General features: G+C 42.6%; 1 protein-coding gene across 1 annotated transcript; it reads right to left on the bottom strand.

Moving 5' to 3' along the window:
• Window positions 1–30,086: 30,086 nt before the first annotated feature.
• On the bottom strand, window positions 30,087–68,570 carry PPA2 (inorganic pyrophosphatase 2). Its single transcript, XM_063458390.1, has 12 exons — window positions 68,243–68,570; window positions 51,442–51,506; window positions 50,470–50,514; window positions 49,735–49,788; window positions 49,462–49,581; window positions 45,696–45,782; window positions 42,168–42,294; window positions 35,016–35,143; window positions 34,225–34,307; window positions 33,137–33,206; window positions 31,730–31,769; window positions 30,087–30,267 (listed from the first exon to the last, which is right to left on the bottom strand). Exons 1-12 carry the CDS (start codon window positions 68,403–68,405, stop codon window positions 30,239–30,241), a joined length of 1,011 nt encoding a protein of 336 aa, XP_063314460.1. The 5' UTR covers window positions 68,406–68,570; the 3' UTR covers window positions 30,087–30,238.
• Between the last annotated feature and the right edge of the window lie 3,519 nt (window positions 68,571–72,089).

The raw sequence follows: 72,089 nt of genomic DNA, 5'->3' as shown, positions 1-72,089 counted from the left end.
GGAGCTCTCCTCCTCCGATTCTCCTCCTCTCCTCCCATTCGGCTGAATGTGTACGAGCTGCAAGAGCTGCGCGTGCGCATTCAGCCGGTCTCATAGGAAAGCATTATCAATGCTTTCCTATGGACGCTTGCGTGCTCTCACTGTGATTTTCACAGTGAGAATCACGCAAGCGCCTCTAGCGGCTGTCAATGAGACAGCCACTAGAGGATTTGAGGGCTGGCTTAACCCATTTATAAACATAGCAGTTTCTCTGAAACTGCTATGTTTATAAAAAAAAATGGGTTAACCCTAGCTGGACCTGGCACCCAGACAACTTCATTAAGCTGAAGTGGTCTGGGTGCCTATAGTGGTCCTTTAATGAAGCTGTTTTGGTGTATAGAACAGGCCCCTGCAGCCTCACTGCTCAATCCTCTGCCATTTAGGAGTTAAATCCCTTTGTTTGTGAACCCTAGTCACACCTCCGTGGATGTGACTTGCACAGCCTTCCATAAACACTTCCTGTATAGAGAGCCCTATTTAGGCTTTCTTTATTGCAAGTTCTGTTTAATTAAGATTTTCTTATCCCCTGCTATGTTAATAGCTTGCTAGACCCTGCAATAGCCTCCTGTATGTGATTAAAGTTTAATTTAGAGATTGAGATACAATTATTTAAGGTAAATTACATCTGTTTGAAAGTGAAACCAGTTTTTTTTTTCATGCAGGCTCTGTCAATCATAGCCAGGGGAGGTGTGGCTAGGGCTGCATAAACAGAAAGTGATTTAACTCCTAAATGACAGTGAATTGAGCAGTGAAATTGCAGGGGAATGATCTATACACTAAAACTGCTTTATTTAGCTAAAGTAATTTAGGTGACTATAGTGTTCCTTTAACTATTGTCACAGCTTGACTTTTTTTAATTTAAATGTTGCCATTCAAACTACATTTTCTAAAATTCTGTGTTCAGTCGATAACCCTAGGAGTTTTGCTTATTTGAAAGAGCTTAATAATGGAAATGCAGTTCATTTCACAGCAAAAATCATTCATAGATTGTGATATCATGGATTTTTTTTTTTCTAACAAGTTAATCAAGGCGAAAAGAAAAAGGTGAGAATGTAACAAAATTTAAATGTACTATAGCATTAGCAATGCAAATGTATTCCTAATGCTATTGAGATTTCCTCAAATATTTAGATTAGCAGACCCTCCCTGCAAGGGTTAATTTACCATACCTCATATCCTGCGGATATGACTTGCCTTATTGTCATGCACACCAAATCACCAGCACTACACCAATCAGAATATCCTTATAGAAAGGCATTCAATCAATGGAGAGTGTTTAGAATCTCAATGCAGAGTGTGAAAACACTAAACAAATGTCCTTCAAAGACGACAGGACCACATCCAGGAAGTCCCTCTAGTGGTTGTCCGAGTGACTGCCACTAGAGTTAAAGGTAGGTAGAAATGTAAATGCTGCCTGTTTTCTGAAAAGGGATTGCACTGTTGCCCCAACAGGGACAGTCCTTATACCCCCAGAAACACTACATTGAGCTGTAGAGGTTCTAATGATTATAGTGACCCTTTACATAAAATGGAGGACAGGTGATAAATATTTTGACTGACAAAGTTAACCCATAATGCATAATCATTCTGTCATAACATAATTAAACTTTGCCGTGACTGTCCCTTGAGATTGTTTGACACCGATCTCTGTTGTGGTATCTTAACACGGTAACATTTTATGGCGTGTGGGTTTCTATTCTGTGTTCCCACATGATCTGTAAAGCATGCTCCAATTAACCTCACATTAAAAACAGCCAGTGGCTAATTAATGAAACTGTACAAAGTGGCAGTGCATCTACCAGGGGACATAAAAATTCAGCAGCATGTGAGAACAGTCTTGTATTTTGTTGTGTGATGGTTACTCACTTTAAGTCTGCTGGAAATTATTATTTTTCTATTTGACCAAATTCAAAATACAATTCAGAGGAAAAGAATATAAGGGGCTGGAAAAAGAAGGGCATGGACCCAGTGATTCGAATATGGAAAATATAGAGAGCATTGGATGTTCAGCCTATAACAATATAAAATGTAACTTTTAATTTCAATGAAGTAAAAGCCATCCGTGAAGTACAAAATTTGAATCTAAATACAATATAAATAACAAAAATCCACATAAGGATATCGGAGAAATAAACCTTTGGCTCTGGTATCGTCTAGTAGATCATGTTACTAAATAGTATACATACTGGGTACTTAAACTTTAGGAAAAAAGGGGGAGAAAAATATATATATATATAAATATCCTCCACTTGTCATCATAAAAGGTATAAGAGGTCATACCACAATATCAATTAACCTCTAAAAATGATATAAGTTTAAGCCAGTTAGAAAATCAGATCAACGGGAGAAAGAGACAGGGGAGAGAGGGGGGAAAGAGCAATAAATCTCACTTAGTGACAAGTGGAGGATATTTATATATTTTTTTGCTCCCCTTTTTTTCTAAAGTTTAAAGGGACACTCCAGACATCCAGACCACTTCTACCCATTGGAGTGGTCTGGGTGCCAACTCCCATCACCCTTAACCCTGCAAGTGCAATTATTGCAGTTTTTTTTTATAAAACTGCAATAATTACCTTGCAGGGTTAAGTCCTCCTCTAGTGGCTGTCTATCAGACAGCTACTAAAGGGACTTCCAGGTTCTTAAAACCCAAAATGTGTTTTAAACTACGCTGGACGTCCTCACGCTATGCATGAGGACCTCCAGCATTGCCAGAACCCTGTAGGAAAGCATTAAATAATGCTTTTTATCCCTGTCTCACCACTGACACCTTATCTCCGAAATAAAGCCTTTCCACCAGGCATGACCCCTAGGGACTTCCGAGGCCTTGAGAACACGGGAGCACAACACTACTGCCACCTGTTTCAGGATGGTATATTTCACACCTTTGATAAACTAGGGCCCCTCTAACCAACAAAGATTACTTTCGATATCTCCAACTTCGAGATTTTACTAAGAAACCCAACATAGCAGCAGCGGCCAGAGCAAATTTTACGGGCCAACGACACGATCACACAATGAACCTCTTTACCAGCGCACACGGCCCCTCACCTCAAACAACACCACCCATGGGGAGAATCTCACCTCCACCCACTCCGTTTTCCTCCTGTTATACCTCTTTTTGCTTCGTGTTAATTTTTTAATGAAGTTATGAAGTTATAAAATTGAAAAGTGACAGTACATTATATTGCAGAAACCGCACGAACCGCCACAGTAATACAATGTTAACAAAGGCTTCTGCGTAAACTGTAACACTGTAAACACGAAATATTGTATTGCATAAGTAAATGCTGGCTTCTGCGTAAGCACTCACACTGTTACAACAATTTGGTACCATTTTTCGTCACGACGGAAATAGATGTTTTTTTTTAAAAAGCGACAGAACATGACTATACCTGCAATTTTAAATAAACAAGCCTGCAACACCACGTTAACATTGGCTTCTGCGTAAGCCGCAATGTTGTCCAACCATAAAATTGTCTTACTATGCCAATACAGGCTTCTGCACAAGCCATACCATTGTAATACCAACTGCACATTGTTACGTGTCACGACTAAAAATAAAGAATAAAAAATAAATAAATAATGCTTTTTATGGGAAGGTCTAATGCGTGCACGGCCATTGTAGGGGGTTCGGGGGCGTGTGCGGATCCTGGCTCAGCACCGAGGGACATCAGTGCTGGATTGAGGTAAGTCACTGAAGGGGCAGGAAGGAGAGGAGCACTGCAGTGATCGTATCACGTTTGTCTACTATTTAGTAAAGTGATATTCTAACTAGATGAAACCACAGCCACTGGTTGATTTCTCCGATATCCTTATCCTTAGGTGGATTTTTGTTATTTGTATTGTATTTAGATTTAAATTTTGTACTTCATGGATGGTTTTTACTTCATTGATATTAAAAGTTACAATTTCTACTGTCATAGGCTGGACATCCAATGTTGTATTTTTGTATTTGTGACTAGGGCTGTGCAAAAAGTTCCAATAAATCCTAATTGGAACATTTGTCCAGTTTTGCTAACAGAAGTGTGATTGCAAGGGTTAAAGGGTGCCCTACTGGACATTATTCTTTACACCCTCCTCCCGTTTATAGAGAAGTTTCACTTACCTTTATCCAGCGCATGGCGATGGTCCCCATGCTGCTTTCCACATCCCCTCTTGATGTCACTCATGGCAGCCACAAGTGTTCCAATCAAAGATTTCTCATAGGGAATTATTTGATTTGATCATTTAACCATCTCAGAGCACACGTGTGCATTCTGTTTTGGCAAAGGGGAAAGAGGGTGGGAGGGGATACACAAGACTACCCTTGCAGGCTCTGAGAATCACATTGCATCTATCGGCAGAATGCAATGCGCGCTGACAACAAACTTAAATATGCACAAAATAGAGGTGAATAAAACAATTAAATGCAGGGCTAGTAAAACAATGATAAACATGATGTAGCGGACTCCGGGTAACACGACAAGTTCCCTTTGCGAATTTCCCTCTCAGCCAAGCTAGAACCTTGTGTGATTGTAGCTTGTATTTCTCCAGTAACTAGTAATATAGTTCATAGTACAAAGTATTACAAGACACTCTCAGGCATCCCTGTGTCTGGGAGATAATTGAGTCAAGGAATGGTAACTCAATTTTCTCTCAGTTAAAGGGAACCATACAGAAAATATTGAAAACCCTCCAAAAATTCACAAGAACATTACATGTATTATATCCACGGAAAGCCCGGATCTGAGTTGTCCAAAAAGCGCTCATATCCGTTCGGTGGAATCGCCACTGTGGTAAAGTTCAATGTAAAATGTTCCACAAGACGGCTACACAGTCTAACCCCCATGGATTGGCTTGGGGAAGTACTCACAGATCACTTTTCTAGTTCTGTTTCTCGTGATAACACATCAGCGTTTCCGTTCTGTTTTCGGTTTGATACTGGATAGTAAAGTCATATGGCCTATACTCCACCTAGTATGGCTTCCGCCACACCTCCATCCTTAGCATATAAAACCACTGTCCGCCACTTCATTATCACTACAGATATGGCAGAAATGGGCAGAGGTGTTGCTGGCTCCGAATGACCCTCTATCACTGGCGTAAACACGGTCGCAGGGGTTGCACCTCCAGTGTGGCCAGCCTCTTTGCCAGTGAGTGTGTTACTGTGTGTGTGTCTGTTACTGAGTGTGTGTCTGCTAGTGAGTGTCAGTAAGTGTGTTAGTTTTTGTGTGTCAGTGAGTGTGTGTGTTACTAAGTGTGTTAGTTTTGTGTCAGTGTGTGTGTCTGTTATTGAGTGTGTCTGCTAGTGAGTGTCAGTGTGTGTGTGTTAGTTTGTGTGTCAGTGAGTGTGTGTGTGTGTCTATGTTTGTGTGTGTCTGTAAGTGAATGTGTGTTTGTCAGTGAGAGTGTTTTGTAAGTGAGTGTGTATGTGTGTCTGTCTGTCAGTAAATGCGTATGTATGTCTGTCACTGAGTGTGCGTCTGTCAGTAAATGTGTGTGTCTGTTAGCTAGTGTGTATGCGTTTGTTCGTGAGAGTGTGTGTGTGGTTAAAACCTCTTCAGCACTTACCTTTCTCCCCTGAGCAGTGGGTGGGGGCCCTAAATTAGAATAAGGGGGGGACCTATTGTCCTCCCCCCGGCCCCCACCCCTGAGCAGAGGGTGGGGGCCCTAAATAAACATTTAACCCCCCCACCCCCGGTGACTAGGGGTCCCCAAACCGCTAGTCACCCCCCTCCCCAAAAAAATAATCACTACCTACCCGCCTCACCCTAAAAATAGTGAAGGGGGACCATTAACTAGATAAATGTAAAAAAAAAAAAAAAAAACTGGGGTGGGAGGGTTAAACCTTTATTTAGGGCCCCCACCCACCGCTCAGGGGTGGGGGCCAGGTGGGAGGACAATAGGTCCCCCCCTTATTTTAACTTAGGGCCCCCACCCACCACTCAGGGGTGGGGGCAGGACAATAGGTCCCCCCATTGATATTTAGGGCCCCCATCTGCCGCTCGGTGGGGGCCAAGGGGGAGGACAACACCCCTTATTGATGTTTAGGGCCCCCACCCGCCGCTTAGGGGTGGGGGGCAGGGGGGGGAAGGACAATAGGTCCCCCCCTTATTGTAACTTAGGGCCCCCATACACCGCTCAGGGGTGGGGGCCAGGGGGAGGACAATAGGTCCCCCCCCTCCCTATTCTAATTTAGGGCCCCCACCCGCTGCTCAGGGGTGGGAGCCAGGGGGAGGATAATAGGTCCCCCTTACTGATATTTAGGGCCCCCACCCGATGATCAGGGGTGGGGGCCAGGGGAATTAGGGTGTTATCTACTAAGCGTCCGCTATAGAAGTCCCGAAGTGCTGAAGTCCCGAAATTCCGAAGTGCCAAAGTCCCGAATTTCAGAATGGCGAACCAAACCAAATTTTTTTCCCGTGCACATCAAATAATTGGTCTTCCCAAAAAACGTATTGCCCCGCTACAGTCTGTAATGAATACTGCCGCTAGACTGATTTTCCTCTCTAGTCGGTCCTCTCACATCTCACCCCCCTGTCAGTCCTTACATTGGCTTCCTGTATGCTATAGGAGTCAACTCAAAGTGCTAACCCATACCTATAAAGCATTGATCAATTCTAGCCCCTCATATCTCTACACAGATCCATAGGTATGCCCCTTCACGGTCTCTCCGCTCTGCCCGTGACCTTCTCCTGTCCGCTGCTCGTACCCGTACGGCCAACTCATGCTTGCAGGACTTCTCGCGGGTTGCTCCATTCCTATGGACTAGCCTACCCGCTGCAATCAAACTCTCCTCTAGTCTTCAATCATTTAAGAAGTGCCTAAAAACCCATATTTTTAGGAAAGCTTATGGCCTCCCAGAGTAACCGCTACCTCACATACCTGTTGTGACGAACTGAACCTCATCATGGGTTCTTGGAGGGGCCTGCTGGCCAGCATCGGGGAGGCCAGCATCTTGCCTCAGGACTATGGGCCCTGCAATATACTTTGCCCAATGCACTTGAAAAAGCTCTGTTTATGTGAGGTATGTACTTTTGTACTCCAGACAGAGAAACCGACTGTTAGCCCTGATTCCCTGGAACTGTTTTGGGCATAGGACCATGTGCAGAGTCGGTCAAAAATAAGACTTTCGGGGGCGGAGCCAGCGCTTAAACTGAACGGTTGCACACTCACAGTGCTCCGTCAAGCGAGAACCCTAAAGCCCCAAATTCAGCCTGAACCGGCAGCCAACGGCACTGCAAAAAGCCCGACGACACCCCAATACCAATGGGGAAGAAAACTAAAAAACTAAGACCTGATCGGCCCAGGCAATCTGCCGATATCGGCGATCTTTTGAGAAGGCCGCATGGCGCGGCGGGACCTAAAATGGCGGCCGACATCGAAGACTACTCCGACAGCTCAGACGACACTGCGCTGCACTACTCGGAGACTCTGGGATTTCGAGGGCTGGCAAAGCTAGCACAGCCACCAATGGATCACCCGATCACTACAGAAATACTCACAGCTCTCCTTTCGGACCTACGCCAGTCGCTGTCCGCGGAGATATCCCAAGTAAGGGGAGATGTCAGAGAGTTCACAGCCCGCCTCACCACTGTAGAACATCTCACTCAAACGCCCTCAGCACAGGTGCTTGACCTCCAGACACAGGTGAGAGACCTCACCATGGCCCACACTGCAATGTCCCACCAAATAGCTGCCATGGAAGATAAACGCAGGTGGAAACATATCAAAATCCGCGGCATTTCTGACACTGTGTCCCCAGCTGAAATGCCCCATCTCCTCCGCAGGCTATTCTCAACCCTGCTGCCCCCCAGACAAGTGTGATAGAATTTATCTCGATTCCAAGGCTCAAGCTTATAGGTGTCATATAATGATATCCTGTATTAAAATTGGCTAACTTGGAATCAGGATTGATTGCTTGATGCTTGAACAACACTTAAGACCATATATGTCTAAGTCCCGGGAGCAGAGAGCCCCCACCCAAGATGTCTCTACTCTAATCTTGTTGTTCTCTCTTACCCAGAAACTTATTTGTTATGTATACATGGCGCTCATTCCTATGTCTTATCCTATGTCCTATTCCTATGTCTTATCTGTATTCCCTTGCTATTTTTGTTCTAAGAGTATTTGCACGTAAGCACTTACTTTTTAAATGTATAAAACCCAGCTGATGAATAAAAAACGTCAGAGGCTTATTTTGAATACCAACAGGTGTCTGGTGTCTAATTCTTGCTTCTCCGAGTGCACTTGTAACAACAATTTGGGTTTCCTCTGAATATAACAAAGATCAACATCTGAGAGACAACAAGACGACCGAGCCAGAGACGGTCTGTCCGCATAGAAGACTACACATCTAACCACTGTGCTGGACTGATTGTTGCTTGCCAGGTTTCTCTGATGTCTTTCTCTCGTTCCTCAGCATCAATGTTTAATTGTTTTATTTTACTATTTTGTGTTTATTAATTGCATTACCGTCACTGTTTAGCATTGATTTAACAGTAACAGTCTCCATGTTATCACCAATTAGCTATCCCACCACCTCGACTGTACCTGAGTACTAGTCTGCTCATGATCCTCAGACCTAGTATCTTTTTTTTTTATTATTTATTTTTTTAAATTTAAATTTTTTATTGTAGCATAGCATTTGTACAGTTAACATGTCATATATATTTGCTACTTTTTTTTTTATGCAACTTTTGCATATAAAATCACAGATAACAGATAAACACAGCCGTGTAAGTAAAGCATAGGTACAGTGATATACATAAAGAATTATACTTAATATTTACAGTTCGTGGTTGCATGGTAATAGTTAGACGATTAAGCGTTTGCTTGCTAGGGGTAGCTTCCATTTGGGGTGGGGGGGTATGAACTATCTGGGAGATACATGGTAATGCGGTTGGGATGGTCTATTTGGCGGTGGGCTCGCTGGAGGTGGGTTACAAACATGGGATCAGGCATATGATCGGACTTATATCAATGTTTGAGGGTGGTAGCCTAGGGGGTAGTCCTCTAGTACAAGCAGTCCAAATTACAGGGTACTTGCTGCATTCAGGTGGTCGGCTGAGGAGTGCCTGTGATGCCGTTCGTCCTCGGGAAGAAGGGTTGGATTTTTCTGACATCCCATATCTTGGATGTGGACGCTGGTGTCTTTGCTGCGGAGGCAGTGCCTGTGGTGTCTTCCCGGGTTATCCCCAGGGTTTGTAGAAATGCTACAGAGTCATTTGCTTGGGTGATGTGTCCTCTCTTGCCTCCATTGCTTACAGAGAGCCTGCATCCTGGGCCCCATCTGTATTGTATCCCTTTGGATCTCAGTGCTTGAGTGACTTCTTTCATGGAGTGTCGCCATATGACCGTTGCCCTGGAGAGGTCGTTATAGAATGACAGCTCCGAGCCTTCAAATTCAAATGTATTAGCTTCTTGAACCATTAGTTTGCCTCGGAGGGATTGAAAGCGGATGAGTAGGTCCCTTGGGGCATCAGCTGGGGCTCTTGGTGGTTTAGGGATGCGAAAATGAAATTCCATCAGGATGGACTTTGCTTTCGCCTGTAGTAGCAGTGAGGTTAGTAATCTTCTCAAGTAGTGGGTGATCTCAGGGTCTTGCACCGTTTCTGGTATCCCCCTTATCCTGAGGTTTCGCTGGCGTTTGGCGTCTTCTAGTGCTGCCACCTTATTTTCCAAATTAGTGCTGGTCCTTTTTATTTGGGCCATTTCCCTTTGCAGGGTTTCAATTTTTGTTGTTGTCACAGCTTCATTCGCCTCCACTGCCTGTATGCGGGCTGTCATAATGCCCAGATCTTCCCTGATTAGGGCCACATCTGCTGCAGATTGAGCTTTCAGCTCCTTGAGCAGGTGGAGGATGTCTGCCTTGCTTTCCGGCATTTGTTCTGGAGGTGGAGTGTCCTCTCTCCACATGCTCCTTCTCCGTGTCGCTGCCTCATCAGCTTCCTCCATACTTTCTTCCGAGGAGTGATCAGAGGCTTCCCGCGCGGGCGCCATCTTGGTAGGCCGCGGCCGCGGCGCAGCTCGCAGTAAGTTGCCGATATCGTGAGAGGCCGGCATCGCTTCTTTATGGAGCTGCTTCGATTTACGTCCCATTGTGTTCCGACCAGTGTTGGTGGTATTTGGGCTCCTCGAAACCGCCGTTTTTTTAGCTTGTTTGGGGATTTCTCCCGGAGCTCAGTGCTCGCACGTCTGCTTGGGTTGCTCGCTGGCTCCGCCCCCAGACCTAGTATCTTTCAACTGGCCCGCACACACCACCCCCCCCCCCCACCGAACCCCCCCAAGAGAGCCACTCTTCAAACCTATACTTTAGAGCTCGGTAGGGAGCAAAGTTACCTACAGAAAGGTGACTCCTTAACATTTTGTCTCCACTCAAAGCTCCTGGTCCACACTAAGGAACCACCAAATACCCTATGGGGAAAGTAAATTACAGGGATGAATCACATAGGGCCCCAATAGAATACCCCAACTAAAACAACAAGGAGCAGACGAAGCCTAGGACCCACGGTCTCACTATAGGAGGTTTTTAACATGACACCCAAAACTAGACCGGTTTTGTTTCCTACTTAAACTATATTGGTGTCCTGCCCAAAGCACTAAAACACCTCAGGTAACCAATGCCACCGCTTAATTTGATGTCCATGTGTGCTCAGCTGCCTAGCTATGTTTATATCTAAAAAAAATAAAATAAAAAATGTGCAATGTTCCTCACGCCACATGAGAAAGGCTTCCTTGCCGAAACGCGTTGTGGTACACTTTATGGACAAGTTTTAATTTGTATTTGATTTTTAAATATCTTTTGATTTTGTTTTAAATGTTTTTTATTTTTGTGAACGTTGCGTATAGTCAAGTACTTTACATTTATGACAATATGAATGTGTATGCCTACGCAGAGGCTTAGCTTAAATGGAAAAGCGTTGTATGACGGTGAGCCGTCCAGTGCAACAGGTCAAATCAACGGTTGCAATATATCATTAACAAAGCGGTAACAAATTGAACTCTGTACAGTTAACAATCATATGTTGGCTGGTGACAATGCTGTGAAAGTTAGTAGTAGAAGCTCTTTGAGCATAGGTTGCGCGAGAGCAAGTGTTCTCTCAGCCCCCTCTAGTAAGCAACACAGGTAGAGTCAGGTACTTGTATTCAGAAACTTGCCATTGTATAAGAGCCATATAGGTGATCATTATATAAACAAAATGGGAAACGTTTGTCTTGTGTGTGTTTGTGTGTGTGTGTGCCTTAGTCATACGTAGCATAGTTGTCGTATAGTTCGGTTCCGATTCCAGTATCTGGGTGGCTATGTGTGTCCAAGTTAGGGCGTGTTTGTGGGTGTGAGGGTCTGGGATTTGGGAAAGGGGATGGGTCGAAAAACATAGCAAAGTAGGGAGGCGAGGTATGTGGGGGGCTGGAAGAGATAGTGGCATCAAGGCGGGTGGGCATCCCTGCTGCCCCGCCTATCTGTATCCCCATTCTCCGCCCCAGACCGCCCCGCCCCGTCCGCATCACCGGTGGCCGGCTCTCCCTGGTTCCTTGTATGCTCCTCCCTAAAGTCTGATGTAGTCAAAAGGGATACGAAGTCGTCTGAGGTGACATATTTCATCCAGTAGAACCACCTCTTCGTGTACTTTTCCTTTGCCGCTGCTGTGGTTGCCTTCAAGTCTTCATATTTCCGGGTGTCCTCCACCTCTTCCTATCTTTTGATTTTGTATCAAATAAATAAGTTTTATTTTGATCCTGTATCCTGGAATAATTGTAAAGTCTACATCCAGGGAAGACTCATCCATACCATCTATATCAATACAAGACGTCCTGTCTAAAAGGCTTTCATCTCCATTACAAGTTCATAGTCTGAGTCAGCTTACATCAGTGACTCAGAATCATGTGAGTTTAACCAATAACCTATGGTCATTATATATATTTATGTCAATATTACCCTATGGTTCTTTTTTATGTCTTGTTGTTTTAGATATATGCCCAAGACAGTACTGGTAAAAAGTTTAATTGCATGTGTTGAGTGCTCTCACCATTATATTTTCAGTGACCCAGTTAAGCTACACCAGCGGGTTGTGATACGTGAGTTAGGTAAATTGTTGTCCATAAATGTAGGGCTGCAACTTTTTTTTTTTTATAATTCTTTATTTTTTATTGTGCTTATGAATGACTACAGGTATGCTCACAATGTCAAAACAACATTAGTAAGCCGTCTTAGTGTGATACGCAGAGAAACATTGGTATGACATTTGTATAAACAGCACATTTTTAGGGAATATAAAACAAGATTCAAGCTAGGCAGTTATGTCAAAGAGGTGGATATTCATATGATTTATATGACCGAAGAGCTCATCTATGCATGGGTATTACATAGTATAGTGTTGCCGTGCCCATCAAAAACCAGGCTGATTTATAGGTCTAACTGATAGAGGTAAGACCTAGTCAGAATTTTCACATAACTAAACTTGTTAAACGGGAAAAGAAGAGTAAATAGATAAACGTGATATAGTATGCAGATCATTTAGGTTAACTACACCCGTTATTATAAATTATGTTGAACCAATACGTCTATTCGTTTAGCTTTGCTCTAGGCTTGAGAAGCCTGGCACACATCAGATTCGCGTTTTTCTGTAAGGAGTTCGGGTGGGTGCTTAGGTAACCAGTCGCATATCTACTCAAATAAGGGTATTAACCCTAGCGAAAGCACAGCGTTATAGCTTTCCACTGGTGTCTGAGTTACTATACTACTACATTAAGTACAAATACATATTGGCACGTATGCTAGGGACACATAGAGTATATTTATCAAGGCTATATCATATTGCGCTATTAGTAGTTGATACCACTGCGTTTGAGAGTGTTCAAGTAATGAGCCGGTAGCCTAGGTCGTCGGGTAGAAGGAGACGAATCGTGATCTCATTGAGTTCAGCCTATGCCTTTCACATAGTGGACAGCGTCTTGGCAAGCGATGTGCCTCTATTTCCCAGCAAAAATACAGTCCCAGTAACCGGTTCCACGGGTACCCTGTTGCGTTGTGAGTTCAGCTTGGTGCCCATTGCCGGGCTGTTCACTCCCGCGTTGGCGAAATTCCCCAGCTCGATAGAGGCAGTGAGTGTGGGGGACTCCTTTGAAGACCCGCGGCCCAGGGAGGGAAAGCGTTCCAGGGCCAGGTTGTGCCGGGTTGTGTGGTGTAGTCGACGTGCCTCTGGTTCCCCACTTTCAGCATTGTGGCAGGGGCGTGCTCGATGGGTCTCTGCCTGTCTCTACCGTGCGTCGGTTCAGGCTGGGACGAAGCCGTCATGGGAACGCTCGGTCGTCGATGCTGTTCTTGGACCGGCATGGTAGTGGTGCCTGATGGTTGTCACCGGCCCGGTGGAGCTGCGGCGGCCTTGGGGGGCCCGGCCACCCGTTCCCCATGTATAGCAGCTGAACTGTTGCCAGTGCAGCTGCAGAAGGGCACGCAGGTTGAGAGGACACATCGGGTGACCCATGCACATAGGGACAACTGATGGGGCCCGGTCAGCTTTGTGGCCTTGTAATAGTCAGCCTCAACTAGTGCTGGGAGGAAGAGACAGCCCTCCTGCACTAAAAAAGGTAAGAAACAGGAGGGTGGCTGAAAAACGAGCTGCATGTGTGTGTGTCAGTGTGTATTTATGCATGTGTGTATATCTTAGTATGTATTTGTGTATGTGTGTCTGTCTGTATTTATGTATGTGTCTGTATTTATGTGTTTGTATGTATGTGTGTGTATGTCAGTATGTATGTGTGTCTATGTCAGTATGCGTGTGTACGTCAGCAAGTATGCGTGTGTACGTCAGCAAGTATGTGTGTGTGTATACGTATGTCAGTACCTCTGTATGTTATTATTATAATTATTTCTATTATTATCTTTTATATAGCGCCAACAAACTCCATAGCGCTTTTATCAGTATGCCTATATGTATGTATGTATGTCTGTGTCTTTGTGTCCTTATGCATGTGTCTGTCTGTATGTATGTGTCTGTGTGTCTGTATGTATTTCTGTGTCTGTATGTTTGTGTATGTCTGTTTCATTATGTGTCTACGTTAGTATGTATGTGTGTGTTTGTCAGTATGTCTCTGTGTGTCTGTATCTTTGTGTGTGTGTGTGTGTGTGTATTCGGTGTTAATGTTTGAGTGTCTGTGTGTGCATCTGTGTATACACTACACAAAAATGCACACATGAATTCAAACACCAATATTCACACACATACTCCATACAAAAACATGCTTACATTTAAACACAAATTGTGTGTGTATGTATGAATATAAATACACACACAGTATACACACACTGCATCCACTACACATACACTAACACACATTGCACTTTATACACACTACAGCCAATACACAAACACACACTGCATCCACAAAACACACACCCTGTATCCACTCTACAAACACTACTTCCTTGTGGGCGGATTTGGAGTTGGGTCCTGTGGGTGGAATTTGGAAGCTGGCTCTGAGGGCGGGCTCCTGGAAACCCAGACCCCGAGTTGTGCTGGCGGCCCCAAAATGTCTGATGGCGGCCCTGTCCACGAACGTCTTGAATGCACCATAAGGAATCTTTGGCTCGATTATTGAGGAGACGACGGTGGGTATTGTAGCAACCGCCATTCAGACAACTGCAACTGGTTCTCCAAGTCAGCCTTCGCCAAAATGTATGCCTGAACTTCTGGCATAGTTCGGACCAATGTTTCCTTCGAGGGGTTACACCAATAAAAGGCCAAGCAAGTCTACATTTCGCGTTGAAATTCTGTTTCTTTTGCTGCAGGTAGAGATGCATCTCTGCTGGGTCTGTCCCCCTCCATGAGTGCTGCAATTAAGGCGGCCTTGGACCAGTTACTGGAGACTTGTCCTTAGACTTCCAGCAACTCTTTGAGGGTCTTTCGTTTCAGCACAGCATAATTCATCCATGGTTTCAGCTCTGGGAGATAATTAAGTCAAGGAATGGTAGCTCTTACAGGAAACCATATAGAAAATATTCAAAATCCCTCAAAAGCAACCCAAATATTCACAGGATTCCCACATGTATTATATCCATGGACAGCCTGGATCTGAGTTGTCCAAATAGTGCTCATATCTGTTTGGTGGAAGAGAATCGCCACCGGGGTAAAGTTCTGACTGGCCGGACACGAGATTAAAGCCCAAAACAGTTCCATAGAAAATGTAGCAGAGGCCGATAAATGTTGGGGGTTCCTTTGCGAACACCAACAAAGACTCCATCTGGCTTTTAGGGCATGAATGTTCCCCCTAGTTGATGGTATCTTTCTCCTGAAGAGCACTCTCCTAGCTGGTCTAGGAGCGGAGCAAGCAGCAGTATAGTTTCCCCGATGTTCACGAGGTATTGTATCCATGTGAAAACATAATGTCCACCCAATTCTTTAGAACACGTGCATTCGGTTATGTGAAATGGCAGCCACCCAGGGAAAACACTTAATTAGTTCCCTTCGCGGTTAACAAGCAAGAGCGGTGTTCGGTATAAATGTAAGGCAAAATAACTCCCTAACGAAGTAAAATTTGTAACCTCAAGATACTTCGTCCCAAGAAATACAAGGTGTTTTGCCACACATGATAACATTGTAAAGACAATGGTAACCATTTTATAATAGGGAATTCGTTTAAGCAGGTAATATCAAAAACAAGGTTTTCTTGGGGTTATTTTTCTCCAGATAACCGCATTTAACTGCATTCTAGGAGAGGTGATCTTGTTAGGAAAACATTACATCTGATAAATACTTGTTCTAAATTCTGATTAGAATTGAGAGTTTAGGGGTTAAATCATTTGCGTTAGTGACTTTTCACCAATGTACAGCAGATTAACACAGTCGCAATTTCTACCCAGTAGTCGTTGATATCATGGTCTGGGCTCCAAGGTATAGTAAGCCCAGTGTGCTTGCCCAATCAGCAAGCACACAGATTTTTTTTTTGATTTTTTTTTATTATTTGGATATTTGCCTAGTACTTGAAAATTGCAACTGGAGAGCTATAGCACATCTGAGACCTACAAGTCAGAGTTAAGAATTATTTACTTACACAGTGTCACAAATCACAATATTAACAGCCTTAGAACTTGAGTATATTTACCCTATTGTTCTTACAAGCCCTGAAAACCGCCATAGGCTGTAATATGTACTAAACCTTTACAGATAATGACAATGCTCAGTGTGACAGTGCCGAATTTCATTGATGAAACTCAATTTAACTTAATTGGAGAGAACCTTAATAAACTTTAATATAGGTATGCGATGAATCAACAAATGATTTACACGTGGAGCTAAACCGTTTGCCAATATATTGCATGATGTCAGTGGAAACAGATAAAATGCTAGACACTTGACTTAAAGCCAATATTCAGAAAGATTATAGGGAATGGAATTTCAAATTACATCTGCAAAGAATCAATGAGCTCTTTAAGAATACTCAAATGAAACATTAAAGCACAGAAAAAATACTGATCTTGCTTTTGCATTTTGTGTGTGTGTGTCTGTGTTTTTTTTCGTTCGTTCGTTCGTTCCCATTACTCTGGTCAAATGTGCAGTATAATGCAGGCTGCACACTGTGGCTTGATATCCAGAAAAAGTTTGTAGTCAACTGCACTCACAGTCTTCCTTAAAATAATTGGACTTTCTTTAGGATCAACATGGAATTCCCCCGAACATAGACCAGCTCTCTAAAGTGGGGAATTCCTTGAATCCCCAAGCTAAAAAGCTGGTCATAAATACGAGCCATCATAAAAAAGGTAGGTCGTAAAGTGAGGACCACCTGTATATAGACACAGTGCAGGGCCATAGTGTCCCCTTACTATGTGAATATAGAAAAAAAAAAGGGATGCGGCTGTACAACCTGAAAAACACAATTAGAAATACATAGTGTAATACAGTTAAAATGTATCAAATAGACATGTTATTGGTAACACTCACAAGATGTAGACTGTGAGATCGCCTTATAGGTGCCTCCCCCGATACCAGTAGGGGGCTAAAAGAAGCTTCTTATCCTTTCATTAGTATCAGAAGCCAAAAGGAACATGAGCAGAAATCAGGTAAACAAATTTTCTTTATTTGGCAATGAAAATTGATAAAGATAAAATTGTAAATCTGGTCCTACATTTTTCGTTCTATAACAGACCTTACATAATAAAACAAACAAGTAATATGCAGTAAAAAAATGCCACCTGATTCCCACCCTCCAATGTTACCTGTGACGAAACCAACCTCGCCACTGCTGACTATGGCCCCTGAGTTATTTGGCCCTTCATGTACAATATGTGGGCATAATGGACTTATATTCTACGGTTTCTGGCCCTTTAACTGTTTGGTACTTCGATACTTAACTTTGGATACAGTCGAAGTGCCGAAGTAGTCAAAGTGGGCGCCATTAGACATTCTGTCAGGATCGGGACAGGGATCCAACACGCAGCGTACAAACAGTAGCCAGATACGTATACCGGACCTTAGAATGGCCGGACTAACGTAAGTAGTACTGAGAGAATAGTCAAAGACAAGCCGAGGTCGAGGGTAACAGAAGACAGGAGAGTGAGAGACAAGCCGAATCAAGGATACAGAGGTAAGCAGAGTAGAATAAACAAGCCGGGTCAAAACCAAAGGGGATAAGCAGAATACAAGCACTGAGTGACTAGAACAAGCTAGAACCACAACAGGGCAATGAGCTAACGAAAGAAGCTCCGTTAAATACCCTGTTCAGAAAAGTAACCACGCCTCTGAGGCGTCCTGATTGGTCCTGCAGCAATTGACTGACAGGTCGTTCCGGTAGTGTCCTGACGTACTTCCGGACGTGATGCTGTAAAAGGCAGTCACTCCCTCGCGGCCGGCTTTGCATGACCGGATAGACCGCGAGGAAGGGAGCCATCAGACCGTCCGGATGGAGGAACTGCTAAGTCTCTACCTCTTTCGGAGGTAGAGACCACAGGTACCCTGACAGTACCCCCCCTCTCAGATACGCCCACCGGGCGGAAGACACCAGGGCGAGAAGGGAAGCGAGAGTGAAACGCCCTGCGGAGACGGGGAGTATGCACCTCCTCCTGAGGTACCCAACTTCTCTCCTCAGGACCATAACCCTTCCAATCGACCAGATATTGCAGTCTCCCCCGGGAGACTCGAGAATCAACGATGGAATTGACCTCATACTCCTCCTGACCCTCCACCTGCACAGAGCGAGGAGGGGCGATCGTGGAGGAGAACCTGTTACATATTAGTGGTTTTAGCAAGGAAACATGAAATGAATTCGGAATGCGTAAGGCATTAGGCAACGCTAAACGATACGCAACTGGGTTAATTTGAGACAGTACCCTGTAAGGTCCAATATATCGAGGAGCAAACTTCATGGACGGCACCTTTAACTGAATGTTTCTAGTAATTAACCATACTCTATCGCCTGGAACAAACACCGGTGCTGCCCTTCTACGTTTGTCAGCGTGTTTTTTAACCAGCATGGAATTGTGCAGAAGGATTTGTCGAGTCTGATCCCACAACTTCCTTAAATTGGCAACATGAATATCCACCGACGGTACCCCTTGAGAAGAAGACTCCGAAGGAAGGATGGAAGGATGAAAGCCATAATTCAAGAAAAAAGGGCTAGACTGCGTAGAATCACAAATGAGATTGTTATGTGCAAACTCCGCCCAAGGAATCAAACCGACCCAATCGTCCTGGTGTTCAGAAACGAAACAACGTAAATATTGTTCAACTTTTTGGTTAGTGCGTTCAGCAGCTCCATTGGACTGAGGATGATAGGCAGAGGAGAAATTCAATCTGATGCCTAGTTGGGAGCAGAAAGATTTCCAAAAACGGGAAACAAATTGGGAGCCTCTGTCAGAGACAATTTGGGAAGGTATCCCATGCAAACGGAAAATCTCCCTAGCGAATATCTCCGCTAATTCAGGCGAAGATGGGAGTTTAGGTAAGGGAATGAAGTGAGCCATCTTAGTAAATCTGTCCACCACAGTGAGGATAACAGTCTGCTTTTTTTTTTTTTTTTTTATTCTTTATTTTTGTAGTGCATATAGTTGGAACAGACGTACATGCGGTACCCCAACGGCAATCCACATGCTTATTTCAACAATAGATACAGTAGGGAATGGTTAAACAATGCAAATTTTTGAATATGTTATAGAATGATGCGTTAATCTGAGAAAGCAACAATAAAGATAGGGCAACGTAAAACGAAATAACGTAAGAGTAGGTCTGGAGATTAGAGTTTGTCCGCGCAGGCGTATAGTATTTTTTTTTTTTTTTTTTTTAATTCTTTATTTTAGCGTGCATTAAAATATAACAAGTGGGCTCGTCATGCCCCAACAGCTTTGACAAGCATACAAACAGATATTTACCAGTTGGTTGGCATGTGGAATGTTCTGCACAATTTTTTATAGAGATCAATAGTTGATGAAACTACACTGCATAAGTATAGCTGTTGCTGTAGATTAGTTACTGATTCAATACATGCTGAGTGAGATAATGGTTAATATAAACAGTGAGTATATTAGTTCACAGGCTAGTCTTGTTTATCTACAGAGAAGTCAGAAGAGTTAAAATAGATTTGTATATAGGAGAGAGGAAGCAGCGTAACATTGCAATAAGGCACATTTAACTATACAAAATTAGACTGGCATCCTGTAACTGCTGAGAAGTGGCAGGAGCTTCTCCTACTGAGTGCAGCCCAGACCTTGAGAGAGAGTCCCTTTGACAGTTCATGCTGTGGCAGATCATGCTTATCCAACCACCGATCTGCAGAGTGTGTGGCATGGTAGGAGTGAGTCCATCGTGTTCACTGATAAGAGGGGTGAGTGCTCTTCCCTTGTGAGATTCCATCGTGAGGTCCTCAGCTGGATGCAGTTGGATTGCCGTGTAGTCGTGCAGGTCGGCAGGAGTAGCAGCCTTGCTTATTGATGGACCGGGTGGCAGGTCCCGACTGCTCGTTGCCGCGGGAGCTGGGAATCTCCGTCTGTGGATAGGTAAGATGGTAGCTGCGCTGTAGCGAGGGGCCCCGTTGCTTTACCGCCGTCTGAACAGCCTCTAGATATCAGTGTAGCTGTGATCTGGTGGTCCCTGGTTGCGCCGCCATTTCAGGGTTGCCTCCCGTTTCCGCCATTTTGGTCGTGGGGAGCCCCCTCTGGCCCAAGCACTGCAGGTCGCGGAGACAGTCTCCTGGGACCGGGATGACCCCCCCGGTCCAAAGGGGGGGGGATACGGGGCCCTTACCGCGTGGCATCGGAGTTCCGAAGGGAAACCGCAGGGCAGGATAGTGAGGCAGCGGCCGTCCACCTCACTCACCGCTCGGGTAGGCCTCAGATGGAGCTGTGCTTATGTGCCTTCTCAGGGGTCAAAACGCTTGGGATCCGAGTAGCCTCAGCTCCAGCACCTCCTTGCCCGCAGGACCGCTGCTGCTTGACTGCAGATGAGTAGCATAATTGCTTTTTATGAGCATAATTGTCGTGGGTCTGCAGGAGCTCGACTTGAATGCGACCTCTCAGCATGGCGGTCGGCCCCGCCCCCCCAACAGTCTGCTTTTTAGAGATAGGCAAATCAACAATGAAGTCCATAGCCAAACAGGACCATGGCTTTTCAGGGACCTCTAAAGGATGCAGAAATCCGCATGGGAGCGAATGAGGTTGCTTAGTCTTGGTACAAACCTCACATGCCCCGATGAATTCTTTAATATCTTTACGTAAGTCAGGCCACCAAAAATCTTTAGAGACCAGAGCATATGTTTTGCGGATGCCCGGATGCCCCGCCACTTTGTTGTTATGGAGACAGCGTAGCACCTCCAGTTGGAGAGTGGCAGGAACGAAGTGTCGATCCCCAGGAGTCTGTTTGGGTGCCAAATGCTGAGACTTCATGATCTCGGAAAGCAATGGAGAGTGAATCCTGAGATTCGTGTTTGCGATGATATTTCCCTTAGGAACTATGGAGGACAGGACTGGTTCAGTTATAGTGGATGGTTCATATTGACGAGACAAAGCATCGGCTTTAGAGTTCTTAGAACCAGGTCTATAAGTAAGTACATAATTAAAGTGAGTGAGGAACAAGGACCAGCGAGCCTGTCTGGCGGATAAGCGCTTAGCCTCCCCAATATAAGACAAGTTCTTATGATCCGTTAATATAGTAACAGGGTGTAATGTCCCTTCCAGTAAATGTCTCCACTCCTTTAAAGCCTTAATGACCGCTAACAGTTCCCTCTCCCCGATGTCATATCTGCTCTCAGGCCCAGATAATTTCTTAGAGAAGAAACCACAAGGGTGTAACGGTTTGTCCACCCCTAACCTTTGAGATAGAACAGCCCCAACTCCTGTCTCAGAGGCATCGACCTCGAGCAAGAAAGGCAGAGTCGTATCAGGATGAACTAGAATGGGAGCCGAGGCAAAAAGTTCCTTGAGTGTCTTGAAAGCAACAAGAGCCTCCTTAGACCAGACCTTAGTATCAGCCCCTTGTTTGGTCATATTGGTAATAGGCGCAATGATAGAGGAGTATCCCTTAATGAAGCGCCTATAGTAGTTGGAAAAACCAATAAACCTCTGGATAGCCTTGAGTCCTTTGGGCAAAGGCCAGTCTAAAATAGATTGGAGTTTTTCAGGGTCCATTTTAAAGCCTTCCCCAGAAATCACGTACCCAAGAAAGTCTGTCTGAGACTGATCAAAACTGCATTTCTCCAATTTGCAGTATAGACCATGTTGCAGAAGTTTGTGTAATACCTTTCTGACCTGTTTATGGTGAGTCTCAATCTCCTTAGAGTGTATTAGTATGTCGTCCAGGTAAACAATAACACAATCATGTTGAAACTCCCTAAGTACCGTATATACTCGAGTATAAGCCGAGTTTTTCAGCACATTTTTGTGCTGAAAAACCCCAACTCGGCTTATACTCGAGTCAATAGTCTGTATTATGGCAATTTTCATTGCCATAATACAGACTGGGGGCTGCAGAGATGTTACTTACCTTTCCTGCAGCTCCTGTCAGCTCTCTCCTCCTCCGCGCCGTCCGTTCAGCACCTCGGTCAGCTCCCAGTGTAAGTCTCGCGAGAGCCGCGGCTCTCGCGAGACTTACAGTGTGAGCTGACAGAGGGAGCTGACCGGATGGCGCGGAGGAGGAGAGAGCTGACAGGAGCTGCAGGAAAGGTAAGTAACATCTCTGCAGCCCCCACAGCCCCCCCACTGAACTGCCAACCCCACTGGACCACCAGGGAAGGAGCCCCCCTCCCTGGCCAGCTAGCAAGCAGGGAGGGGGGACGAAACTAAAATAAATTAATAATAAAATAATAATTAAAAAAAAAATAACATTACAAATAATAAATAATAAGAACAAAATATGAAAATAATTAAAAAAAAATAATAAGTAAATAAAAAAAATAATGTAAAAAAAAATAATAAAATTGCCCCCCCCAGGCTCTGCAACACACACATACACACACACACACACACTGCACTCATACACACACACACTGCATTCATGCACACACTGCACTCATACACACACTGCACTCATACACACACACACACACTGCATTCATACACACTGCACTCATACACACTGCACTCATACACACACACACACTGCATTCATACACACTGCATTCATACACACTGCACTCATACACACTGCACTCATACACACACACACACACACACTGCACTCATACACACAGCATTCATACACACTGCACTCATACACACTGCATTCATACACACTGCACTCATACACACACAGCATTCATATACACACACACACTGCATTCATACACACACTGCACTCATATACACACACTGCATTCATACACACGCTGCACTCATATACACACACGCTGCACTCATATACACACACGCTGCACTCATATACACACACTGCATTCATACACACACACACTGCACTCATACACACACTGCATTCATACACACACTGCATTCATACACACACTGCACTCATACACACACACTGCACTCATACACACACACTGCATTCATACACAGACACTGCATTCATTATATACACACACTGGAAATAAATATTCAATTAATATAATTTTTTTAGGATCTAATTTTATTTAGAAATTTACCAGTAGCTGCTGCATTTCCCACCCTAGTCTTATACTCGAGTCAATAAGTTTTCCCAGTTTTTTGGGGTAAAATTAGGGGCCTCGGCTTATATTCGGGTCGGCTTATACTCGAGTATATACGGTACCTCATTAATCAAATCTTGAAATACTGCAGGAGCATTGCAAAGTCCAAATGGCATAACCGTGTATTCGTAGTGGCCATACCGGGTATTGAATGCCGTCATCCACTCTTGACCATGCTGGATTCTCACCAAATTGTATGCCCCTCTAAGATCTAACTTGGTGAAGATCTTGGAGCCCTTAAGACGATCAAATAACTCGGTAATCAGTGGGATAGGATAGGCATTTCTGACAGTTATTTTATTCAAGCCTCGGTAATCGATACAAGGTCTCAGCGTGCCATCCTTTTTCTTAATGAAAAAGAACCCAGCCCCGGCCGGAGAAGAAGACCTCCTAATGAATCCCTTTTCTAAATTCTCCCGAATATACTCCTCTAGAACCGAGTTTTCCTGAACAGACAAAGGATATACATGGCCCCTCGGAGGCATCGGGTAGAAGCTTAATCTTACAATCAAATGACCTGTGTGGCGGCAAAGAATCGGCATTCTTCTTGTCAAATACTGCCTTTAAGTCTAGGTAAAGGTCTGGTATCTGTCTTTCTGTGGACTGAGTAGGATTCTCCGGTATGTTAATGTTAGCTAATGGAGAAACCTTGCTTAAACACCGATCCTGGCAGCCCTGGCCCCACGAGAGTATCTCCCCTAACTCCCAATCAATAATAGGGTTATGTTTCTTCAACCATGGGTACCCTAGAACTATGGGAACGGAAGGGGACGAAATGAGCATAAGAGATAAATTCTCCACGTGTAGGATACCAACATTTAAATCAATGGGTATGGTCTCATGAAAGATAACAGGGTCTAGTAGTGGTCTACCATCTATGGCCTCAACGGCCAAGGGTGTCTCCCTTAGCTGGGATGGGATGTTGTTTTTAATCGCAAAGGCTTGGTCGATAAAATTCTCAGCAGCACCGGAATCTATCAATGCCATAGCCCTTACTACTTCCCTCTCCCAAGTCAAGGAAACTGGTAGCAGAAGCCTGTGATCTTTATAATTAGGAGTAGAGGACAAAATAGAAACACCCAAGGCCTGTCCTCTAGAGAGACTTAGGTGCGAGCGTTTCCCGGACGGTTAGAACAGTTCGAGAGTAAATGACCTTTGGCTCCACAATACATACACAAACCCTCTCTTCTTCTGTACTGTCTTTCCTCCTCAGAGAGGCGGGTATACCCTATCTGCATAGGTTCAGGAAGCAAAGATACCGTGGAGTCAGGACTTGGAAAAGAGGGAGCTAACCTAAAAGAAGGTCTCCGGTTCCTCTCTCGAGTGTTCTGTCTCTCTCTTAGAAGTTCATCTATACGAGAGATGAACGAAATTAAATCTTCTAAATTCTCAGGGAGTTCTCTAGTAGCAACCTCATCAAGGATTACATCAGATAGGCCATTCAAAAATACATCCATATACGCCTGCTCGTTCCACTTGACTTCTGACGCCAGAGACCTGAACTCTAGAGCATAATCCACAAGTGTTCGGTTCTCCTGTCTCAGGCGCAACAGTAATCTGGCTGCATTAACCTTTCTACCTGGAGGGTCAAATGTTCTTCTAAAAGCAGCTACAAATGCGTTATAGTTATATACTAATGGGTTATCGTTCTCCCATAGTGGATTGGCCCATCTCAGAGCCTTCTCAATAAGTAGGGTGATAATAAATCCTACCTTTGCCCTATCTGTAGGATAGGAGCGAGGTTGCAATTCAAAGTGGATACTAATTTGGTTTAAAAAACCACGACACTTCTCAGGCGCCCCACCATAGCGTACTGGGGGGGTAATGCGAGAAGAAGCACCCACTGTGGCTACCTCTAAACCTGAACTGACAGGAGAAATAGGGGTATTACGTATCTCCTCTGGTGGGTTATTGGCACGAGATAATAGTGCCTGTAGCGCAAGTGCCATCTGATCCATTCTGTGATCCATGGCTTCAAACCTAGGATCAGGAGAAGCAAGCTGACTGTTTGTACTTGCAGGATCCATTGGCCCTGTCGTAATGTCAGGATCGGGACAGGGATCCAACACGCAGCGTACAAACAGTAGCCAGATACGTATACTGGACCTTAGAATGGCCGGACTAACGTAAGTAGTACTGAGAGAATAGTCAAAGACAAGCCGAGGTCGAGGGTAACAAAAGACAGGAGAGCGAGAAACAAGCCGAATCAAGGATACAGAGGTAAGCAGAGTAGAATAAACAAGCCGGGTCAAAACCAAAGGGGATAAGCAGAATACAAGCACTGAGTGACTAGAACAAGCTAGAACCACGACAGGGCAATGAGCTAACGAAAGAAGCTCCGTTAAATACCCTGTTCAGAAAAGTAACCACGCCTCTGAGGCATCCTGATTGGTCCTGCAGCAATTGACTGACAGGTCGTTCCGGTAGTGTCCTGATGTACTTCCGGACATGATGCTGTAAAAGGCAGTCACTCCCTCGCGGCCGGCTTTGCATGACCGGATAGACCGCGAGGAAGGGAGCCATCAGACCGTCCGGATGGAGGAACTGCTAAGTCTCTACCTCTTTCGGAGGTAGAGACCACAGGTACCCTGACACATTCAAACACGTGGCGGCGGCCATTTTAATGCAGTCGAACGCGGTCAGCGGTGACCTGTACCTTCCCCTACCCTTCGACACTGCAGCTGGAGACCAAGTCCCGTTCGAACGGGACTTTGCCGTTTTTTCATGGGAAATAGACTGCCACTTGACTAACGACCACCGCGGAAGTTTAACCGCGTTTTACTTCGACACTTCAACAAAAGTCGAAGTGCGTTCGACTATTCGAATGCCGCCTTCGGATGGGACTTTGCCGTTTTTTTAAGGCAAAAATAGACCGACCACACAGCCTGAATCTGTGGAACTGTCTTAGGCATGCAAACAGACGTGTGGTCGGTCCAAAGATACTTTTTCCATATCTCTGGAACCACTGAACCGATTGGTACGAATTTTTAATATGTTTGTCCCCAAGTTATGTGGTTCATGAAAATATATATTCCTGTGTGATACAAAATCATAAAGTTATAAAAATGTATCAAATGTGTAAGTTTTAGCTGGGAGATAATTGAGTAGATACAGTAAGAAACTCAATTATCTCCCAAGCAGAGGGGAGGGAAACTGTGGGTTGTACTATTATGTTATTGGTTGTTTTATACCTCCCTGTGGGCGGTCCTGTATTGGTAAAGATTGTAATAAAAGCCAGACTGGGTGTGCTAGCACCTCAGATCATCTTGTACCTTAATGAAGTTTCGGCTCATGTTTGGGGGATTGGAGAACTACACTCTGGGGATTGCTATAATCACTATACTCCCCAGGGTATGATCACTGAGAGGTCCACCTACTGGAAGCTAGACCCTGGTCTTGGGTCCAGAGTGGGTAGCATGGCGAGACCCCAACCAAGCTGCGGCGGTTCGTGGGAGTCTACAGTGGTTACGGTGTCTGGCGGAGTGCTTGGAGTCCTCGGAAAGCACTAGGAGCATCCGTCAGCGGAGGGTACCCAGTCGGGGTGCCAGCGGTTGCGTTACAGTACCTATATATAGGTGCCCGTTATCATGATCATGAATCGTGTCGTAGGTGTTCCCTTGGATCCAAATCAGCCGTTTTCAATCTTCTTACATTGATCCAGTAGCGTCAGCAGGCCTGGACATCGGGAAAATGCCCGGTGGGCCGCGATAGCCGTGGGCGAGGCCAGCAGGGAAGATCACAGGATCTCCCCGGCCGGCCCATGTAGGGCCAACAATATCAGTGTGCCGGCCCTGCTGTGTGCCTTCAAGGGCCGGTGGGGAGATCAAAGATGGCTGGGAAGGGAGACAGGAGAGGACCCGGGGAGCTCTATCCAGCAGCTCCACTGGGTTCCTCTCGCGAGATTCTGAGCGTTGCCGCAGTTACCACAGCAACGCTCAGATCTCGCGAGAGTGAACTCTAGCCCTGAAGCCCATACTCACCACTGAGACCACCAGGGAAGGCAGCATGGCTCCCATACCCTTACCCCCAGGCTAAAGGTAAGAAGGGAGGGGGGGGGGAGAGGGAATATAACATTTATTTTTTTTTATTAAAAAAAAACAACAAAAAAACACATTTAAATAGACATTTACTCACAGTACACTCAGACACTCTTAGCACCCTCAGACACACACACACACACACACACACACACACACACAGCACCCTCATACAGTGGCCAGTGGAGTTATCCCTAAGCTGTAATGTAAACACTGCATTTTCTCTGAAAATACAGTGTTGACTGCAAAAAGCCTGAAGGGAATGATTCTCACCCAAACAAGTACAATAAGTTGTAGTTCTGGTGACTATAGTGTTCCTTTAATGCTGGTCATGAGAGAAAGGTGTCAGAACACACAATGCATTGCAGTTTGCTGCTTATGGGGCTTAGAGTCGTAGACTGCTCAAACTGCCCATGATAACCCCTGTCCACAGCTGAAAGCACCTTAAATGTGGATGTGAGTATCAGAATTGGACAATGAAGCTAGACACGGTGGTTTACCTAGTGCGTGTCATTTTTTAAATTGTTCTGATGGGTCCTAGCATTCATGTGGATGTTACTTTAACATGTAACACCTACCTAGAGATTGCTGTAGACCACATAACCTCTTATGGCAATGGTGGTTCCTGAGGGCAGTGGCCTCCTTTAGCAGCATAATGCACCCTGCCACACTGAAAGCATTGTTCAGTAATGGTTTGAGGAAAATGACAAATCTCAGATTGAGTATCTGTGGGGTGTGCTGGAAAACCAAATCCGATCCATCGAAGCTCCACCTCGCCACTTGCAGGACTTAATGGATCTGCTGCTAATGTTTTGGTGTCAAATACCACAGAAGTTCAGACGCGTCAGACCTATTTCAGCAGCACAAGGGAGGACCTACATATCATCAGGCTACTGTTTGGCACCCTCATGTGATTCATACATACATACATCCATCGCTATGAGTTGTATCACTGTAGAGCTCTATGATACATTTATCTACTTTGTACATGCTGGGTTTTTTTTGTGCTCTGTGGCACACGTAAAGACTGCACATTACTGTAACACATTAATGCATACTGCAAATAACTAAGTCTATAAAAGCGGTGTATATGTGGAAAACGCAGAGCCTTAGAGCAACAAAAACCTCACTGTGTGGCATGTGTGGGTGTCAAGTGTTAGGATACCTTGTGTGTTGGCACAGGCTGAATGGGATTAGGGACATACCCAACAGTTCTCCACTTGTTCCCAGCGATTCTCACACCAGCCGCGATAGCCTCACCCCTTTGTATGACGTGGTGCATGCGCGCCGACGTCATGACGCTAATGACGCCACAGCCCACCAAAACGTTCGGATTCAAGTGCTTTGGGGGCATGGCTACAAATCAAGGAACATAGTACTTAAGGGGAGCTAATAAGACTCATTGCCCTTTTGTGGTTCTGCATAATCCCAATAGCAGGTTTTCTTTGTATAGCTCTCTTGGATTTTGACGTTTTACCATTATTTGACTATTCTACCTTCTGTATTCCTTTGACCTTGGCTCTTGTATTATCGTTGTTCCGGATGTCTGGTATCCCTGACCTCGGCTTGTTATTATTACTCTCTGGCCTTGTGACGTGAGTCCGGCCATTCTAAGGTCCGGTATACGTTACTATTCCTTTACACTCTGTGTGTAGGATCCCCTAATAGTTCTGACTTCAAGGAGCTGCTAAATTTATAATTTTTGTGCTTGTATGTGTTGTATATGTATCATTCGCAACTTGAGAAGCTCTGTCATTTGCAAAATTTACCCCCTCCACCATAAATCATCTCGATTATCATCTCTAGAAGGTACAGCTTCATACCTCCTTGTTTGCATCAACAAGCAAGTGTACCCAATATTGTTTTCTCTAATAATTTAATCATTTCCACAATGTCACTATACAAATTCAATAACAAAACAAGTTATTTTTTCAGTTCTGTCACTACACAAATTGTTGCCGGTCATTCTCTTTAATTAAGTACTGTGACAATTGCCAGCCCAGCACACTTCCTGTTTCAATCAGCAGAACAGTGGACCCTGTATGCTCGTGACCTGGGGGCAATTGTTCTCCTACTCCCAATGACAGCCCTTACCGGTGACACCACTAAACATACTATAGAGGCCGCAAACCTTGAGCAAAACTGAGACATACATGTCCCAACAACGGAGGGTCCCCTGTAAAAAAAAAAATATAAAAAATAAAAAAAAATTATTATATAGGTGACAGAGTCTTCAGGCCTGTTTTAGCCCTGGGATAAATCAAGAGAGCTAGACCTGAGAGCCGCAAGTGCCTTTGTAAAGGCAATTACAAACAGAGCTCCAGACGAATAGGCAGAGGGGGCAATACAGCCCTGGAAGAAGGGCTGCAGCGGAATAGGCAGAGGGAATGATACCGGCCTGGAAGGAGAGCTGCAGCCTGGTCGGGTGGAAAAGCTCCAGAAGGACCCCAGTCAAGCTCTGGCAACAGGGGCAGAAGCGCTTCAGGTTTCCCAGTTCCAGCTAGGGAGCGAACTTAGTGGAGGTAACCAGCCCGGGTACAGGGAGCTCAGTCACGGAGGACAGCTGGCAAGTCTTGGACCCAAACGGTTATGTCCTTGCACAATTCCTGCAGTACTGTGCAAATAGACACCCCAGTACTTCCCACACTGTGTTTATTAGCAGAATAAGTATTTGCATTCTGAGGCAAATTTTCCTCCTTCCTCTTCTTCCCAAACCTCCACTGTGTATCAATCTGTACTTCTGTACACTTAAGATTATATATCTATTAAAAACAAACCATTTCAAAAATTATAAAGTTTTGTGAAATATAAATAAAGTGTCCTGGTAAAGTATAGGTCCAAAATTATTTTGGTATTTAATAAATAAATAGATTTAAAAAAAAGCACTTGGTACAAGCATTTAATTGTGCCATTTAAAACAAGGTCATAATGAAAGTGTTTATTTACACAATGTCAAATGAAACGAAAAAAAAAAATATATAGATTTAAACTAAAATAAATGAATGGCATCTTGTAGACAAGATTACTACATCAATGGTTCATGATTTAAGGAAGTGCCACACATCAACTAAAATAAGAAAGAGAAAAAAAAGTTAATTAGAATGTTCTATATGAAAAAAAAAAAAAAAGAATGAAAAAAATATATAATTGATCATTTTGGATGTATTTCATCAGTTAAAGCCCATCAAGAAATTGGTTTTACATTAAGGTGAACCTGTATGGGAAAAAATATCTTACACATATTCACTGCATACATCATATTACAAAGATGCATGATGTATTTAATATATAATATAGAGATTTACTCACCTTCCCTCAATTTCTGCATTACCATAGCCAAGCTTTGTGGGCGTTACTCTTCTTGCAAAAACCCACCACCGGGCTGTCTTCCGCTCCTCCTCTGGTCTATTTTATTTTGCTCTGATTGGGGACACTTCAATCCAATTGCAGCATTTCTGGGTGACGTATCCAGTCGACGATATGAAATGCATACATCACCCAGAAATGCACAACTGGATGGACAATCAAAGGGAGGGCACTACACTATGGGAGGGAAATTAAAAAAGCGGGACTGCCGAAAGGAACTTTATACCATAAAACTGAAGGAGGACTTCATTTTCTTTATTCAAATAACCTCAGAGGAAGTCATCTGGATTGATGAAACATGTTGGGCGTGGAGCATTGGTTACCTCATCACTGGTGAAGTTGAATACATGCTTCTCTTAAAGGTTTTTTTTAATTTATAAGAAATATGCTGTTGATTTTATTTATTTGGCTTCCTGCACCATTTGTATCTCATTTCATTCTATTGAGGTTCTTGTTCTGCTGAGGACTGATTATCCATGGAGATGAAAAAATAAAAATTAAAAAAATATATTTTACTTACCTTTATCCCAGTGCCGCACGGGTCTGTCGGTGCTGACCCAGCCCCTAATCCACTTCCTTGGCTGACATCAGAATGGATCATCACAGCCAATTCAGTGCTTTCCCACAGGAAAGCCACATGGAAGCCATTTCAATTCTGATGATCTCAGATAACGAGGCCTGGCCGGGGACAGAGCCAAACGCCGCCCTTGCCAATCAGCTGAAGGTCAGTGCTGCACAACTCAGGAAGCACCTCTAGTGGCCATCTGAGTGACTGCCACTGAAGGTGTCCCTAGGCAGCAATGTAAACACTACCTTTTCTCTTAAAATGCAGTGTTTACAGCAAAAAGTCTGCAGGGACATGCTAAACTTACTAGAACAACTACATAAAGTTGTAGTTGTTTTGCTGACTGTAGTGTCCCTTTAAATGTGGTTTATAAACATGCCCAAGGTATTTTTTCCCCACAGTGATCAGTCTTTAAACATATTTTAGTTTAAAAGTACAATGGAAGAATAAATGCGTTGTTATAAGCTTAGACACACTAAACATTTGGAGTTCTTACAAAAAAAAATTATAGAAAATAAATGAAAAGAGACTGGTGTTCAAAATTACATTAGCTCTCCCTAAAAATTGAAGTTTTAGCCATGTACTATTGATAGGTTACCTTCTGAGGGAATTGGACTTTGATTTCCAGTTGATGGTGCCTGCAATGGGAACACAGATACATTAGGGTTTGGATAGTAGGGTGATGCATTTAATCACAGCGCAATTTAGAAATACCTTCTCTATTAACACTTGGTGAGGTGGTTGGGGCAACAATTCTTTAATATCCAATTATTTTCGATTCATCAGCATTGAAATGATATGGCACAGTACAACACACCAGATTAATGAGCAATGAATGGATTAGAGATTGAAAAGATGGTAACGACCTCTCTATTACATGCAGCACGACTGAATATTCAAATGGAACTTGCATGTTTGCATGAAAGAGTCCTTTTACACAAATTAAATTTATAGATTGCTATTTGAATGAATAGAATATTTATGGTTTAACAGATCTAGCAATAAGAAAAAGTGAAAAAAAAACCTAGCCAATTTCTGGTTTCAAAACACAGAAATAAAAGCACTGCACTCAAATTCCCACTAGTCCCAGGCAGCAGCAAAGGCTGTAGTAGTCATCTGCCCAAATCCATAAAAAAAAAAAAAAAAAAAAAAAAAAAAAAAAAACAGCTACCCTATTCATTTCAAGTCCCTAGTACCTCCCAATCCTTGTAGGAGACTCCTACACGAATAATTTATATTTCCAAGAGGGAAAATTTCGAATGAGATAGAAAGGGGTACTCTTATGAACTCATAGGGGAGTTTGTAGGGTTTATAAAAATACCCCTATGTGGTTGACAGCTGAGAAAGCCCTCTTCACCACTGCCTTGTGCCCCAGCACAAAGTGGTTGTGAAGGCTTCTCATATAAGAAGCATTGCAGGCGTAGTGCATCAATTGTAATGCATTCTCCCTGCATCTCAATGCTTCTCTATAAAAATCATTGTACTTGTACATTGGCTTGTACTGGAAAATATATCCTTACGGATGATCTACTATAGGAGAAACCAAGCTACAACGAGGAACCATTTAGCTGATGGACTAGAATTAAATTAACCACTTTTTAGGGTAATGTGGGGATGAAGCTTAATAATTTAAATAGACTTAAAAAAAATTCCAACAAAACAATATTGTGGAGTGTTTCTTTAATTACCCTTTTCAGTGTTCAAGGGAAAAAGATACCCAACAATATACATCTGTGTACCTCAAAGATTGCAATAGATTGTAAGCTAGTTTGAGCAGAGCCTTTTTCACCTCTATCTTTTTTATATTATATTGGCACTATATGAATAAAATTATTATTAATAATACTAATAATAATTGTACATGACCATGTTTTCTGGGCAATACTTTGCCTTCAAATTTTGTAAAGCATTCACGGACAGACCAGAAATTATCCCAATTGAGGCACAAGACTCCTGGGATTTCCTTTAGGAACAAAAATGTATAACAATTCTCCAGAGTACTTACAGACTTGACAATCGACTCTGCTTCCTCTTTACTACAGCAAAAGGGACTGTCAATAACGGTTACACTTTTACTAAAAAAAAAAATAAATAAATAAATAAATAAAAGATAAAAAAAAGGCTTCAAATAAAAGCTTTACATTACACAAAACATTAATTTTGTTATAGTCTCAAACAAGTTTTAGCTATTACAGAGGGAACCTATATAATTTTTATGAGCATGCCCCCTACTAAAGTCAGTCCAAAGAAAAACACCACACAGATCCCAATGCCTAAGCAGTACAATATCCTTGGACCAGGGCTAGGCAACCTTTTAGCAGCACTGTGCCAAAACATGGCTTTTAAGTCCCTTGGTGTGCAGGTCCTAAACTTGGGATCTAGTGGGGACTTTCCCCTCCCTCCCCACCCCCCCCCTTCAAATATCTACACAATTCGATAAGACAACCTCTTTGGGTAGAGACCACCACATCTGCATGGTTTTTATTGTAAATAACCTTTTCTCTGCTGCAAGCAAAAACTCCTTTCTTCCAGTCTTAATGGATGACCTCACCTGCTGTGCATATATAATCCTACTAATAAACAGCTTACCAGATGGTCATTTGCACTAACGCATGTATATTTGTAAAGAACCATCAGATCATCTCAGATGACAAAAAAAAAAAAAAAAAGGAAATACAACCCACAATGCTGCAGTTTTTCTAGCCTTGCTTCTTAATGTTTCCATCCCACATTATTAATTTTGTAGCTCACCTCAGCAGCATTTTTTTCAACCTTTTCACATATTCAAGATTGGGGGTGGGGAGGAGGGGCTTACCACTGAATTATAAACAAGCAAATTTATATTTTGAACGCATAAAACAATGGTTATATGGTAATCCAAATAATTATTTAAGAATATAAAACTGCATAGACCCTACCATGAATGATACATATAAGGTTTGAAGGTTTTGAAAATTTTAAATCCTGCAAAGAGATTGCAGACAGAAAGATCAAAGTGTCAGAATTCAGTTCATTACTCTGACATGTATGTATGTGGCATTTTGAAACATGAAAAAAAGATTATATCTTCCCAAATAAAACAATATAACTTACCAGTCTATATCGGTCTTGTCTGACTTATTAACTAGATCTATCCAGTAACTGTGCGTTTTCTTTATAACTTCAATAGCAAAATCCTATATACAAAAAATTAAATAAAAATAAAAAAGGAAAGCATGTGACAGGCCATCTAAAATTTTAACATGGCAACTTTGAAGGTAGGGATAATCAGAACAGAATTTATATAATTTAACTAACTAAATATATATTTATATTATCCATAAAATGCTGAGCCAACAACACAAATTCTAAATGTATGCCCAGAGGCCAGTGTGAAAATCCCTAATAAGACTGTATTAAATAATATCCCAGCAATGACTGCAATGTTTTCAGCGAGTTAACTTTGTCACATGTAATAGAAAGATACAGAAATTATCTCAAAGAGGAACTGGCACTTCCTCACTTTTAGCATAACCAAAATGATCTAATTTAGTTAACTGTTGCAGTGTAAAATACACAGCACATGCAGCAAGTTGCACTTCTAAAAGAACGTCTACAGAATTTATGCTAGCTGCTCAACTGGACAAACGAGTGCGTGAAGCATTATGGGTTGCAAAAAGTGAAGCAGAGGGTTTTAAAAAACAAAAAACAACCCCCCACCCCCTCTTATCACCGCTTCCCTATTCACCCAAATAAAGGCTGCAATACCTCTACCTGACTGAAAGTAAAAAGAATGGTCACTTCTCTGCACTTCTAGCATTCAAGCAAACTGCAATATCTTTTGTGAAAAAAAAAAAAATCATTTTTAGTTTGTCCAACCAAATCCTACAGATTAAGAAATGTACCTTGTTTTTAAACTCGCTATTAAAGCCAAACTGATTTTCCGGCTTCCCATCAGGGACTTTATATGACTTGAGCCAGTCAACAGTAGCCTCAAGATAGCCAGGTTTGTGTTTTCTCACATCTTCAATGTCTGCAAAAGCGTCATATTAGAAAACAAATTGACTAGTTGTACTTGGAATGTTCCTTTATTAACTGCACAGTTTGTGGATGGCAAATAAAAATGTTTAATCTTTGGTCTTGAATCAATGCATGTGCGCAATAGTGCAATGCATAAAAGCCCCACAAGACATATTTTCAAAATGGCATGAATTCATTTCCATTCCCCCACAGTAAAATAAGAACTATATGAATAATCACTTAAAATATAACAGAAGTAATATCATTGCACATTACGTAATTGGAGCCAATATATCCTGTTGACCTACATTCTCTAAAAGGTGCAGTACCATAAACACTCCTTACAAGCCATAAAAAAGCCACAGGCACTAAGTACTGTGGCATATATGTATGGTGGCAATGAGGAAGTGAATCTCTTTTGTCTCGGATTTGAATGTGGGGAATTTTACATCTTGTGGTAGTTGGTCAGTTAGACAGGTATCTGGGCAGAATTGATGACACAGCCGTTTCTGGGGGCTGGAACGGGCATGGAATTGGTTGAAAGTTGCATGCAGAAAAAGAGCGGGAAACTGGAACACTATAAAAAGAAGCAGCACAAGTTTAATCCTGTCAGAGTGAACGTTGTGGACGGACTCTCGGAAACTTCATGGCTTCAGAAGATTTAATGTTAAAGGGTCACTCCAGTCCCCATAGCAACTTTAGATTGCTAAAAAGCTTTGTGTGTGAAGAGCAGACAGCAGTGGAGTGTCCGTTTAAAGACTTGAATCACTGGTGGAGAGCCTGTTTAACCCCTTAAGGACCTCAGACGTATCAGGCATGTCCGACAAAAACGGTCCTTAATGACTGCGGACGTACCTGATATGTCCTGGGGTAATTAGAGCTCTGGAAGCGATCAGGATCGCTTCCAGCAGCTCTAATGGTATTGCAGCGATAATTCAATTTTGAGGCATCGCTGCAATAGCCCCTCACTGCCGGGGGCCACTGGAAACCACCGGGTGATAGCTCCCTCTAGAGCGATCATTTCCGGGTTGCTCCACATGGAGCTGGCAGTGAGACAGAGCATCGGAAGCCTTCAGGCAGGTGTCCACCATAGTGCTGCCAGCAGAGGGACTGCCTGAACTGACAGGTGAAAAAGGTTAAAAAATAAATAAAAAAAGTTACAAATAAATAAAAATATAATAAATTAAAATATATCCATCTAATACATATCATCATACTAGGTGTATTTTTGTATTAATATATACACATAATATAAAACAGTAAGTCTGGCACTCAATCCTCCAAAATAAACAAGAAAACTTACACCAAGGTGCTGCTCTGCGCTGAATATGTAAAATATGGTAAAGATGAGGGCACTCAATAGATTTCCAAACAAAATATTGTATTGATAAAGACCGGTTTGGTCGAAACGTTGATCCATATTGGCAATATTCTAATACAATATTTTGTTTGGAAATCCATTGAGTGCCCTCATCTTTACCATTATATATATATTACACACACACACTTATTTTTTATAATCTATCTATATATTATAAAAAATAAATAAAAATAACACGTTACACAAAACATTAAATTTTGTGTTACAGTCTCAAACAAGTTTTAGCTATTACAGAGAGCTGAAGAAATCCTTTGGATAATAGACAAATCGGATGATGGGAATGACTGGCATCTGGATGATATGCAAGGCATTAAAAAAAAAAAAAAAAAATGTAGGTGCAAGGCAGAGCATGTACTTCAGAGGGTGAGTATGAATAGAAATTTCCTGAAGTAGAAAGGTTTAGTAAGCTTTAGCAAAAAAAAAAAAAAATATATAGATATAGGGCTCAATTTAAAATTCTGCTTCTTGCTTTCAAATAATGCTATCTACATAATGCTGCTCCCACCTATCTATCCTCCCTAATACACATGTATGTCCCATCCCAGGACATACTTGAAAACGAGAGAAATCTCAATGTATCTTTCCTGGTAAAATATTTTATAAATAATAATAATAATAATAATAATAATCATCATCATAATAATCTAGGCCCTTACGCTCTGCTGAAGACTTACGTCTATCTTCTGTCCGTACTCCCACCTCTGATGCTCGCCTTCGAGACCTCGAGGGCTGAACCGTTCCTGTGGAACTCACTTCCCTCCTCCGTTAGATGCTCACGCAGTCTCCACTCCTTCAAAAATCATTAAAACCCTCTTCTTCATAAAAGCGTATCAATTAAACTCTTAATAGCTCCCGACTGATTCCTCTCTTGCAACTGTCATTAGTCTAATGCTATCCTTACCTTTTGTGTCACTTTACCCCACTCCCTCTAGTACGTAAGCTCATTGAGCAGGGCCCTTAACCTCTCTGTTCCTGTGTGTCCAACTTAGTTGGTTACAACTACATGTTTGTTCATCCACCCACTGTAAAGCGTTGCGGAATTTGTTGGCGCTATACAAATCATGACATAATAAAAAATAAAAAATAAAATAATAATGTTTTCTTGATTGCCATCCTTTTGCTAATTTGGTTTGTCTCCACTGGATTTAATTCCCAAAAGGATCATGGGTAATTAAGGCATATTTATCATTTGTCTTACTTGGCTGGCACTCAGTTAAATGAGGATAGGAACACTTTGTCAGTGTTTAATGGATACATTTTAGCTAGGTAGGTAAGCAATGATGGCTGAGGTGGACATTAGTTGCATATCTAGTCTATGCATTCAGAAGGATTCAAGTCACTGGGTTTATAATATATAGTAAGTTGGTCCAGTAACATGAACAGAATTTTGGAATAAACGGTTAATTCAGTTCTTTGGCATGTAGATTGCCAAGGAGAAGATTTCCAAACTTAAGGATAAATAGATTTCTTGTGTGTATATGTATGTGAGAATATATATATATATATATATACACACACACACATATACACAAATGTGTATGTATATAGATGAATAAAATAGTAAGCGCTGATTGTTCATACAGTTCAATCATAGTTTGTAAGCATTTACAGGTCTGAGTTCGCCTGTAAGAAGAGTTTAGGGTGGAAGTGTGTTTTTGACATGTGCAAAGATAAAACTGCATTTTGTTAGTGTAATAAGTGGGGGGGGGACACTAATTAACAGCCTAACTGTATGCCAATGAAGTGTTTTTGTGTTCTAATTCTAATTCTAATTCAGGGATTTAAGTCCCATTCTACCCTTAGGCAATAATGGAGTCATCTGTGAAGCACATGGCCTTTCACCAGGCAAAACCAGTTTGGTTGTTGATAAACTCCTTCTCCATTCCCTTCCAGTGCAATCCCCCTTCCCCCAGGAGGCACTCTGGTTCTGTTACATCCTAAGGGATTGACTAAGGGAGGTATGTCCAGCAGAAGGAAAGGCTAACCTGTTAAAAACCATGTGAATAGCACATTCTTTGAATTCATATCTCTCTCTCTCTCTCTCCTCACCCCCCCCCCCCCCCCCCTACCAACTATGCACACCCTCTCTCTAACTCTGAGCAGATGATCAATGGAGTGGTAACTGTATCACATGTCTTTGCCTGTTTTACTCTGTTAATTAAGTCTACTTTCCATTCAATCAATGACTAGTTTTGGTAGCAACATATACTAGCCTATTTCAAATGTATTTGTATTGTTTATTAATAGGAGGCTAATCAAATAAATAAATAAAGATTATTGAATTGCCGAAAGCAAGGAGTGTGGACTCTGACTTTACACTTGGTTTTTAAGTTATTAATGTTATTATTAATTCCACTTTTACTCCAACTTGCGAGTTAAAGTTTATTATAGTTAGCGTGCCTGTATAATTTAAAAAATTATATCAAAGGTTTTGATAAAGATTTTGCAAGTTTTCAATGGCTGCTCCTTGTTGCATTCAGATTTTCAAGTTAATGAAACATTGTAGTTATTTCTGGAGGCAACATGGGCAGTTGGATTTTCACATATTTGGAACAAAGATGGGTTTTTGTACAGTGTATATGTGCTGTAAGAGCTACCTAGAAAAATCTGACCATGTTAGAATTGCTGACAATGGTGTCAGCAGTTTTTAATCTTGAATTATAGCGCCAAAATAAAAGGATATTATTCCACTGTGACAATGTACAGTGCAGTGGTACAAGTTTTCAGTTTAGTGCATTCAAAATGTTTATTTGTGATTAATTGGTGTGATAAAGTGAAGGCAGAGAAGCCATTTAACCCCAGGGGGAGTATATGTAGTTTGTGTTTTGTACAACACCAAGCTATGTTTAGTTATGGGCCCCTGGGGTGGAGCATTTGGAGAGAAGGGTGGGCCAATGCTCCACTCCACTCCACAGTTTAGTGGTTTTCATGGGAGACATAGATCCAGGCCAGGGTTTTTTGGACTGTCTCCAACCCACTGCTCAGCTGCAGATAATCAGCTGTAGCTGTGGGAATAAACCACTCCCTGCTAGGCAGGTAGAGGGGGATTGCTGGCTTCCTCTCAGGAAGCAGGTAGGAGAGAGGGTGTTCTCTCCAGTAAGAGAGTCAACGAGACCAGGCACTGGGAGTGCTGGCTTGGAGCACTAGGAGTGCGGAAGGAAGCAGTCAAGGCTGGCTTGGAGCACTAGGAGTGCAGTCAAGGAAGTAGTCAAGGCTGGCTTGGAGCACTAGGAGTGCGGAAGGAAGCAGTCAAGGCTGGCTTGGAGCACTAGGAGTGCAGTCAAGGAAGTAGTCAAGGCTGGCTTGGAGCACTAGGAGTGCGGAAGGAAGCAGTCAAGGCTGGCTTGGAGCACTAGGAGTGCGGAAGGAAGCAGTCAAGGCTGGCTTGGAGCACTAGGAGTGCGGAAGGAAGCAGTCAAGGCTGGCTTGGAGCACTGGGAGTGCTGAGAGCAGACAAAGACACTAGGTTGGTGAAACCAATACATTTTGTTATAGTTTAACCCCTGATAGATAGGGAATCTGATGTGAGTTAGTGCTCAGACGAGCTAGGCTTTTTGTTATAGGGATTTGTGTTACATCATTGCATTTATGTTTCGTTTGCTGCTGCCTGATGTGTAAATTTACAAATAAAGTTGCCGGGATTATAAGAAAATAAAAGGACTGTGCATGTTTTTGCCCTAGAGGACCGTGCTATCTACAGACAAGGATCACATTGGTTAGAAAAAATAGTTTTCTTATACTGGTAACTTAATAGTTGGCAGAAAGCAATGAATGTTCCTTAGTTGAGAACAGGATAGCCAATTCTATTTTTGTTTTTAGCTTAGCACATTCAGACATTTGGTACCAAATAATTGCAGAAAATTGCTCTTTTCTTATGATAGAACTCGAATAGGACACTTGGTATGGTTAGGTGTCACCTTACGATAAGCTAATTTTCCATCAATTGACCCTTGCTAACAGAGTTGGTGGTAATATCGAAGTTGCTTTCATACCTGACTAATATTCAAATAATGCTATCTAAGAGTGTTATCTTCAGGCACTTAGTGCAGGTAGCATTTTATATAGTACAGATAGCATATGTTATATGGTTGGTAAAAAAAGATAACGGTGAAAGAGTTTATAATTAAACAGTTGTTAAGGGGTTATTTTGTAGGTAAAGGCTGTAAAGCGTCTTCTCTCTTACATGTTAGCATATTACCTGAAGTTTTGTGAATGTTATATTTTTCATTTCAGAGTATTTTTATTTTTAGTAGCCTTTCTTTACTAAATTGAGAATTAGTTAGTTTTGTTTAGTAGATTTCAAGTGTCAGGGCGTCAGTTTTAGGATTTTAATTATTTTCCCTATAAATTTTCAAGTAGGTATTTGTTTGCAAAATAAATAAATACATTTCAGATGGGAAGAGTAAATGGATTCATTTGTATCGCACCAGTGAGGGCGAATTTTGTTTTGTTCAGTCGAAACTGTACAAGTTTATTTTGCTGTCGCACTTGCTGATACTATCCTCTTCTCTTGTTTATAATTAAGATTGTCAATTAAAACATTTAAAGTCTTGCGGGTATTACAGTTACGCTTTGAATACTTGGTTGTGATGGTAAAGAACATGCGATTTTCTCGAGTTCGGCTATATTGGATTGGTGGAATGCAATCAAGAAGATTGGGAGATGGAATCAGATTAGTTTTCAGTTATACGTGTGTGATGATTTGATTTAATTTTGTCTCTTCCTCATGTCATTCTTTTATTAGCAGGTACCATAAAAAATGTTTGGATTCTAGGTCAGTCAAGGGGTCTGGCGGGCCATGCAAAGAGCAAGAGCCAAAATATACAGATGTAAGTAACCTGAACGTCAATCAATGCGATGTATAGTTGATCTGAGATTTTGGAATTAGGGTCATTAGGTTGGATTGTTCTAGATGGCCAGATACAGGAGTTTCACCATTCACATAGTGGTCACAGTGTAGGTTTAGTTAAGTCTGTTTATTGCACGGTTTGATTATTGGATCATTAAGGAATTATTTACTGTAACCGTTTTTGTTTGATCAGAGAGCAAGATGGCCAGCTTCAGCTATAGAATAGGGAGTAGTGTAGATTTTGTTAAATCTCTTCTTACTGCATTGTTTAATGATTTTATATATGTAAACCTATATAGTAAGGTTCTGGTTTATTTGGCAAATATTGGAGTTACAAAACATGATGGAAGGCTGTGGAAGGCCTCAGCTGGGGTAGGGTTTACCACAGTTGAGGCAGTGGGGCAAAAGTCATTCTCAGGGTCAAGTTCTGGGGAAGGATATGGTGGTAAATGGTTTTAAATAAAAGGCGGTCAGGTTAGTTATGACTGACTGGCTATTTGGTTGTTAATAAAGTTAAAAAAGTTAGTGAACCATGTTATATGGTTATGGTTACAAAGTTATGGTTGTATGACCCTTGAGCTTTGAATAAAACACGACGGCCAAGCCCATTGAAAAGCAATTAAATGTGGTCTGTGGTTATGGTGTGGTCCCGTTTCATTTATATGAATATTGCCTACCATTCATACAAGGCATTTGAACATTTTTAGCAGGCTTGTGCCTTCTAGATTATGTTATATTTGCTCAGCAGTATTCCAAAAGGGAGAGGGGGGGAAAAAATGCTTCAATAAACAGAACTATAAAACTTACCATTGAATTTATCTGCTTCTGGGTCATCAATATTAATTGCAATGATTTTCCAGTCCATCTCTCCTTCATCTATTAAGCCCAAAACTCCAAGGGGTTTCACAATAATAACTTCTCCTCTTGAGCAAACCTATAGTAGACATGTAATAGGTCAGGTCACAATGTAAATGTTACCATGGCTTTCCTGTAACAAAAACCTACAGTAAACTAGGGCATTATTATTTTTGAATATGCAAATGCTAAATTCGCTTGAAGAATTTAACCCCTTTTTAAAGGCAGAAAGGGATTTCCCCCCATATCCTTTAAAACATATCTAACACAATATTAGGTATGAATAAAAATGTTCAATTAGAATTGACCCTTAACCAACATTAACCCTATCCCTGCCCAAACCCAGAGATATGTCAGTAGAGCAATTTCCAAGTTCAGGCAGTACAGAGCACCCTCTGTTTAATTGCAGCATTAGGAGGAGATCTCCCTCTCATGTTCTACTCTTGCATGCCGTCCCTCCCCATCCATGTGATCGATGCTGAGCAGCAGGCACACCCCAGCTCCTACCACTGCTGCTGGGTTGCTCGTTTTCTATGGACAATCAGCCTTGGTGATTTAAAAGGCTATGTGCAGCACTCACTTTGATGGTAGGTATCCAGTATACTATTAAAATGCCAGGGCTTACTCTGAAGTAGGACATTAACAGGATTGTATACTAAAGTGAGAATTGCTGGAAATTCTAATTAAATTTCAAATTTAAAACATAAATAGGTAAATTGAAAATGCTTCCAGATTAGCTATTTTTCTCTAAAATTTTAATTGCAATTTGAATTCCCAACAATTGTCACTGAAGTCAATACACCTCACAGTTTTTGGAATTCCCCAAGATCTATATAAAATAAAAACAAAATGCCCTGCTAAAATGTCTAAATGTTCCTTTAGCAAGCAGTTATTTTTTAATTTTGTGTATAATTTTTTTTTTTGGGTGATACAAACTAATTTGGTCTCTAAACGAACAAACTACACAGTCACAAACCAGAGAGACTCAGCAGTGTGATGCAAAAGCTCATACAAAACATTAAAAAGGTTAGTAACCGCTGACTAAAACTAAAATCATCAATTATTTTATATACACACACAATTTATCATAGATTATAAAGCGCCCCGGAATCTGTTGGCGCTATATAAATGGCAATAATAATAATACACACACAAAACACACACATACACACAAAAAACAGTCATATAGAATGCAATAACAGTTTTGAGACATTAGTGATAATTAGATGATGGCTCATTTGAAACATAATGAAGGCTGCTATTCCTATACACAGGAAGTGTATACAGAAACAAGAAAAGATTGACAGCACCAAAGATGGAACAAACATCTGTGTTTTTATAGATTTATTTTTATTATCCATGAACTGTAAATGAACTTCACAAGTTCTTGTAACACATTGCAATTTTATTTTATTTTTTTAAGTCCATAAAATGGGAGTTCCAACAGTACAATATAGCAAAATATTATGGAATGTATTGGGTGGGATTTTAAAACTGTTCCTTTTTAAACACGTACAAATATATTTTAAAATGGAAGCTTACAGACAGCCCCCCTACCCACTATAGAGCCCTCTACCCCACCATACAGCCCCCCTACCCACCTCACATCAGCCTTACTTTTGTACATTGCCCTTAGGAAGGTAAAAGAAAAGCATGAAAAAAAGGAGAAAGAAGGAGCAGAGTACTTGTAAAATAGGAGAGAGAAGGAGCAGAGTACTTGTAGAATAGGAGAGAGAAGGAGCAGAGTACTTGTAGAATAGGAGAAAGAAGGAGCAGAGTACTTGTAGAATAGGAGAAAGAAGGAGCAGAGTACTTGTAGAATAGGAGAAAGAAGGAAAATAAAAAGGAAAAGGAGAGAATTGTTGTTGGCTAGTAATAGTAAGTGGGCTACCTAGCTCAGCCTTCCTGCTGGGCATTGCTATAACAAAGGTTAAAAAAGGTGGGGAGGGGAATTGAGGAGGGGAGCTGACGCACAGATGAGAAATCATATTCTGAGCAAACAGAGAAGTCGTCTGAATATCACTGAAAGAGGAGACCTTTGTTTGTTCCTTACGAAAATCCAACCAGATATCAAATATTTAGTCTCTCAGCATCAACCTCAAGGATCACATGTATCACTAGTAAAAGTAATTTCAATTTACTTTATGTTCTCATTAAACTTTATAAAGTTAAAAACATTATAAACATGCATAAAGTGGAAATAAAAAGATAAATGTATGTACATTTATTTATTTATTTTTAAAACATCCTTTCTAAAAAATATTCTGCACTTGCGCGAAAACTAGTGGGCGGTAAGGACATTTTGAGAGAGAGAGAGAGAGAGAGAGAGAGAGAGAGAGAGAGAGAGAGAGAGAGAGAGGAGATATATTGTCAGCAGAAGGATAGAGAGATTTTGGCAATTAGAGAAGTGAGAGTAAGAAAATAAAAGGGAGAACATTAATTGTTCTTGCTAATATAGATGAGCTGAAGTTGTCTGGGTGCCTATATTGTCCCTTTAACAAGACTGTAAGGGTAATGACTCCAACAATAACAAACATTAACATATAAAAGGAACACTATAGTCGCCATAACTACAGGCGAATGCATTTCTGGTGTGTGTATACAGGTACTTTAATGTAAACACTGCCTTTTCAAAGAAGAGAGGCTGAGGACCTGAATGGTGTTTTACAACTATAGTGTCAGAAATACGCGTTTGTATTCCTGACACTATAGTGTTCCTTTAGCAGAGCAAAAGTTGAGCATAATAGGTACAATTGTTTTCAATTAAAAACAGTAATACTGTAAAGGGGGTGAATAGGAAAACAGTTGAAGAATAAGAAATAGATAAATACAATAAGTAGGACAGGTATTCTTGAGTAGATATTCCAGAAATGCTAGCTCTCATGCCAGTAAAGGCATGAATACGGTAGCAGAGAGGGGCTGAGCTGCTGGGAAGATTTGTATAGCATTAAAACATTTAAAATGATTTAGCAATGAATAAAAATATGCCGTCAGGAGACGCCAGGCACTTCAATTATTATATTATTATTTTCAATGAGAAGAAGCAGTTACAGGGACTAAATTGTCCCTTTAAAAAGGTAGTCAATTGTTTAGAATACACTATTTTGAGTGTCAATGAAAAGAGAACACTGAAATCCATGATCAGTACGCATTTACCCAAGGAGATTTTAGAAGTTCTTGTACATAACAACCAGTTCACCATAATATATGCATGCAGGTGACCTTAAAATGTTTTACCAGAGTCCTTTCTGCTGTGGAGTTAAGAGTGAATGTCACCGCAAACAGCTAATTATTTTATACAAAACAGGATAAGTGTATTCAAAATAGTAGAAACCATTTTACAACACAAGAAAAAAAAACTTCTTAGGTCTTTTTGTAAAAGCTGCAGACTTAAATTAGATAACTGGTAAATTTTAAAATAAAAATACAGCAAACTAAATTTGACCTCTTGCAACTCATACTGAGAGGTAAAGTTGTTACCTTTGAGCCAATTTCACAGACATCGATTGGATCGTTATCTCCACAACACTTTGTACTTTCATCTTTGTGCTTAGGATCTTCCCAGGTCTGAAAAAAATAAAAAAAAAATAACACCCAGTAGTTATAAGGAAAAGGTGAAAATCTTAGAAGGGACTCTATAGGCACCAGCAAAAAGCCTGTCCACGATGGCTTAGAATTGTGGACGCTACCAAGTATGAAAAATGGCAGTGTTTATATTGCTGTATAAAGAAACCGTATAGTCACGAGAGCGACTAAGGCTTAATGTAGTTGTTCTGGTTTCTATAGCCTGTCCCTGCAGGTATTTTAATGTTCACACTGCCTTTTAAGAGAAAAGGGCAGTGTTTACATTGCTGCCTAGGGACACATGTAGTGGCTGTCACTCAGACGACCACAAGAGGTGCTTCACAATATGTTACATGAGATCCCCCCATTTGGAAGGCTAGACACCGAAATGTTGGGGTGTTTGTGAGTCTCCAGCTCTGGTTTAGTATACCCTAGGTATTTACATATTGTGGATTAACAGTGTGCACTATAGTGTCTAGGTACATGTGGCTATTTGCAGGATTGGTTTCATATTACACACACACACATATATATATATATATATATATATACACACACACACACACACACACACACACACACACTTCATATTTATGGGTGTATTGCATCTTGTTTATTGAATTAAATCTTTTCTTTGCAAGGTGTGCTTTGAGTTTATTACTTTTCTGCACAATATGATGCACTGACGTTCAGTCTTCACGCTCTGCAACTGAATGTTCATCAAAGAGATGCATTGTTTCAATGTATCTATGAGGAAATGCCGATTGGCGCAATGCAGCATTTTGAGGTGTGTGCATGCATTAGCCTCCCAATGCTTCCCTATGTGAAAAGCATTGGACTGTCTGAGACTAATTGGTTAGTATTCCTATTTGTATTCCTGACACTATAGTGTTACACTCTAGTGTTTCTTTAAGAGCAAAGCTAGTTAACAAGCACTTGGACAGACACTGGGACTCTTCATGGAGACACCAAACGCTCCCCAATGCATCTCTATTAGGTGCACACGAATGCCTCCCACATGCACCCCTATGGGAAAACACTGGGTATGCTGAGATCATTAGGATTGTTAAACTCAGCCAGTAAAGAGGCAGGGCATTGGGGGGGGGGAGTGACCAAGGCAAAGACAAATAAGTACAGAAACTATTATTTGTTTTCCCCCTCAATAAACAGTGGGTAGCAGGGGGGCATGGTGATATGGCTTCCCTCTCAGCCAGGGAGGCCGGACAATAGCATTCAGACAGCACAGCGTTGGCTCATAGGGGAGTTAAACTTAATTTTTTCATTATAAATGGGGGGTTGGGCAGTAATCGAAATAGATCGTATAGTGCCAAGAATACAGGTTTGTATTCCGAATGCTATAGTGCAAGGCTTGACAACTTTGTTTTGCATCTAGGAGCCAGCTAAAAAAGTCAGGAGACTTTTAATTTAAAATAAAAATAAATAAATAAAATAAGTTTAATTTTGAACGATAAAAATGCAAGAGATGCTATAGTCACCAGAACCACTGCAGCTTAATGTAGTAGTTCTGGTGTAGGCATGTCACTGCAGGCTTTTCAGAGAAAAGAAAGTGTTTACATTGCTGCCTTGGGACACCTCTAGTGGCAGTCACTCAGACTGCCAGTAGAAGAGATTCCTAGACATTGAACCTATGTTCAGCGTCTCCACGCTCTGCATTGAGGCGCTAAATGTTCCCCATAAAGATGCATTGATTCAATGCCTCTCTATGAGGAGATTCTGATTGGCGTAGCACAGCCTTTTGCTGCACATGCGCAATCTTCTCCTAAAGCTTTCCTATGGGAATCATTGACTTAGCTGAGATCATAAAGATTGATAATCTGAGCCATGGAGGTGGGACCAGCCACAGCGAAACCAGCATGGCATGGGAAAAAAGGTGAGTAAAACACCTTTCCTGTGCGATCGGAGGTGGGCAGGTACATAAAACAGACACACTGACTTTCAGACAGACAGGCAGACACATTCACATGACATGACATTTTCACATAAATGAAAATAAAAATTTTAATTTGTTTATGTCCACCCAGCTACGCTACCTATGGGAGAGCTGAGTATCTTTCCCTGTGGTCCAGTGGGGCTGCTCACTTCTCTACCAGCAGTTCCTCTCTGCTCCTTGAAGTGATGTTGGGGCCGGGGTGACGTCTATTTTGGCTCCCGACATCACTAAACAGCGCGAGGGAGCAGAGAGGAGCTGCAGGATTACTGCTTCCTCGCGCACCGCCTCCCACGCTGCCAAGACAAAATTTCTAGTCGCCATGGCGACCTGGGATTAGTTGAGCCCTGCTATAGTGTTTCTTTGAGTCAATACTCTTAGATACTGTTTAACATCTACATATTAAAGGGACACTATAAGCACCCAGACCACTTAATCTTTTTGATAAACAGCAATAATTACCTTGCAGGGCTAACTCCACCTCTAGAGGCTGTCTACAAGAGAGTCACTAGAGGCGCTTCCGGGACCGTAGCAGACGTTTGGTCTGCTAATTGACACCATGACGTGTTGCACAAGGACATCCATAAGGGAGTGGCGGCGGAGACTGACCCAGCACCAAGGAACATCGGTGCTGGATCAGGTAAGTGACAAAAGGGATTGTAACTTTTTAAGCATTTAGTTTCCCTTTAAAAAGGCAAGTAAAAAAGTCCTCTCTGTGAAGGAATTGCCCCATCATTTGTTTCTGCTGATTTTGAGAATTTACATTCGTTATATTTGGTTCGGTTCCCAAACAAGGACCACCCCACTAGAACGTTGTCTCCCGAATCCAGGCAGCGGGACCTGGTCGTCGAGTGCCTAGAACGGTTTTTGGACAGGTTTTCCCGCAAACATCGGTGAAGATAGACCTGCTGCCCATTCAAGTTCCCTACCACCTACACGAACGGCGTTTGGGAGTCATTAACTACCGAACAAGGGGAGCATTCTACAAGTAAAAGCTTTCGTATACCTTATGTGGTTTTTGTACACAACCCCACGGAGACCGGCCATTGCCACAATTTCCCTGCAACTATTTTGGGCTGTAACCTCATGACAGGCCGGTCAAAACTTCCAAAACTACCAAACCGATCTGAAAGATTTTTGGATATGATGGTCACTCAGATCAGGGCTATCCAGTGATGTGACTTTTTTTGAAAAAACTTCTTTATTTTTGTGCAATTCACATGTAGAGCACTACAACAAGGAAAACGCAATATGTATGATCTCATAGGTTTGAACAAACAGTTGATTAGGTAAAACTCATTTAAGCTAAATGAGGATTATGGTAGATCATTAATGTAATGGCTGACAGTCAAATGTCAAATGTCTCTACAGCCATATGAACATATTTAGAGTTATGTTATGTAGATCCTTTAGCAGGACTGGCTTAAGAGACTTCACAAATAAAAATTAAAAATTCAGTCTTTGAATTTCTGTTTTAGCTGAACACGACAACTTTCACTTTTTGCCACCTTATATTTTTATGTTTAAGTGGCAGTTCAGAGATTATCCAGTTTAAAATTTTCACAAGAAAATCTTAATAGCAGAGAGTAAAAAAATAAAACAAATATATACACACACACACACACACAGACCAGGATGCATATACAGTTTGTTGAAAAAACAAGAATATGAAAATATAAAGTAGAAACAACACTAAATGCATTAACACTTGAAAACAATGTAAACATGTCTAACCTGGGGAAGTGCACCATAATTCCATATATATCCTTTATGTGGGAAGATATTTGCTACATATCTTAGTTTTCCTTTCTTAACATCTTGTTTGATGGGATTTAAAGGTTCCTTAGTTGCAATCTAGAGAGAAAATGGGATATATTACACACAAACCCTCCAACAATTATCATAAACAGACAAAGCCAGATAGATGTACAGAGATGGGCTTTGGCATAAAATAAATTAATAAAGAAAATAACAACAACACACACCACCAAAATAAATATCATTTACCTCCATTTTAGCATTTGTCCAACGAGGAACCTCCACCACCATGTTAAATACATTCTAATAAAAATAAAAACAAAAATTACTCAAATATATCATACCTAAATACAGTCTTTTTTAACATCACATCTTCCTTTGCAAAACCTACTCCTTAGCCAGAACAACCATTTTCACAAAACCAGTTTCAGATTAGCCTTCATGTTCCATTGCCACATGCCCAAAATAAGTGGGAAAATGTGTAACTAGCAAAGTGACATGAACAGTTGCAGAGTTGGAATAATAGCTAAAGATGCAGGATATCCAAAAAGCTTTACAGAGGTTTCCAATGTGAAATCCAATGCATTAGTCATTTAGCAAGTATAAGGGATAGAGCAAACAGAGGTATTACATCCTTATAATTAATGCTTAGTCTCTAATTAAAGACCATTTCAATGTATGTTTTTGGACAGCTCTATATAAATGAATTAGGCTATAACTCCTAGATTTTGGCTGCAAGATTTAGAAGGCAATAATGTTCATCTCCCCCCCCCAAAGTGTAAACAGGCAAGGTCATGCTTAAATAAATAGTGTGTAAATGGGAAGCATCTATGCATTGACACAGAGTTGGAAGTATTGAATCGAACATGATGGAAGAGAGCAAACACTAACAGACTGATTACAGCTGGCTAGGGGCGCTAATGAGTGTCAGATGTAGAAAGTACTTTAGTGGGGAATGCTAGCAGGGGAAATGCTGAAGAGAACCTTATTCCAATTAGGCTTTGATTTCTTCGCAGGCACATCAACGTCCTGGGAAAAATAAGAAAAGGAAAAAAAAATTACATATTTAGAACACAAAAAAAAACAAAAAAGTTGTAATATAATCTTATTAGGAAAAATAATAGTCATCTCTCTGCCCCCAATAAAAACACAAAACAAAACGAGAGATCAGTTGAAAGTCAGGCAGCTTAACCCTTTAAGGACCAAGCTTCATTGGTTTTTCACATAATGACCCATCAGGGAGCTGCTCACTCTTTAGTAGACATGCCCCTACTCGCGGCATATCGAGCAGGAACTGTCTACTAAATGGCTGCAAGATGCAGCTGAACCACGTTCGAGAATGGTGAATTTAGGCATTGTAAGAACATGGAGGAGGGCATGTATTGTAGGAAAACTTTCTTTGACACAGGAAATGGAGCTGACTTAAAGGAACACTATAGTCTGGTGAGTACAGTATGGCTCTGCAGGAATTTTCATGTATACACTGCCTTTTCAAAGGAAAGACAGGATATACATTGCTGCCTAGGGACACCTCCAGGGGCAGTCACTCAGACGGCCACTAGAGGCGCTTCACCACATGCAGCACTGATGTTCAGCATCTCCACCCTGTGCAAAACAAAGATTCGATAAGTTAATACCAAAATATAATGTTTGCAGCACAAGTAATATGAAAGCATAAACAAATGCCTTATGGCTTGTATTAAATATGAATGCTTTATGCAACATAAAGGAAAAGGTTCACAAATAATCAATATCTGTCTACTGACTAAATCAACCAATGTGCACTGCCACTTTCATTAAAGTACCTTGTGGCTTGTTTTGTTTGAATAGACCGTTCACATGAAATGTTTGCATGCATAATTGTTCTTGAAGCAACAGTGATGAAGATATGCTTACCTAACTCTCCTCCCCCCCCCTCCCCCCCCCCCCCTCACCATAGAAAATAATGTAACTTACCTTATCGGTTTCTGGGTACAGAGGGATGTCATGAAAGGGTGAGATAAATTGACCATCACCATTCTCTGCAAAAAAACAATTGAAAATTGTATTAAATCAGGCAATTAGGGGCAGAGCCTAGCTGCTTGACTGCATGGACGCGACCCTCCATTGTCCCTGCGAAAAGGTGTAAAATCAGCTACCATCCGCGGCTCCAGTGAGTCCCAGGCACACACACCAGTGCCTTGTTACTCAGGCACCACGGGCTAAACGCTGATGCACTTTTTGTACACACCTGATATCCAGCCCCCAAAGCCCTGACCTGACTTCAGAAGGAAGCTCCCCTCAACCTCAGCCACCTCCGGAGCTACAGGATGAGGGGGGGGGGGGGGGGGAGATGAAGCAAATGTTCGATGCGGACATGAACTTAGCTCGGATGGAGATACAGGTCGTGTCCCAAAGAGACCAGGCCTCAGGATGATATCATTGATATTCGACAAGAACTGAAAACAATGGGAGATAACCTACGCCAGCTACAATCCTCTGATTCTGCGTTCCAACTCAGACTGGATACTATGAAAGACTGCAACTGGCGGATGAACATCAAGAACCGGGGAATACCAGACTCTGTAGTCCCGACAGAACTGTCTCACTACCTACGGAGGTTAACTGCTACACTGTTACCTCACACCCAGGCCAAAAAATGAGAATTCGACAGACACTTCAGAATCAATAAGGCTAAACAAGCACCGCCTGTAGCCCCATGGGATGTAATTGTGCGCTGTCACTCCATACTAGACAAACGGCACTTCCTCAATAGAGTCAGGAACAAGACCCCATTGGACTTTATCGTCATCCAGACTCACTTTCTTCACGCGCACCACGACATCACGCGCACCACACTACACTTCTGAAAGTCACAAAGCCCTATAACCGCCCAACTTCAAAACGCTAAGGTGGACTACCGATGGCTGCTGCCAAGAACCTTAGCAGTGGTACGGAATGACACTGTCCTAAAACTCACCTCTCTCGTGGAAGCGCCGCTTTCCTGCAGGCCTTGGGACGCTCAGAAGACACAGGGGCCCAAGAGACACCCTCCATGCCCACACGGGATCTGTCTCATTCACGTCCAGGGGAGACTGGAATAAAACAGCCATATGGCTCACATAGTATCGCGGATGTTAATCAGCCTAACAGTTTCTCTCTCACCATATGATATATAACATTTATTGTTTCTTTTCTTACTTAGTTGAATTTTACTTTTATACTTTGATGGAGAACCAAGTATTGTGCCTTCCTTAGTATAAGGGAGCAGTTCAGCACCTACAACGACTCACAATGTTTGACAACTACTGCCTAACTAGATTTCCCCCCCCCCCGTGACCCCATAAGCAAGGGGTCATACTCGACTTCGCTACGGTGTGACGGAGCCCACCGTATTCTCCTAGTGAATGCCCCACACACGTTCACTAGTAGACAGACAGGGCATATGCTACAGCAATACACCACAACCCTCACATTGCAACCCAAGTAGGGAGACGCTACCAGATGACTAACAGCACTTGACTTACTCTTATTTTAGTCTCTGTGACTTTACGTGGTCTTCCACTTTGTGGCAGAGTTGCTGCTGTTCCTAAAACTTTTCTATAATACCACTTACAATTGGAATATCTAGAAGGGATGAAATTTCACGAACTGACTTATTGCAAAGGTGGCATCCTATTGTATTCACTGAGCTCTTCAAAACGACCCATTTCCATCCACAAGTGTTTGTAAATGCAGACTGCATGGCTAGGTGTTTGATTTTATACACCTGTGGCAATTGAAACAACAGAATTCAATAATTAAGAGGTGTGTCAGTTTTTGCAGTATACCTGCCATCTGTCCCTGACCAGTGTGACAGTGCCAACACAGTATCCCCCCTCCACCACCCTTTTTTTTTTTAGCACTCACATACAGAATCCCCCCCACTTGTGCGAACACCTGAGGTAGCCCCACAGTTGTGCTAGATTATTCCATGGCATTAATACACACAGGCACCTCAGTTGAAGGTGCTGTTAGCATGGTGCATATGTGCTCTGGGATTGCATGCCTCTCATGATTCATTGACACACCCCACTGAACCTGCCTTTATACCACAGTATCAAACATATATTAACAAAGGATCTTACAGTAATGACACCATAATCCCACAGCTCATGCATGGCAGGGTACTGATTAAGGAACAACTACTCAGAGGGAAAGATGGAGAGATTTAATATGGGTACATGGGGTATATTAGTTGTTCCACAGATGCAGCTGCATTCCAAACTGCAGCTGCTATCCATATCTACATGGTCCAGTTTAAAGCTCTTTAAACCAGGCTATGAGCAGTGACATCAACGCAAATGCTTCAGGAAAGGTGTTCTTGTAGGACCAAAAAAAAAAAAAAAAAAAAAAAAAAAAAAAAAACCACACACCTGACTTTTGTACCAGTAACACGGCCAAGATCTTAATGCAGTCGGATTTTCCTCCGCTGATGTCATTCTCCCTCACTGGAAGTGCCTGCTAAGGAGAGGACACTGGCGAAAATTTGTGTTTAGGGGGCTTCCTGCCATTGGCTGTAGGAGGCTTCCTGCTAATGTGCTGGTACCAGACAAAGTATCACAGAATTCACATTAGCCACCTGGAACTCCAGGTTGTCTAATGATGCCCACGAATACTGCTGGTGGGAGAGTTACACCACTAGCAGCCGAGGGGTTAATCTCCATATAGGCAGCATTTCATTCCAGGTTGGTGTACATACATACTCTATGCACCATGACAACTTCAAATAACCATAATGGTCATGGTGCTTTGAGAAACCCTTTAATTAAAAAGAGAGGCCATTAGAACCAGGCAATATGTTGAGGATGTCATGCACCCTATATTTTTTTTTAAATCAGTTGGACAGGAACATTTTTAATAGAAGCGGTAGATCCTGCCCCTATTCTGAATGGAGTACTGGATTCAGGCCTAGTCTTATGAGTAACATTCTCATATAAAGTATGAATGTGGCTTTAAGAATAGCATCACAAAGAGAAAATAACAGTTGGGACGGGGATAAATGGATGGTGGATAACTAGTCTAACATTTTAACAGAGCACCATTTATTATGACTTATCTGGTTAGATTTTGTATGGGGCAGTGAGAGAGTATAGGGGTCTAAATGTTTATTTATTTATTTTAAATATGGCCAACTTTTAAACCTAGATCTGTTTTAGTTGAGTTACGATTAGAGAAATCCATAGAATGCAAGGTAGATCGTGGTCTTTATTAGTTTGTGCCTCAAAAGAACAGGAGTCTTTGTAATTCTGATAGGGGGCACAATAGGTCATCAGGATTCTGGAGGCCATATGTTCCATAGCCAATTTGGAAAATGCAGGTTTAATTTTTTAATTTAAAAAAAAAAACTCCCCCCCCCCCCCCCCCCATCTTTTTTTTTTTTTTAAATAGATATTTTTAATCTTTGCTGATTTTATTTATAACTTGTGCCTTTTTTATTATTTATATTTTTCTCTTTGTGGTTTTAATTTAAAAACACACTTTTTTCTTTGCTGTTTTTATTTAAAACGTTTTCCCCTCTTTTTCTCTTGCTGTTTATATTCTCCTCCTTGTGGGTGCTGCTGCTGAGCTAATTAGGGGGAGTGCCCCTTAACCCCTTAAGACCGCAGGACGTTCTATGCCGTCCTTAATTGGCCGGCTCTAAACGCCGCAGGACGGCATAGAACGTCCTGGGCGGTCTTGCCTCCCACGTGGCCGGCGGCACATGGCCGCTGAAGATCGCGGTCGGGGGGGATGCCAGTGCCTGGGGACCGTGGTCTGCAGCTTCCGATCGCAGTGACAGGCTGTCACTGCGATCGGTATTTACCATGTGTCAGCCGATTTTAAAATCGGCTGACACATGGAGCCTCAGCATTTTCACTCTGCAGATCGCGGTCGGGGGACATGACTGGCCCCCCAGGCAGTCCCCTGCGATCAGTGACCGCAATCTGCAGAGTATGATCGCAGTGAGAGGCTGTGTCTGCCCCTCTCCTCCCCTCTTAACCCCTTAAAGTGTAAAATAAATTAAAGTTACAAATAAAATGTACTTAGATCATATATATTATACATATGATCTAAGTATATATTATATATATATACACACACACTTACACATACACTAAGTGTATTTTAATATTTATATATATTAATATCAAAATACACGTAGAAGGATATTGATTAAATATATACATAATTATATTTTATAATAAAAATATATGTAAATACGTTAAAAAATAAAAAATAATAAAAAATATATGTGTAATTTCGTTCTAACTGTATTTTGATTATATATATATATATATATATATATATATATATATATATATATACACACACACAGATATCAAAATACACGTAGAACGAAATATATATATGTATATACCCAAGTATATACGTATACATCACTATATGTATACCTATATATAAATAAAAATAATTGTAAAAAATCATTTTATATATATATACACACACACACACACACACACACTTGTATATATAATAATTTTACATATATATTTATGTAATAATTTTACATAATTAGGTCCTTTTATTAATTACAATTTGCGAGACCTGCCTAACAACCCAGGCCGAAAGTATAGGGAATTTAATTTGCTAGCACTATATTTAACCCTATAACTTTCCAAGACACTATAAAACCTGTACATGGGGGGTACTGTTTTACTCGGGAGACATCGCTGAACACAAATACAGTAAAATGTATTACAACAATGATATCGTCAGGGAAAGTGAATTTTTTTGCATTTTTCGCACACAAACGGCACTTACACTGACAATATTTTTGCTGTAATACTTTTTACTGTTTTGAAACACAAATTTGTGTTCAGCAAAGTCTCCTGAGTATAACAGTACCCCTCATGTACAGGTTTTATGGTGTTTTCAAAAGTTACAGAGTCAAATATAAGGCTTAATTTTACTTTTTTATTTTGATTGAAATTTGTCAGATTGGTTAGGTTGCCTTTGAGAGCGTATGGTAGCCAATGAATGTGAATTAGCCCCATGATGGCATACCATTTGCAAAAGAAGACAACCCAAGGTATTGCAAATGGGGTATGTTCAGCCTTTTTTAGTAGCCACCTAGTCACAAACACCGGCCAAAGTTAGCGTTTTTTGCATTTTTAACACACAAACAAATATAAATGCTAACTTTGGCCAGTGTTTGTGACTAGGTGGCTACTAAAAAAGACTGGACATACCCCATTTTGAATACCCTGGGTTGTCTACTTTAAAAAAATATGTACATGTGAGGTGTGATTCGGGGATTTATGACAGATAACGGTGTTACAATGTCACTATTGATACATTTAAAATATATATATATTGAAACAGCAATTTCCTACTTGTATTTATAGGCCTATAACTTGCAACAAAAAAAAAGCAATAAAGCATGTAAACACTGGGTGTTTTTAAACTCGGGACAACATTTTGAATCTATTTAGCATTTTTTTTCCATCAGCTTTTGTAGATAAGTAAAAGATTTTTCAAGTAAAAGTCCAAAAACATGTTTTTTTTTTTAATTTTTCACCATATTTTTTTTTTTTTAAATACAATATATGACATAATACAAATAATGGTATGTAAAGAAGGTCCTTCTTGTCTTGAAAAAAACAATATATAACTTGTATGGGAACCGTAAATGAGAGAGCGGAAAATTACAGCTAAACACAAACACCACAAAAGTGTTAAAACTGCTCTGGTCCTTAACGTACAAACATCGCAAAAACAGGCCAGTCCTTAAGGGATTAAGGGGTTAAGGACTGAGCCAAATGTACAAGTTGTGAACAAAACAAAACGTAAACAAAACCTGGCATTTGCGCTATAAGTCTGTCCAACCGTAATTCACCTCTTTCATATTAAATGCATCCCCCTTATTGTGTATCTTTTTATTCAGGGGAAACAGGGCTTTCATTTAATATCAAATATTTAGCTATGAAACATAATTTAATATGAAAAAAATGGGAGAAAATAAGAAATGTTATCTTTTTAGTCCTACATGACATTTTAACTGTCAATGTCATAATACTGTTTGCTTTTACTGCAATAAAATACACATATTTGTATTCAGCAAAGTCTCACGTGTAAAACAGTACCCCCTATGTACAGGTTTTATGGTGTTTTGGGAAGTTACAGGGTCAAATATAGCACGTTACATTTGAAATTGAAATTCGCCAGATTGGTTACGTTGCCTTTGAGACTGTATAGTAGCCCAGGAATTAAATTTACACCCATAATGGCATACCATTTGCAATAGTAGACAACCCAAGGTATTGCAAATGGGGTATGTCCAGTCTTTTTAGTAGCCATTTGGTCACAAACACTGGCCAAAGTTAGCTTTAGTATTTGTTTGTGTGTGAAAAATGCAAAAAGCGCCAATTTTGGCCAGTGTTTGTGACTAAGTGGCTACTATAAAGACTGGACATACCCAATTTGCAATACCTTGGGTTGTCTACTATTGCAAATGGTATGCCATCATAGGGGTAATTTTCATTCTTGGGCTACCATAGGGTCACAAAGGCAACGTAAGCAATCTGGCGAATTTTAATGTGAAAAAAAATGAAACACAAGCCTTATATTTGACGCTGTAACTTTTGAAAACACCATAACACCTGTACATGAGGGGTACTGTTGTACTCGGGAGACTTTGCTGAACACAAATATACTATTTAAAAACAGTAAAAAGTATCACAGCAATAATATCGTCCGTGTAAGTGCTGTTTGTGCGTGAAAAATGCAAAAAACGTCACTTTTACTGGCGATATCATCGTTGTTATACATTTTACTGTTTTGAAACACTAATATTTGTGTTCAGCGAAGTCTCCCGAGTAAAACAGTACCCCTCATGTACAGGTTTTATGGTGTCTTGGAAAGTTATGGGGTTAAATATAGTGCTAGCAAATTAAGTTCCCTATACTTTCGGCATGGGTTGTCAGGCAGGTCCCGCTAATTGTAATTAATTAGGATACCTAATTATGTAAAAATATTACATAAATATATATGTAGAATTAATATATGTATATACATATATAGTGATATATACGTATATATTTATGTACATAGATACATATATTATTTCGTTCTACGTGTATTTTGATATAAATATATATTAATATCACAATACAGTTAGAACAAAATAACACCTATATATGTTTTAATTATTTATTTATTTTTACATACACACACACACTATATATATATATTGAATAAAACATTTGGATTTTAACAAGACCGGTGAGCAGCTATTATTTGGAGATAGAGATTATATATATATATATATATATATATATATCTCTCTATCTATCTATCTATCTCCAAATAATAGCTGCTCACCGGTCTTGTTAAAATCCAAATGTTTTATTCAATCATGTTTAAAATCTGTGACCAACGTTTCAGTCCCCGCTCGGGACTTTCCTCAGGGTCAGACAAAAATGATAGGACAACACATAATACTTGCAATGTATGTCAATATATAGCCATAACAATAATTAGAAGTGACTCACCCAGGTGCATGGTGTCCTCGGCGTTTCCGCCGTGTGTACTTCCGGGTGTGCGCATTAGGTATCAGCCCAGTTCCGCCCCTTGTCCTCTACGTGTTGAGGATACTACAAATCAATGATGAGGGGGTGCGGCATATCAACCGCGCCTGTAGCGTCGGCTATGCTTCCGGGTATGCGCGAGCACTCATCCCGTAGCTCCACCCTCAGAGATACACGTGACGCGTGCCGTGATGAATACCGGCTAATGGGGCGTTGCTAGGCAACGTAATGCGAACAATCCGCTTATAGTATATTTAGGAAACTCCATGTGTGAGTTTTATGGTGAATAAGTGTGGATGAAAAGGACATTATTATTGAATATAGTGTGACATAAGGTGAATGAAGAACCTGAAAAGGATTATCTTATAAGGACTTATAACAGATATATAGTGCCACGTGTAATTTTATATTAATATATATATATATATTAATATTTAAATACACTTTGTGTGTGTAAATATATATATATATGATCTAAGTATATTTTATTTGTAACTGTAATTTATTTTTTTTTACTAATTTTTGATTTTTTTATTACAGGACAGGGGGCAGAGACAGTGTCAGCCAGTGATTTCACATCACTGGCTGACACACAGGATCAGTGATCACAGTGACTGCCTGTCACTGTGATCACCTCCTGCAGATTGGGTAATTGACCACAGGGGGGAGTGCCTGGGTGGTACAAGCACTCCCCCCTTCCAATCTGCAGGGGGATCATTGTGCCAGTTACATGTGTCAGCCAATAGGCTGACACATGTAACACTGATCGCAGTGACAGGCTGTCACTGCGATCAGAGCGCTCTGAGATCGCAGTGACAGCTTGTCACTGCGATCTCAGACAGTGCAGATCGCGGTCACTGACCCCAGGGGGACGGCAATCTGCAGAAGGGGAGAGCCGCTGGCCACGTGTGTCAGCCGATTTGAAATCGGCTGACACACACTGAATACTGATCGCAGTGACAGCCTGTCACTGCGATCAGAGACTGCAGATCGCGGTCACCAGCCACAGGGGAGGTTGCCTGAGGGGCCGGGCATCCTCCAGACCACGATCTGCAGCGGGCGATTAGCGCCGGCCACGTGGGCGGCCATTATAGCGAGGACGTACAATTACGCCCGCCGGCGTTTAGAGCCGGCTCCTGCAGGGCGTAGTAGTACGTCCTCCGGATTTAAAGGGTTAATTGAATATTTATTTACAGTGTGTGTATATAATGAATGCAGTGTGTGTATGGATGCAGTGTGTGTGTGTGTGTGTGTGTGTGTGAGAGAGATGCAGTGTGATGCAGAGCCTTGGTGGGGGGGTTATTTTTTTAATTATTATTTTAATATTGTTTTTTTGTTTCATTAATATTTTTTTTTTATTATTTTTTATTTCATTATTTTTTTTATTATTTATATATATATAAATTTTTTCGTCCCTCCTCCCTGCTTCCTAGCTGGCCAGGTGGTCCAGTGGCATTGGTAGTTCAGTGGGGGGGGAAGAGGGGAGCTGGCAGGGAGCACTTACCTCTCCTGCAGCTCCTGTCAGCTCCCTTCTCCTCCGCGCCGGTCCGGTCAGTTCACACTGTAAGTCTCGCGAGAGCCGCACTATGACCCCGCGGCTCTCGCGAGACTTACACTGGGAGCTGACAGAGGTGCTGAACGGACCGGCGCGGAGGAGAAGGGAGCTGACAGGAGCTGCAGGAGAGGTAAGCGCTCGCTGCCAGCCCCCTGTCTGTATTATGGCAATGTAAATTGCCATAATACAGACAGTGACTCGAGTATAAGACGAGTTGGGGTTTTTCAGCACAAAAAATGTGCTGAAAAACTCGTCTTATACTCGAGTATATACGGTAGTTTACTTTTCCAAAATGGTAAATATACAGGATATCTGCTATCGGCCTGAAAAGTTCCCAGATTATTGGTATTGGCCTAAAAAAAAAATAAAAAAATAAAAAAAAACATAATATTGGTCGATCCCTATTTCTGAGCAGTACTTTAAGAAAAACACATGGCTGTGCCCACAAGCACTGCAGACATGGGAAAAGCTCAGCACTGCTATACAACCAAGTTTCTCAACCAGTGACACCTGTACTCCCAAGAGGTACTCATACAAAAGGCAGAGGATGCACCACCTTAGTGCCCCCCGGAGGGAGCGGACTGTTCGCAAATACAGTCGGCAGGGGGAGAATAGAGGCAGAGATGGAGCTGTAATCTTCACACTCTTTTAGAACTGCTCCCTTTGGTGATGCCAAGCAGGGCCGGACTGGCCCACCGGGATACCGGGAAATTTCCCGGTGGGCCGTCGGCACCTGGGGCCGGGGAGACATTTTGGTGTCTTGCGGCCGCAGAGAGAACTTGAATGGCGGCCGCAGGGGAAGCTCTTCTTCTGGCCGCTGGGGGTGCAGGCTGTTCTGGCGCTGCTCCCCCTCCCTCCCGCGCAGCTTAATGAGACCGGGGCCAGAACAGGACGTCATATTCCGGCCCCGGTCTCTTTCTAGCGCGGGAGGGAGGGGGGGCAGAGCCAGAACAGCCTGCTCCCCCAGCGGCCACAAGAAGAGCTTCCCCTGCGGCCGCCATTCAAGTTCTCCCTGCGGCCGCCAGCACACCTATCAGTCTGCCCACCCACACAGGTAGCAACAAGTATGTATGTCAGTGGGAGTGTGCGCGTCTGTCTGTGTCATGGTGTGCGCGCGTCTGTCTGTGTCATGGTGTGCGCGTCTGTCTGTCTGTCATGGTGTGCGTGTGTGTCTGGTGTGTGTGGCTGTGTCATGGAGTGTGTGTGTGTGTGTGTGTGTGGCTGTGTCATGGAGTGTGTGTGTGTGTGTGTGTGTGGCTGTGTCATGGAGTGTGTGTGTGTGTGTGGCTGTGTCATGGAGTGTGTGTGGCTGTGTGTGTGTGTGGCTGTGTGTGTGTGTGTGTGTGTCTGTCGGGCTGTGTGTGTGTGTCTGTCGGGCTGTGTGTGTGTCTGTGTGTGTGTCTGTCGGGCTGTGTGTGTGTGTCTGTCGGGCTGTGTGTGTGTCTGTGTGTGTGTCTGTCGGGCTGTGTGTGTGTCTGTGTGTGTGTCTGTCGGGCTGTGTGTGTGTCTGTGTGTGTGTCTGTCGGGCTGTGTGTGTGTCTGTGTGTGTGTCTGTCGGGCTGTGTGTCTGTGTGTGTGTCTGTCGGGCTGTGTGTGTGTCTGTGTGTGTGTCTGTCGGGCTGTGTGTCTGTGTGTGTGTCTGTCGGGCTGTGTGTGTGTGTCTGTGTGTGTGTCTGTCGGGCTGTGTGTCTGTGTGTGTGTCTGTCGGGCTGTGTGTCTGTCTGTGTGTGTGTCTGTCGGGCTGTGTGTCTGTCTGTGTGTGTGTCTGTCGGGCTGTGTGTCTGTCTGTGTGTGTGTCTGTCGGGCTGTGTGTCTGTCTGTGTGTGTGTCTGTCGGGCTGTGTGTCTGTGTGTGTGTCTGTCGGGCTGTGTGTCTGTCTGTGTGTGTGTCTGTAGGGCTGTGTGTGTGTGTCTGTCGGGCTGTGTGTGTGTGTCTGTCGGGCTGTGTGTGTGTGTCTGTCTGTCTGTGTGGGTGTGTCTGTCTGTCTGTCGGGGTGTCTGTCTGTGTGGGTGTCTGTCTGTGTGGGTGTCTGTCTGTGTGGGTGTCTGTCTGTGTGGGTGTCTGTCTGTGTGGGTGTCTGTCTGTGTGGGTGTCTGTCTGTCGGGGTGTCTGTCTGTCGGGGTGTCTGTCTGTCGGGGTGTCTGTCTGTCTGTGTGGGTGTCTGTCTGTGTGGGTGTCTGTCTGTCGGGGTGTCTGTCTGTGTGGGTGTCTGTCTGTGTGGGTGTCTGTCTGTGTGGGTGTCTGTCTGTGTGGGTGTCTGTCTGCCGGGGTGTCTGTCTGCCGGGGTGTCTGTCTGCCGGGGTGTCTGTCTGCCGGGGTGTCTGTCTGCCGGGGTGTCTGTCTGCCGGGGTGTCTGTCTGCCGGGGTGTCTGTCTGCCGGGGTGTCTGTCTGCCGGGGTGTCTGTCTGCCGGGGTGTCTGTCTGCCGGGGTGTCTGTCTGCCGGGGTGTCTGTCTGCCGGGGTGTCTGTCTGCCGGGGTGTCTGTCTGCCGGGGTGTCTGTCTGCCGGGGTGTCTGTCTGCCGGGGTGTCTGTCTGCCGGGGTGTCTGTCTGCCGGGGTGTCTGTCTGCCGGGGTGTCTGTCTGCCGGGGTGTCTGTCTGCCGGGGTGTCTGTCTGCCGGGGTGTCTGTCTGCCGGGGTGTCTGTCTGCCGGGGTGTCTGTCTGCCGGGGTGTCTGTCTGCCGGGGTGTCTGTCTGCCGGGGTGTCTGTCTGCCGGGGTGTCTGTCTGCCGGGGTGTCTGTCTGCCGGGGTGTCTGTCTGCCGGGGTGTCTGTCTGCCGGGGTGTCTGTCTGCCGGGGTGTCTGTCTGCCGGGGTGTCTGTCTGCCGGGGTGTCTGTCTGCCGGGGTGTCTGTCTGCCGGGGTGTCTGTCTGCCGGGGTGTCTGTCTGCCGGGGTGTCTGTCTGCCGGGGTGTCTGTCTGCCGGGGTGTCTGTCTGCCGGGGTGTCTGTCTGCCGGGGTGTCTGTCTGCCGGGGTGTCTGTCTGCCGGGGTGTCTGTCTGCCGGGGTGTCTGTCTGCCGGGGTGTCTGTCTGCCGGGGTGTCTGTCTGCCGGGGTGTCTGTCTGCCGGGGTGTCTGTCTGCCGGGGTGTCTGTCTGCCGGGGTGTCTGTCTGCCGGGGTGTCTGTCTGCCGGGGTGTCTGTCTGCCGGGGTGTCTGTCTGCCGGGGTGTCTGTCTGCCGGGGTGTCTGTCTGCCGGGGTGTCTGTCTGCCGGGGTGTCTGTCTGCCGGGGTGTCTGTCTGCCGGGGTGTCTGTCTGCCGGGGTGTCTGTCTGCCGGGGTGTCTGTCTGCCGGGGTGTCTGTCTGCCGGGGTGTCTGTCTGCCGGGGTGTCTGTCTGCCGGGGTGTCTGTCTGTCGGGGTGTCTGTCTGTCGGGGTGTCTGTCTGCCGGGGTGTCTGTCTGTCGGGGTGTCTGTCTGTCGGGGTGTCTGTCTGTCGGGGTGTCTGTCTGTCGGGGTGTCTGTCTGTCGGGGTGTCTGTCTGTCGGGGTGTCTGTCTGTCGGGGTGTCTGTCTGTCGGGGTGTCTGTCTGTCGGGGTGTCTGTCTGTCGGGGTGTCTGTCTGTCGGGGTGTCTGTCTGTCGGGGTGTCTGTCTGTCGGGGTGTCTGTCGGGGTGTCTGTCGTGGTGTCTGTCGTGGTGTCTGTCGTGGTGTCTGTCGTGGTGTCTGTCGTGGTGTCTGTCGTGGTGTCTGTCGTGGTGTCTGTCGTGGTGTCTGTCGTGGTGTCTGTGTGTATTTTTTAAAAATCGTGTTTTACTCACCTTTTTTTTTTTTCAACGTCGTGCTGGTCTCTGCCTCTATGACTGAGATCATCAAGCTTGATGATCTCAGCCAATCCGCACTGACACAGGAAGCGCCTCTGCAGGGAGAGGCTATAGACACCAGAACCACTACATTAAGCTGTGTGTGTGTGTGCACCTGCTAGTGAGTGAGCTTGTGTTTTTATGTCAATGAGCTTATGTATATTAGTGAAATTGTTTGTCTATGAGGCTGTGTATCAATGAGCTTGTGTGTGTCAGTGAGATTGTCTGTGTCTACATGTGAGTATGCTTACTGTATAATTAAATGTTTTACTCTGAAAGGACCAATATATATCTCAATCATCTGGGGTGGCAAGACATAGCCTTACATATTACATGCGACAATATATGGCGCAATGACTTATGGGGCTGGCATAGATTTTTTTTTTTTCCAGGGCTGCTTTGTATCCCCAGTCCGGCCCTGATGCCAAGTTATGAGGTCACTCTGGCCCTGTAATCACTAGACAGCCCATGAGGGAGCAGTGCTGGAAGAGAATGAAAAGTACACAACCCCTCACTGGACTTCAGGGAAACGATCCACTCCAGCGCTCACAAAAAGGTAGGAAGGCTAGGTGGACATAAAAAATAAAATACAAAAATTATGCATTTTCCAAGTGTGTGTCTGTCAGTGGAGTGTGCACACATTTGTCAAATCGGTGAGAGTGTGTCAGTGTCCTGTGTGTCTGTCAGTGAATGTGTGTGTGTCCTCTGTGTGTGCTAGTTTCCTCTGTGTAACTATTATGGGTGTATTCTAACTTAATTTTGTGACTTTTATACTTCACATTAAAGGAACACTGTAGGCACCCAGACCACTTCAGCTCATTGCACTTAGTGCTGCAATGTTTGCAGTTCCAACCGCCTCATTGCTTTCCTATGGACGTCCAGCGTCATCTCAGTGAGATTTTTTACACTGAGAATTGCGGAAGCGGCCTCTAGTGGCTTTCAGGGAGACAGCCACTAGAGGCTGGATTAACCCTCAACGTAAACAGCTGCAGGGTTAAAACTAGGGGGACCTGGCACACTGCACCCAGACTACTTCAATGAGTGGAATTGACGTGGGTGCCTATAAATAGAATTGTTTTATTGGTTTACATTCTACATGCAGGAATACTTTATTTTTAGACCTACAGTGGTACTTATACATAAAAAGGTTATGAAACACTAATATAGGTATCAAGTATCACAACTAGCTCCAGATCCCACACAGCCTGTGAAATTGCAGCAAAAGCTGGAATCCCAATCACTGCATGTGTCTGATCTCTAGCCTTAACATGCAAAGTATGCTGATGCCAAATGCTGTAGCACCAAAGCCTCGAACAGAGAAAAATAGGACTAGCAGATCAAGGTTATTGCCATGTGTGGCGGAACCAACCTCGCCACTGTGAACTGGAGAAGCCTGGTTGCTAGCCTCTTGCCCTGCGACTATGGCCCTGGGGTGTATTAACCCTGTAAGAAGGGTATTTGGGCACAATGGATGTTTATATGCTGTTCCTGGCCCTTTAAATACTGTGGAGCAGTATTACAACTTTTAAACTGGCACTTCGGATGCAGTCGAAGTGCCGAAGTCGTCCAAGTGGCCGCCATTACAGTCGAACACGTGGCGGCGGCCATTTTAATCCAGTCGAACGCGGTGAGCTGTACCTTCCCCTACCCGTTGACACTGCGGCTGGAGACCAAGTCCCGTTCGAAGATTCGAACACACGCTCGAACGGGACTTTGTCATTTCTGGGTGTAAAATAGACCTCTGGTGGACAATATAACACCACGGAAACAACCCCGGTTTCACTTCGACAGAAGTCGAAGTGCGTTGGACGATTCGAACGCCGCCTTCGGATGAGACTTATTTTCAGGGCAGAAATAGACCGACCGCACAGCCTGAATCTGTGGAACTGTTTTGGGCATGAAAATGTGCCTGCGGTCGGTCACAAAGGACTTCCGACTAACTTTTGAACTAATGGAAGGATTTGCATGATTTTTGAGTATGTTCATATTTCAAGTGTGCTGATTAATAATGTGTGTTTTTTATTAAATTGAATGTATAGTTTTAAAGTTATAAAAATATATAAGTTTTAGCTTGGAGATAATGTGAGAAACTCAATTATCTCCCAAGCAGAGGGGAGGGAATTTGTGGGATGTAACTGATAGTTGATTGGTTAATGCCTAATTGTCTGTGGGCGTCTCCCTTGCGGGGGGGAGCACTGCATAAAAGCAGAGTACCTGCCATTAAACCTGAGTTCCTGTTTTAACCCTCAAAGTGAAGTGTCGTCTCATTCTTGGGGGAGGATTTATTTTATGCTGTTCCAGTTTGACTGCTAGGAGTGTAAACCTATTCGTATGGTTTCCTATTCAACTGTCTACAGCATTCATATGCTTGAGAGGATTTATATGCTTCTTCGGTTCGGTGATTGTGGTATCTGCCAGAGTGCTTGGAGTCCTCAGGAAACGCTAGGAGCATCCTTTAACGGAGGTACCCAGTCGGGGTGTCAGGCGATCAGTTACACCATGCATGCACGAAAAGTTTACAGAACTTCTCTAAGAAATGTATTTGACTTGACAAAGGTCATTAGTGAACCCCAATAATTACATAGCAGGACTGGGCTCCAGTGAGGGCAGGATCCCAGTGTTTGATTTTTTTTTTTTTTTTTTTTACAGATAAATCAAATGGCTATTTTAATAAAATGTTAAAAAAAAAAAAAAGAAGTCAGTTTCCTAAAAATAAGGAACACATCGAATTAAAACAAAAGTTTAATAACAGTGTTCCTTTCATGGCCTATATCAGAGTACATAACTTAATGTGGGTAAGACACACAGCACATTTTATAGTAGTCAGCCTGGCTCTGGCCAAGAGTCATTAATGACCTTGCAGTGAGCAGTTACCATCTGCAAGGTCACACTCAGTATGCAGTGAGAGTAAGCTGCCGCACTCACACTGGGTCACACTCAGTATGCAGTGAAGGTAAAGCTGCAGCACTCACACTGGGTCACACTCAGTATGCAGACAGGGAGGGTAAAGCTGCAGCACTCACACTGGGTCACACTCAGTATGCAGACAGGGAGGGTAAAGCTGCAGCACTCACACTGGGTCACACTCAGTATGCAGACAGGGAGGGTAAAGCTGCAGCACTCACACTGGGTCACACTCAGTATGCAGACAGGGAGGGTAAAGCTGCAGCACTCACACTGGGTCACACTCAGTATGCAGACAGGGAGGGTAAAGCTGCAGCACTCACACTGGGTCACATTCAGTATGCAGACAGGGAGGGTAAAGCTGCAGCGGTCACACTCAGTATGCAGACAGGGAGGGTAAAGCTGCAGCACTCACACTGGGTCACACTCAGTATGCAGACAGGGAGGGTAAAGCTGCAGCACTCACACTGGGTCACACTCAGTATGCAGACAGGGAGGGTAAAGCTGCAGCACTCACACTGGGTCACACTCAGTATGCAGACAGGGAGGGTAAAGCTGCAGCACTCACACTGGGTCACACTCAGTATGCAGACAGTGAGGGTAAAGCTGCAGCACTCACACTGGGTCACACTCAGTATGCAGACAGTGAGGGTAAAGCTGCAGCACTCACACTGGGTCACACTCAGTATGCAGACAGTGAGGGTAAAGCTGCAGCACTCACACTGGGTCACACTCAGTATGCAGACAGGGAGGGTAAAGCTGCAGCACTCACACTCAGTATGCAGACAGGGAGGGTAAAGCTGTAGCACTCACACTGGGTGACAGACAGAGCGGTCAGTGTGCTCCCCCGGGGGGCTCAGTATTAGGGAGGAGCCTGGGCAGTGTGACAGCGCTGCTGCTATTAGCCGGAGGGGGCGCTGTGTCGGGCCGGGGACCCGGTGCCGCTACTCACTGAAGTAGAGCCGGTACTCGGCGGTGTTGGGTCGCCCCCTCTCCTGGGTGCTGTAGCGCTCCATGCTCAGCCAGCGGCGGGAAGCAGCGGTAGGCCTTCCGGGGCAGCGTGTCAGGACAGCCTGGCAGAGTGTGAGCGCGCCATAGCTCCGTAACAGCAGCATGTCTTATAGTCCCCGCGCTGTGACAGCGGCGGCCCCACACTGCCATCTACACCCTGACCGGGGGAGGTGCAGGCCGCCACACAACATGGCCGCTGGGAGACACCAACCACCCTCACAGAAAATGGCTGACCGTGACCTCTGACAGCACAGTCCGCCCAGCCTCCTGCACGGGGAGTAGCTGTAATATTTACAGCCCAGCCGGCCTCCTGCACGGTGATAGCACGGGGAGTAGCTGTAACATGTGGGCATCACTAACAGATCGATTAGCAGCTGCACTTGCTACCTCTCCAGTTACCAAGATGGACAGCTAGAACTATCCTCAGAGTTACCAGAAGCATATGGCCATACTTGTGTGGTCCTTGCCTCCACGGTGTATTTATCGCTTTATCTACTATTCTAGCTATTTTTTTTTTTTTTTTTTAGGGTATACTTCAATACGTGGGAGGGGGTTTTAAATATTTAAGGGGACACTATAGTCACCAGAACAACTACAGCTTAATGGTGGGATAAACACTATAGGGTGAGGAATATGTGTTTGTGTTCCTGATCCTATAGTGCTGCTTTAACCCCTTGAGGACGCAGGACGGTTCAGGACCGTCATCGGCATTTTTGCGTTGCCGACCGACGACGGTCCTGAACCGTCCTAAATTTAAAATGTACTTACCCGATCGCCGTCGTTCCCCCGGCGGCGATCGGCGGTGCTCCCGTTGTGGGGAGACTGCCTGCAGCCCAGACAGTCTCCCCATGGCGGTTTAGGACCCCTGGGGCCATGTGATCGCCCAACAGGGCGACCACATGGTCACAATAGGTGTCCTAGACTCTGCCTGCAACTGTAAAATAAAAAAAAAAATTAAAGTTATAGTTAATAAAAAAAAAATATATTATTATATATGTGTATATATATGATATATAGACATATATTATACCTATATAATATATGTCTATATATCATATATATAATGTCATGCTAAGTGTATTTTTATATTAATATGTACATATATTAATATAAAAATACACTTATAATTAATTTGCACACGTATATATATAATATATATAATAACTATATATATTGTATATATATATTATTATAAAATACGAATAATAAATAATTTAAATTAAATTAAAAAAAATAAAAATAATAATAAAAATTGAAAAAAGTTATATATCTATACGAAATTTTATTCTAACTGTATTTTGATATTAATATATATATATTTATATCAAAATACACTTAGAATGAAATTGTATATATATCTATGTATATTTAAATAAATAAAAAGAATGCGAACTATTCATATGTCGATATACAAAATTACATAAATAATTATATAAATATACACGTAGACTTCAAATATATAAATATGCATATATATTTAAATTCTACGTGCGTATTTATGTAATATTTTTACATAATTAAGTTATTTTATTGATTGCAATTTAAGGGACCTGCCTGCCAACCCAGGCCGAAAGACCAGAGAATTTAATTTGCTATCACTGTATTTTACCCTGTAACGTTCTACGACACCCTAAAACCTGTACATGGGGGGTACTGTTTTACTCGGGAGACTTCGCTGAACACAAATATTAGTGATTCAAAACAGTAAAACATATCACAGCGATGATATTGTCAGTGAAAGTGACTTTTTTTGCATTTTTCACACACAAACAGCACTTTTACTGATGATATAATTGTTGTGATACATTTTCCAGTTTTGAAACACTAATATTTGTGTTCAGCAAAGTCTCCTGAGTAGAACAGGACCCCCCATGTACAGGTTTTATAGCGTTTTTGAAAGTTACAGGGTCAAATATATAGGTCAAATATTTTTACATTGAAAATGGCCAGGTTGGTTACGTTGCCTTTGAGAGCGTATGGTAGCCCAGGAATGAGAATTACCCCCATGATGGCATACCATTTGCAAAAGAAGACAACCCAAGGTATTGCAAATGGGGTAAGTCCAGTCGTTTTTAGTAACCACTTAGTCACAAACACTGGCCAAAATTAGCGTTCAATTTAGTTTTTTACTTTTTTCACACACAAACAAATATGAACGCTAACTTTGGCCAGTGTTTGCGACTAAGTGGCTACTAAAAAAGTCTGGACATACCCTGGGTTGTCTACTTTTAAAAAAATATGTACATGTGGGGTGTTATTTAGCAATTTATGACAGATAACAGTGTTACAATGTCACTATTGATACATTTTAAAAATGTATGTTTTGAAACTGCAATATCCTACTTGTACTTATAGCCCTATAACATGCAAAAAAAAAAGCAAAAAGCATGTAAACACTGGGTATTTTTGAACTCAGGACAACATTTTGAATCTATTTAGCATTTTTTTTCATTCGCATTTGTAGATGAGTAAAAGATTTTTCACATAAAATTCAAAAAACGTGTATTTTTTTCAATTTTTCATCATATTTTTTCATTTTTTTTAAATTAAATTAGATGAGATTATATAAATAATGGTATGTAAAGAAAGCCCCTTTTGTCCTGAAAAAAACAATATATAATTTGTATGGGAACAGTAAATGAGAGAGCGGAAAATTACAGCTAAACACAAACACCACAAAAGTGTCAAAAAGATGCCTGGTCGCAAATGTACAACATCGCAAAAAAAGTCCAGTCCTTAAGGGGTTAAGTATATGCTGACAGGAAAAAAATAATGAATGCAAGGACATTTCTCCCCCTAACAGAAGATCAGGGCGGTCAGAGCAGATTCATCTTTTTTTATTTTACGTTGAATTTATATTCCTCTGCACAGTTCTGCAAAAACACCTCTGTGGTGTGAATCCAAAATGATAGGTTCTTTCCAGGTGAAGATTAAAATAAAGCCAAGACTAAGTTTTACAAACAACGGTTAATCCTTTATTGACCAATCTTTTTATTAGCCTCTTATGGACCCCATGATGTCGTATGCCTCCCAACTTCAGAATCCAGAAAGTTGGAATGTGTGTGTGGACTTCTGAGGGTGCTCGCCAGGGATGCAAGCTGTAATGCCCACAATGGGGTGGGCTGTCTAAGTAAGGGGTGGTCTTGTTCAAAAAGAGGACTGGCCAACCTGAAAATGGGTCAGGTGTGCCATCTGACAAGCAGCCTGGCCGGCCCCCTTCAATCAGGACCGTAAAGGGAGCACAGGTAAAGTGCTCCCTGCATGGTCCTAATGCTGCTACACGGCACAAGTACTTCTAAAGATTTACTGCTGCTGCACAGGGGACAGTTCCTTGTTGTCCACAGATGCGGGACACCAGGAAAATTTAAGCAGGTCAGCACCCTAAAATCAGGACTGTCCTGCCAAAAGTGGGACAGTTGGGAGGCATGTCGTCATGCCCAGTGAACCATTTATTTATTTATTATTGCCATTTATATAGCGCCAACAGATTCCGTAGCGCTTTACAATATTATGAGAGGGGGATTTAACTATAAATAGGACAATTACAAATAAACTTACAGGAACAATAGGTTGAAGAGGACCCTGCTCAAACAAGCTTACATTCTATAGGAGGTGGGGTGTAAAACACATTAGGACAGGAATTTACAATCAAATAAGGTGGGCTGCCCTTTAGGAGAGGGCAAGAGACAGGTATGTGAGGTAAGGGTTAGTCTTGGAGGCCATAAGCTTTCCTAAAGAGATGGGTTTTAAGGCACTTCTTAAAAGATGCAAGACTAGGGGAGAGTCTG

The sequence above is a fragment of the Pelobates fuscus genome, chromosome 6, assembly GCF_036172605.1.
Source record: "Pelobates fuscus isolate aPelFus1 chromosome 6, aPelFus1.pri, whole genome shotgun sequence".
Classification (NCBI taxonomy): domain Eukaryota; kingdom Metazoa; phylum Chordata; class Amphibia; order Anura; family Pelobatidae; genus Pelobates; species Pelobates fuscus.
Note: the sequence above shows the minus strand (reverse complement) of the source record. Positions and strands in the feature narration are given on the sequence as shown.

Bases quoted from the DNA above. Each gene is read 5' to 3' on its own strand.
- PPA2 (XM_063458390.1), bottom strand. From the start codon at position 68,405: ATGCTGCTGTTACGGAGCTATGGCGCGCTCACACTCTGCCAGGCTGTC. The intron at 50,515-51,441 runs GTAAGTTACATT...TATTTTTCCCAG, and splicing joins TGTACCCAGAAACCGATAAG to GACGTTGATGTGCCTGCGAA. The intron at 45,783-49,461 runs GTTAGACATGTT...TATTTTTTTCAG, and splicing joins ATTATGGTGCACTTCCCCAG to ACCTGGGAAGATCCTAAGCA.